General features: G+C 41.4%; 2 protein-coding genes across 5 annotated transcripts; both read left to right on the top strand.

The window, feature by feature from the left end:
* The first annotated feature begins 19,416 nt into the window (after positions 1-19,416).
* LOC147304459 (CMP-N-acetylneuraminate-beta-galactosamide-alpha-2,3-sialyltransferase 1-like) lies at positions 19,417-24,225 on the top strand. Of its 2 annotated transcripts, XM_086280807.1 has the most exons (6): positions 19,417-19,671; positions 19,764-19,960; positions 20,162-20,341; positions 21,367-21,412; positions 21,502-21,621; positions 22,171-24,224. In XM_086280807.1, exons 1-6 carry the CDS (start codon positions 19,417-19,419, stop codon positions 22,348-22,350), a joined length of 978 nt encoding a protein of 325 aa, XP_086136933.1. In that variant the 3' UTR covers positions 22,351-24,224. The 2 variants fall into 2 exon arrangements, with proteins under 2 accessions (XP_086136933.1, XP_086136934.1); XM_086280808.1 differs by lacking the exon at positions 19,764-19,960 and having other exon boundaries at positions 19,539-19,671; positions 22,171-24,225.
* Positions 24,226-54,717: 30,492 nt separating this feature from the next.
* On the top strand, positions 54,718-58,358 carry LOC147304458 (CMP-N-acetylneuraminate-beta-galactosamide-alpha-2,3-sialyltransferase 1-like). 3 transcript variants are annotated; one of them, XM_086279707.1, is made up of 7 exons: positions 54,718-54,860; positions 55,069-55,330; positions 55,503-55,636; positions 55,824-56,003; positions 57,028-57,073; positions 57,163-57,282; positions 57,831-58,357. In XM_086279707.1, exons 2-7 carry the CDS (start codon positions 55,076-55,078, stop codon positions 58,008-58,010), a joined length of 915 nt encoding a protein of 304 aa, XP_086135833.1. In that variant the 5' UTR covers positions 54,718-54,860; positions 55,069-55,075; the 3' UTR covers positions 58,011-58,357. The 3 variants fall into 3 exon arrangements, with proteins under 3 accessions (XP_086135833.1, XP_086135832.1, XP_086135834.1); XM_086279706.1 differs by having other exon boundaries at positions 55,440-55,636; positions 57,831-58,355; XM_086279708.1 differs by lacking the exons at positions 54,718-54,860; positions 55,503-55,636 and having other exon boundaries at positions 55,198-55,330; positions 57,831-58,358.
* Positions 58,359-72,089: the final 13,731 nt, after the last annotated feature.

Below are 72,089 nucleotides of genomic sequence, written 5' to 3'. Positions count from 1 at the left end.
AAATCTGCTCAGTGCCACTCTTGCTTGCTTCTTCTCTGTGGCAAGGTGAATTTTCCGACAAGTATTGTTTTCTATTATCCTTTTATACTGTTAAACAAAATAAAAAATTCTGGCTTGTGGAAAGAGTAAGAAGCTCGTACAATGCTAATCTCTTGCTTTGTCCAACATAAATGCCAACAAAGGTTTATAGGGCTGGGTAGGGATAGAAAGACATCATCAGGAAGCTCTGACAATAAACTTCAGCAAGCAAGGCAACAATTAATATGATCCACCCACTTTGAATGCTGACCACCATTGTCTGTAAAAATAACATGCAATCTGTGGGTTCATGGTTCAGTATTTGTACACACACAAAGTCATGTTCACTGAAAAACAACGAGCTGGTTAAATGTTCTAAATGCTAACCATTGTGTTTTTCTGCAGGATAGGGACTGGTTGTGAGGCTAGTCAGTGAGCTTCACAACCTGTGTTGTGGAGCTGTACTAGGTGCTTCTTCAAAATGTGAAGTAGCACTTCTTAGCAACTGACAGAAACTTGAAATCACCCAGTTTATATTATTTATATACTTATTTGACAAAGTTACCTTAATTTCAGGTCTCATAGGTAGAAGGTGGGCTACAGTCTGATAGATTTATCTTTTTTAATTAAAACCAACACAGAAGGGCAGCGAGCACTCATTCTGTTCTCCAGTGCACGTTAGTGATGTGTGGATCGATCCTGAAATATCGATTCCTCCGATACCAGTCATTTATGTTCTAGAATCGATTCTCACATTAAAATATCGATATTTTAGTAATTTAGGGTAAATTTGTAGTTTATCATTAACAGGAACACAGTGGAAAGGAACTATAACATTTGGATTGTCTACATTCGAAGGAACTACTTCCTCTGCCGCCTTTCATAGTCATGTGTGAAATACGGCTGTATAAATGTGTGGCAGCCCCTGGCGTGCGCACTCATAACAATGGCTGAACGTAATTGGAGTCATGTGTGGACGTATTTTACCTCCACAAACAGCTGAGATGTGGTTTGCGATACATGTGGCAAAAAAGTGAGGTGTTGCCGCAACACCACTGACCTTGTCAAACACCTCAGAGGAAACCATATCACAGAATATGACGAGCGTATGTTGAGGCGAACTGAAGAGGAGGAGAGGGACAGGTGCTGCTAGGGCGAGACAGACGTCTCTCACTGAGTCCTTTAGTGCTGCAGGCAGGCAAGGTGTTCAAATAGCGCACAACTTCAGTTTTTTTATTTCTATATGATGAACTCTGCATTATTAAGTGATAAGAACAAGTAATCTGATGTCCTGTAATCATTATGACGCTATAATTTGAGATACAAAAAATAAAAAAAGTTTTTGTACAAAGTATCGGTATCGGATCAGTATCGTCGATACCACCCTGAATTTTACTTGGTATCGGATCGGAAAGGAAATCAGTGGTATCGCACATCACTAGTGCACGTATTACCCAGAGAATGTAACAACCTAAACAGTCCCAACATAAACAGTGACAAGTAGGAACCAAAATTACCCTGGACAAAGAGTTGTACTATAATACATAACTCAAATGTTCTTGTACACATTATGAAAGTCATATAAAATCATGTTTTACATTAAACTGTTGGCTGCTAATCAAGGTTGCAGGGGGACAGTTTAATAATAAACACAAATGAATATGTACTCAGTTAAAATGATAAAGGTGTACTAACGAAGGGTGCAGCAACTAAAAAACTGATTTCTTGAATTGAAAAACAAGTCCATTTGTTATTAGTTTCAACAAAGAGCACTCTAATGTCAAATGTCAGCACCCAGAGCTGACATTTGACTACCGTGAGCCCTCGGCCTCTCTCACCTTACCACCTGATAAAATCCCATTAGCCATAAAAACACTTGCTAAACAATGTGAAACCTAATCCTGTCCGAGTTCATCTGCGGCTTTCGTTGCATTTTCTTCCCATTTCTCGCTCCTGAAATGTGTTTCACAGATGGAGAGTGCCAAGGTGCATCACTAACTGTCTTTGAGTTTTAAGTCTGCAGTGATTCAGTGTCGGCAATGGAGTAAATGCATATCCGATTCCGGAGGCACAGGTGAGCCAGACAATGAGAACTGTCAGCATGTCCAGTTTGATATATAGTGTTTGCCGGTGTGAATGAAATGTATAATTCCAGCTACGTATTAAGATGGGCAGACTCCATGCTTCCTGTAAATGAGATACTCTCACACGGACATATATTTATCTGCGTTTTATGGCACACAAGTGCATTTGGAAGTTCTAATGAAGAAATCCTTTCACAAGATGCTTCTAGATGTCGTAGAGAAATTGCTCTGCTTCATGTTTATTAATTATAGGGATATATCCCCAAGCTGGGAGGGGGGAAAAATACAATTTGCTGCACCACAGGACAAGAAATTCATCCTTGGGTGCTGTGGGTTCAGGCTTGTTTGTGGATTCAATGTGTGTATTCCATTTTTTTTCTACAGAGAGAAAAAACTTGGAGGGAGGAGGATCTGAGATTCAATTTACGGGCAAGATGGAAAGCCAACACAGATGTCAGGAGTGAAAAATAGTTTCAGTTGACAAGTGAAAGAAGTTTGCAGTTTGGGGCTGGCAGATGTGTTTCTGTCCTTGGGACTGTGTTACAGCTGACGAGCATGGCTGACATCCTGCAAACTTATTTACAGGTTTTTTCTTTTCTAACTTGAAAATCCTACAATACAACAGGTTGGAAAGACAAGAGGCATAACTGATGTGTAGTGTGTGTACAATTTATTTCACAGTCATCGTGATCAAAAGCAGCCGGTGCCATGTTGCTTCTCACTGCACTGTAAGACGACAAGTGTCCTACCTGTAACGCAACGTCTGTGACTGACGGAGCAGCTGTAATCCCTGCTCACACTCACCAACTGGAATTCACCAATATCCAAGGGTATTGCCTAATCAGAGCTTGTTCAGGATGGAGTGAATAGCCAGACTTTTTCATTTGGGAGGAAGCGAATAGCAGCGCATTTAGCCTGGGTGACTGTAGGGCAGGGAATATCAGTTGCTTGGCTGACCAACGTTTTTGGCACTTAATATCACAAACACTTGTACCATAATTTTGTTTACTAGTGTTGTCCCAAGAAAATAAAAATTATTCTGATCATCAGTGGAACCACAGCTTTTTTCACAGGTTGTTGACTTTTGTTTTGATGCATGTCCAATCATCCAGGTAAGTAAATCCCAAAAGGTTTATATTGTTGGGGAATCCTGCAGTCAGCTGAGACTGAGGAAGTCACTTGAATGAGCAACGAAACGTTTCTCCCACTGAAAAAGTTACATCCAGATGAACAGAATCAACCTTTTGGGGTTGTTGACTTTTATGTTTTATCTCTTAAATTTCAGAAGTTCAGTTTATCCGTGTTGATTTATAACAACATTTCTGTAAATGTCACAGCTATACTTGTACTGGTGCTTCAGTGGTACATTCAGTGCTACCTAGGAGATAATAGCATGCTTGTCTGCTTGGTAAGCAATACAAACAACCTCTTAAAACTGTGTGACTGGTGAACAAGCAACAACCTTCAACAATGAAAAATTAAGCCAGCATGGAAAGGCCACAAACTGCAGTTCCTCAAGTATCCTCCTGAAGCTAGCCTAAAACACGAGTTCAACTCCACAGGCTCAAAAGGTTACAATGTTCAACTTTACAAAAATAAACTGCATGCTTCCAACATCTTTACCACCAGTTTCAATTTGTAACTGCCAGCAACGCTCTCCAACCATTTGGCAACCCCGTTTTTTCCCCCTAGTGTTGCGTGGTTGCTTTAAATGCTTTCCATAAATGAAACAAACATTGTTAAGCACGCACCCCGTTCCCCCCCTGCAAATGCTGTATTCTTCCCCGTCAGTGTTTGTTCATTTTCAGTTTCCTTTGTCATGCATCACTTTTAAAATCTCCCCTGTCTGGGTGGAGGTGTTTTATGTTTACCGGAGTTAATAACTCATTCGTTCACCTGAGAATACAATGGAGTGGCAGGAAGCGTCAGCACAAGCTGCATGTAATTCATAAAGATGAAGTAAGGAGAATGCCTTCTGAAGACAAAACCAACTACTGCGGCACTTTTTGAGGCACGCTATGGACACAGGTCATTTCATATCATTTCATGCTGAATCTCCCAGAAATATACTTTATGATATGCTTTGTAGCCATTTTGGAGTTAAGGCACTCCTCAGAATGTGAAAAGCTTGTGAAGAATCAATGAAAAATAGGCACAGGTGTAATATGAGTCTGGTTTTAATGGATCAGTGAATACCCATTCTTCTGTATGTATGACTTATTGTTGCTCTGTTCAAAATTCATCTTAGGAAAAGGTAATCCCTGCTATTGTGTTTGAGTAAACCTCGGGCCATATGGAGCTGCAGAACATGTTTATGCAGTTCTCATTGTGTGTGTAAGGGTACACTTGTACTGGTGCTTCAGTGGTACATTAAGTGCTAGTTAGGAAACAATAATATGCTGGTGTACTTGGTAAGCAATACACACAACCTCTTAAAACTGTGTGACTGCTGAACAAGCAACAACATTCGACAATGAAAAATTAAGCCAGCATGGAAAGGCCACAAACTGCAGTTTATGACTGCCATCCACTCTCTAGGCCTGTGTGACTGAGGACTTATGAATGCAGCTTGCTGACCAAGTAATCCACCTCCTCATTCATTTCTAGACACATTTGACTCCTGATAACCAACCTTGCAGAGGACACTAATGTTGATTTTTCAAAATGTAGAGTCCAGAATGATTAGGTGATGCCACAGTACCGGTAGTTATTTCCATGTTTAATATAGTCTATGGTCTCAACTAACTTAGGAGAGAAGCTCTGCTGCATGTCTTTTACTGGAAGGTTTCGTATAATGTGGGGGAAATGAAGTTTGTGAATTAGTGTTTTCTAAATTAAAACAGTTAGATAAAAAAGGTAGTAACCCATCAGAAATACACCTCAAAAATGAGAAGAACTGCAGATCCATTTGACCTTTTGTGGAAACTTGAATTATTTTTTAAGGGTTAAAGACTTATCAGATTCATGTTGCTACTTTCCCACATACACATAATTCATGATGTCAAGTAAATCCTCATGCGCACACTTGGCAAGAAATCCTGTTGCACTGATACAGCAATCTATATTATTGGGCTTTGCCCTTCACTGTCTTAAGTGATGGAGTCACTATGTAGATGCCCCCATTCTGGCAAAGCAAGTCAGTGGATCATTTATCATCTATCATAGAGGACTTGGCTGGTATATAAGGTTATAAAAATGCAGCCAAACCAATGCAGTCCTAAATGGCTAAAGGAGGAAACGAACCATTTCATTTCATCAGAGCATTCGGGTTTTCAGAAAGCCTATAAGAAGCATTGGGACTGAGCCTAGTAATATTTTTTCTATAATGTGATCACGATGCTGTTTGATGCTCCTGGAGCTGTTTGATAGTCTTATGCTGACATGCTGTGCAGCTGTAACACTCTTCATAATTTCCAACTAACATGACAAATGCTTTCACTGAAGAGAAAGATTAGCTGCTTACCTCTGCTGGAGCAAATGTTCAATTAAACACTTCACAGTCTGGAGGATTTCATAATTTATTGTTTGAGAATTTGCCATAAGGACGATAATTTGCAACAGAGATGGCTGGATATTTTCTTCAGGTACTGCTGAGCTTTGGTAAAATGAAAGTGAGTGCAGTAGAAAACATGCTGCATTTTAAAGTGTATGCTAGTTATTTGTTCACATCTGTGCACAAAATACAGTGGGTGCAATTTTTTCCCCCTTTTTGACCACTGTGGAAACAAAAATGCTGACTGCAGTGAGAGATATTCGCCCTCTGGGTGAGAATATTTCCATGTCACATCAGGGTGAGCTTAATGAAAAATGAAGATCCAGCCCCAAAGTGGAAAGTCACCCTTAAAATGTTATCTGATAATGCAATTACTAATTCTAAGAGCAGAGTCATAAATATGACAGGACTGCTTTAAGAGTCTCTTGAGCCTGGAATTAAACTTGCTCTCTTAATAACCTGATGATTAACACATTCATAAAGTCTGGCTGCAGACTGCTCACAGCTACATGGCACACTCATAAATACTGATTTATGACTTGTGCCAGCCTCATCACAACTGAAATGATCATTTGTGATGGACCATGGAGCAGTGTGTCAAAACTGTTTGTGAAAGACTAAAGGTCTTCCTGTCACTTTATGTTTCCTGCAGAGAAACATGAGCTGAATTTTGTTTTTAAGTCGAGGGCTTCTCTCTGCTTCTGTGTCACCTGCTCCTCTTGTCGTCTTCCTGGTTGGTCTTTGTCTGATCAAATTATAAAAGATCAATGTATAAAAGATTTTGTTTTCAATATTTATTACTGTGAATACGGTATTTACACTTTGTTACATCTTTGCAGCTGTGCACGTGGGTGTGCTTTTCAGTGAAGAGAGACACATAAAGGCTTTAATCTTCATTAATGTATCCTAACAGAACATGAAACAGTCACTGGATTTAGGACGGTTTTTTAATTTAATTTTTATTTGGCATCCAAAGTGGACTGAATATTAAAAGGTGAGAGGAACAACTGTCATGGTCCTGGTGTCATTTTGACCCAGCGTTCTTAGTTTTCTTATGTTTTTGTATTTTGTTCTTTATTCATTCCATGGTTCCTAGGTTGTTCAGTTTAGTTTACTAGATTTCCCCTTGTGTCTGTACCCCGTGTCCCCCTCCACGTATCTGTGAGTCCCCATGCCTCGTTTCTCCTCCTCATGTTTTATTCTATGTTTTCCCCAGCCCGTTATGTCTGTGCTCTCCCCGTGTTCTCTCTCCCCCTCCTGTCTGCGCCTCTATGCACTTCCTGTTTTACTTTGACAGTCTCTCGTCACTATACGTCATGTTGTTTGCACCTGCCCTGTCTCATTATGATTATCTGTGTCAGCTGTGTTCCCCGTGTGTTCCCATGTCCCTCGTTATCCGTCTGTGTATTTATGTCCACGTCTCCCTCAGTTCTTTGTCGCGTTCTCCCTCTTAGCTGTGTGACTTTCCCAGTGAGTTTAGTTTTCCCAGTTTAGCTTTGTACTGGTTTCTGTATAGCCTCTTTCCCGTTCTGTAAATAAAGCTATATTTTGAGTTGAGTCCCCATTCTGGTGAGTTTGTGTTTGGGTCCAATTCCTGCCTGCACACAGCTGATTATGACAACAACACATAACCATAAAGGTGGAAAAGAATTCATACAGAAACTGAGAATTTTTTTAGCTTGCAAATATCACATATTTGATTTTTGTCCAAGCGATCTTCAGATTAATCACTTCTGACTGGAAAATGTTGAAACTCTGAATTTTTTCTTTTTCTGTGCAGCTGCTGATGTAACAGTCGCAGTGCTCCCGGCTTTGACCTTGCACCAAGCGTCTCTCAACTCCTCAGCTCTACAGTTATTTAAATCTTGGCTCTCTTTGCCTTCTCGTCCTTGGCAACCTTCACAGGAGCATAAAGTACAGACCGCACAGCATGCAATCAGAGTTGACTCCGAGTCATTTCCCTGCATGTCCACCCTGAGTTTAAAATCGCTGAACTTGAAGTGCTGGATATTAGTCACAATTGTAAAGCACAGACTGTAAATAAAAGATTTCATGTTAGCATTTTTCATCACTGCCATGCTGGTGTTTTGGAGCCAGGAGAGTCATGATCTGTGGCTTTTGTGACGTTTTAAAGCGTTTCAGTTTAAATTTTTCACTTCCTCTAGTGCTTAAAAGTTTAGATTCGTATATGTGGTAATTTTAGTTTTGGATTCCTGTTTTAGTTTATTTACTATTGTTACAAAGAACCTGATTTCTCTTGTTATTGTTCAGTCTTTGATTTCTGTCTTTACTACATGAATTTTGCTTTGTGATCCTATGCTTTGATTCACTGATGTTAGCAGAGGTGAGGCCTAGCAGACAGATAAAAGCTACACCTGCTGGTTTTACACACTGTACAATTGTTATAAAAGCGAAACTAATCTATAGAAGTCTAAACTTGATGTTAAAAAGTCCTACTGTTTATTTGCATGGCATAAAACCATTTCATACATTAACATGAGATTCATTATGAGCCTCGTGATCCCAAAAATCTGAGAACAGGTTAATAAAAGTTAAAAAAAAATCCTACTTGAATGAGCCAGGCTCATTTGAAAGGAACTAGAGCTGTGCTGTGTTAATAAGTCTGGATCAAATTGGCACAATAAGCAGCTGACAGCAGACCATCACTAGTTTCTCTACAGTAAAATGGTATAGCATGGTATCGGTAGAATAAGTAAGTAAGTGAGTAAGTAAATAAAAGGGAGAGGGGGAGAAAAAAGCTAGCGTCTTATCATTTCAGCTAATATCATGTCTTGGTTGTATATATTCCCCGACTAATGCGACTAATAGAAAATTAATTACCACATTCTAATTTCCGTCTACTGAACCCGGAAACTTTGTAGTCCCCGGGCAGTTTGTGAAAGTCATTTGCTTTTCCTGACTGATAATAAAGTAATAAACTGTAGCAGCAAGAAAAATATCCTCAACTACAACAAAATCTACAACAACATAATCTTTTCAGCTCAGTTTTAATTAGAACACAGTTTGAGGCCCATATAAATGAAAAATGCCCGCCATACATAAAATACCTATTGCTGCAGTAAATGAGTGCCCAACGTGAATGTTTGAATGTCTGCTTAGATAAAGCGACTGCGATTAGCCTCACTAGGAACTTTCAGTTAAATGAAATTAAATCAGGCACATTTTCAATCAGAACAATAAAATCGGCGCCGTACACACAGGTTGAATTAAACAAACACCTCCATACATCACAAATTCCCTCGATTGTTCACTTGATTGTTTCTTAATAAAACAGGAAGGAGGAGGCAGGAGAAGCCCCTCTAATTGTTTTCATGTCTTTCTTTTTTTTCATTTCTGCCTGTCATCACCTTAACTACAAAAAGGAAAGAGAAAAAAGCAAACACAGTGATGACTTCCTGACTGCTACTTAATTAAACACATCCAGGGTTTAACCCAACACTTTAAATGGCAGTAGTTAGAGTTCCGGTGCTTTGTAATTCTCAGACAACTCTATCAGAGCTGCCTCAAACTATTTTAATTGGAAATTTAACTCTTCATATGCCAAAGGCTGTCCACCAGTTTATGTAGACATCATGCTTCTGTATCCTAAATGAACACTGCCTGCTTAGAATAGACGTAAACAAAGACTCCTTGATAAGCAGTGTTCATGTACTGTGAAATACTGTACACTCATGCTTTGAAGCCCCAGTTTGTGTGATGCTGCCTAAAAAAAAGTAAAAATATGAAAAAAAAAAATCTACGTGTATGTTTACAATATTTCATAACAATTAAGGGACTGAAGTGTAAAAGGTGTGTGTGTGTGTGTGTGTGTGTGTGTGTGTGTGTGAGCTAGTTTCTTTTGTAATTTCACTCATTCTTTATTAGCATTGTGGGTATAATTAGGATGTATTGAGACAGAGATTATGCGCTGGCAACAGATAAATAAATGTGGTTTATGTTGGAGTGAGAAAATGTGAAGCATTTCCTGGAGTCTCTTTTTCTGAACTATGCTCAATTGCACATACCCACTCCAGACACAAACTGCAACGACTGGGTGACATTTAGAAGGTAAATATCCTGTCAAATGTCATAAATCTTCCATCCAAGCTCATTTGTGAAATGTGAAAGATGATTAAAGATGTCAAATCTAAACTGAGAGAGAAAAAAAAAGAACATTCTAAATGCCATCACTGGAAACATTTTATAATTAATTGCCTACTCAGAGCACACAGAAAAGAAGGTTACAATTTAGTCTAAAAATATCTATAAAAGTGTAGGTGATGCTGTGAGCGTAACAAAGCTTGAGATGCGTTTAAGACAAGGGGGCTTTGTTGTTGTGTGCCACAACCACCACCAGGGAGCACTGGAAGCATTGAATATAACACTGTTTTTAATTTTATATTTTTATATTTTAACAGTTTTTTTAAACTGCTAAAAGAATAATTCCCATTCTCTCAATAAAATACTCACTAGTCCAAATCAATTTGTCTTTTGGAAAACCTCAGGCTTTCTTTTTAATGAATATCAGGACAATTTGCAGAAATACATTTTTCATGTTGATTCACTTGCAATGCATAAGAGTAATAAAGGCAACGGTTAAAAACAAATGCAACATATACAGGTGTCCCAGTTCTTACACACAACAGCTCAAAGTTGTTTTTGTTGCTATGAAGGCAATGAAAACTAATATAAATCTATTCAAATTCTGAGGTTGAGTTGTGAGTTGAAGTTTAGAAATAATCTTGTTGAAAAGCAAGAAATACGATTATCAAAACAAGGAATTTCAGATCAAATCTGAGTCATTATGATAGACCATATTTTTCATGTAATGAAATAAAGAAATGTATGGTCTGAAATTTATGTGCCTCATAGAGTGATTTAATCACTAATATCTCTCTTTCCAAGTTTTCCTTCCACATTCATTAATTCATACAAATATACTGGATACGATTTTCTAGCTAGTTATTATATTTACATGTAATATATATTACATTGATATCCTATATACAAATGTGAGCTGTGAAAGTGTAACACTACCATCTGCTTTTTTAATAAGCACATACACAAAACAGTTAAACAGTGAAGAAGAAAGAAAAACCAAAATCATATTTCAGGTCATCTGATCTGTTTGTATATGGAGTAGAAAGTGGAGACATGTCTTTCCATACACGGGCGCACGCACACACACACACACACACACACACACACACACGCGCACGCACACACACACACACACACACACACACACACACACACACACACACACACACACACACACTTATAGACACTTCCCATGATGCTTCCACTGTCCTGACATTCCAAACCGACTTTCTGCTTCCTGCAGATTTGTTGACAATCATTACATTTTGAAATCATCCAAAGGATCTTTTAAATATCATCCATTTACAACATAATACACTGGATAGAAAAATCATGTACCAGACTTTAGGAACGATTGAATGGTAAAATCACAAATACTGATTAATTACATTTAGATTTTGACTTAATGTGATACTGTATCACAAAACTGCACCTCAAGCAATTTGATCTGAAAAAGCTCTACTATTGCCTAAAGAGAAAAAAAAATCAGTTCATGACAGCAGACTGTATGAAGTAAAGCTATGTATTTGTTATTTTGGAGACAGAAGCATTGCAACACAGAATGACAATCACACACCTCTCAAACACACCCTTAGAGTCAGACAACAAAGACACACAACTGTGTTTAATGGTGATCACAAGCATGTGTCCTCTTACAAAACATGCTCAGGAATAGCATAAATTATATCTAGACTTTTTAAAATTTAAAATTTTGGCCTTTTACTTTTATTTGACAAAAGGTAACTGTATGACAGGGGAGTAGCAAGAGAGAATGGTGATCACATGCAGTAAAATGGCCCAGATCCCATAATGCATTACTTCACTGAAACACAGTGATGCGCATAGAGGATTAAAAAGCCAATACTTTTTCACTAACAATAGTGACTTTACAATCACTATTGTTTCCTTCCCCTTACTGTCCTTGTATCTGTTCTGAATGCTCCCCAGCATAACCAAAATGTATGTGTGTCAGAGTAGTGTAAATAATCCAGATAAGCCAGTTATTTAACTTAGAACCAGACATATGGTCCTAATTGCTTCATGATACAGTGTGCAAACATGCAGGTGTAAAGGAAAATTTGTGTTCCAGCTCACCGAACCTGTACTATTAGCATGCAATTGTAAATTTCTTGTTCAAATGTAGGCAAGTCAAACTCACTATGAAGTGGATGGTTAAAACAATTAACAATAAAATGAGCCTTTATTACAACACATCCTTGTAATAAATGGCCAAAAGCCCGTCTTGCCAACGCCCTGAAAAACAAAGTTAGAAAAGACAATAAACCCCTGCTGCAGTTCACCACAAGAGCAGTGAGATTCAATACAGAATTAAAGTTTCAAGTTTTTCCATTCATACAAATCCTTCCTTTATGGTGTAAACTCACCACAGAACATCATGTACCCTACTTCTAAGAGTGGAGAATAGATTTATAGTCTGTCACATGAATGTAGTGGCAGATGTCCTGTGCAAGCCACGTTTACTGTCCTCTCTTCATCCTTGTCACCACTTGGTTGCTCTGATAATCACACACAAGCACACCCTATTCAACAAGAGAGTAACAGCAATATAATCATATTTAAAAGAGGAGGCTAGGAATCCACATTTCTTAACAGTAATGTTATCAAATGTGGATTGCCAATCTTGGTAATGCGAAATCATCATCAGTGAAAACAGAAGTTGCATTAACTTTTAACTGACTTTACATGGCCAATCTGTTTCTTTTTGCTCTCTCCCATTCTCTATTTCCCTCTCTTTGTCTTCTCAGTCAATTTATTTATTTATTTTCTTGGGCACTTCCTTGGGCACTGAGTTGCTGCGGCTATGGAGGTTTTGAGAATGGCAGTGGGTGAAAGAAGGTGAAGAGTGGTGACTAGAAAGTTCTTTACCAACTCAGGTAGGGAGTCTAGCAGCCAACGAAAGCCAGAAACCAGCCTGTGTAGTTTAAGAACTACCTCTTCATTTTACTTTTTACAGGGCTCAGTCAACCACTCATTACCAAACAAATTTCCCACATGTGTGACTAATAAAGGTTTATTTTTGTCTCAGCTTATCTTATTACACACCCTCTCCACAATATCAATAATGGTCTCCTTTTCCTCATCATAGAGGCTACTGGGTCCATTATTGGTCAGAGCATGCTGTGACGATGTGGAGTAACGTGTATCCAAATGCAGACTGCAGAAGGTTAACAGGTGTAAGTGAAAACTGGGCCCTATTTCAGGAAGCCGGTTTAGAGCAAAATCTGAGTAAGTATACCCTGAGTTAACGAAAACTCTGGGTTTTCGGTTTCACAAAGCGAGTTTAGATTAATTCTGAGCGAGTTACTATGACAACACACTCCGTGAAGCTAACCTGCTCCCTAGCAGGTTTACTTCAACTAACCCTAACTTTCTCCGCCTCTTTGTCGGAAACCTGACTGTAGGAAGTGTCAGACATGGCGTGTCCCTTCCTTGAAGAGCCAGTAGATGTTGAAGCCCAAATTCTCCGCAGAGCTCTCCGCCGGGAGAGAGTGATTAGAGCGCGTTCGGACATTTTATCATTTCCTGATGATTTCCTGTGTGAACGTTACCGTTTTTCAGCACAATCTATAATTTATTTGAATAACATCCTCAGGCCTAATATTGCTCATGTGACACATCGCGGACATCCTCTCAGTTCTGTACATATTATTTGTATTGCACTTCGTTTTTTTTGCAAACGGAAGCTTTCTGTATAATATTGGTGACGCTGAGCACGTTTCCAAGTCTGTCGGGCAGTCAGGAATGTTACAGTTGCACTGAAACGTCTCCTGTACTCGTTTGTGGTGTTCCCCGGTCATAGACCCACAAGATTTATCAAAGAGGGATTCCACAAAATTGCAGGTATCAGGATGAACAAAACTTAATTCATGATGTGGTGATACTTGAACTACTACTTAAATTTTACATTTATTTTCACGGTTCCCAGGCGTGATTGGCTGTATAGATGGCACTTACATTCCAACAGGAAGTCTTTCCACAGCATTACTGTACAGGTACATGGTTCCCTGTAGCATTTCAAACTAACAAATTATTTCATTATAGTAATGGATGCCAATTTGTGTTCTCTGCACTGTGAAGATCATATGTGATGCTGCCAACATTATCACAAATGTGGAAGCCAACTGCTCAGCCTCTGTGAGTGGTGGTGGTGGAGGACCCCCACCTGTTTTTCGGGCCTCCGCTTTTTTTTCTGTTGGCTATAACGGGTCACATTTGAGCATACAGAGTAAGCAAATATGTACTTGTAATGTGCTCAGATAATTTCAATAAGTGCTTACAGAAAGAAAATTAATGTAGCCTCTAACTGCAATTGATTGACATCGGACAAACAGATCAAGCACTATGGCTCATAATACAATTACACCTTACCTGTTTGGACTATATTTTTATATTTTTATATTTCATTTTTACTTGCTGCCAGGAACGTTTGGGGCCTGTTGGGTTGCACCTGCGCTCACATCACATCACGAAATAAAATGTATAAAATATAAAATAAAATAAAATATAATATAATAAAATAACGTGTTAAATGGGTGGAAATCCCTAGATCAATGTTTAAATTAACACTCACGCATTGACTCTGTCGGCTATGTTTTGCCATGTATGCTCCCTTTGTTTTGCAGCTGAGGCTGTGTTAGTTTTTTTCCGCAAAATTTGCATGTTATCGGCATATGCTGCCATCAGAATTTCGGCCTCAAGTGCTGTAAAATACATTGACCGCGCCTTCTTTCCCTCCGTCTCCATGGTGACTCGCTTAATCTGTATCCGCGCTTAACTTGGGGTTAAAGCAACTCCGCGTTGATTGAACTAATTGTTATCAGCCTTTCTAAAACCGAATATTCCGAGTTGGACAGTTCGGGGTTACTCAACCCTATGTATCATTTTTAACTCTGAGTTTTCTAAACCCGCTTTCTGAAACAGACCCCAGGAGAGTGCCATGTTTGAGGTAAGGAATGAGATTAGATTGAAGTTAAGAGAGAGAAGGAGAGCCTGTGAAAAAGGCTCATTGCCAATGTACACCAGGAGAGACACCATGGAAAAGTTAATGAGGTGAAGGAGAAGAGAGACAACAGAGAGCCTGCATTAAGACTCAATGCTGCTGATGACCAGCAGAAAGTACAGAGCCTGCGCTGAAGCTGAGAGTTGCAAAATACAGGAGGCAAGAGAGAGCCTGCATTAAGACTCAAGGCTGCTGATGGCCAGGAGAGCACAGAGTGTGTGATAAGGCTGAGAGTTGGCAAAGGTCAGGGGAGAGAAGAGAGAAACAGCTTGCATTCAGGCAGAAAGGGTGATGTGTGTTGGGATAGTAAATGGAATAAAGCCTTGTGAAGTTGTCAAACCTTTAATTGAGTTAAAGTCTTGTTTGAATTAGCCATCAGTGAAGAATGGACACATCTTTGCCTCAATATTTGTACTGTAATATGAGGATTTATGCACTGACAATTCTAACCTCATATGAACATACAAACTCCACATGTAGCTGAATAAATTGACTTCTCATCTAGGAAGACTCAAAGTCTCAAAGCCAAAAGGAGATGACACGATAGACAAAAGTGTCAGTGGAAACAGTACACAGCTGGATAGTGTAGTGGTAGGACTACACATATCTGGGGATTGCACGTTCGATTCCCACCTGGTATCGAACCTGGTAAGGGTCCTGGCTAGGCACCACGTGCTAAAAACCAGCCCTGGAATGGCGTGGCTATGTGTCCTGTCCACAGTTCAGAACACAAGCAGTTCACTATATGTTGTACTGTGTATGTGACAAATAAAAAATTGTGTTGTATTGTACACAGTTAGGTGCCATTGACACAAAACTTAAGTGTGTTTTTTTTTTCTTTTTGAATACATAGGGATCATCATAGCGGACTGAGTGTACTTCTGTAAAAATGACTTGTCCAGATATATAACATCATTGGTAAACATATTGCCCTATCAGGAAATACTGGGGCATGATGGATTTTTTTCCCAATACAATGCCCTACAACGTCACAATGTGTCACGGCTGGCGGGGTGAGCCGTGAGGTGTGGGGGAAAAGGAGGACCCAAAATGCAGCAGTGACTGATGATTCGAGTGTTTATTTACAAGTGGTGGAGTGGCAAAAACAGGCAGTGAGGCATGACAAAACAACTGAAGAAACCTAAACTGGGAGAACTAAATGACAAACCTGAGACCATACAAAAGGGGTGCGGGGCAGAGAGACGCAGCGACAGGAACAGAACACCATAGAACGCAGACGAGCCGACAACGAACACAGACCGACACCCACTAAATATACACACACACACAAGGTAATCAGGTAATCACACACAGGAGGGAAGAACAGCTGAACCTAATACACATGAGGACCGGAGGAGACAAGCTGAACACAATGACAACAGACACAGACTTTCAGAACAAAACAGGAACTCTAGGACACGAGCCTTCAAAGTAAAGCAGGAAACACACAGACTGATTTACAACACAACACGGGGACATGAACAGAGCACCAAGGACAGACACAGGTAGGGCTGAATATACACCAAACTTCAGGTACCCCCTAAACTAATACAAAATCAGAATAAACACAAAACGCTGGGTCAACGACCCAGGACCATGACACAATGATAACATGAAGTATCACAAAATCACACACTGCATGAATATGTCTTAAAATGTCTTACAACCAAAGATTTTAGTCATTTCTGCTCCAATCATAATGGTAAACATAATAAAATACACCACATTATTATGTATTGCTTCATGGTCATTGGTCAAAGGTCAGGGTCACAGGAATTATGAAAAAGTTTTAGTTTCTACTGGATCGACTACAAATGTTAAAGCTATGTATTAGTCATTGACATAAGCACTTAATTTGCTTGAGCTCTTTAAAACATTGTTTCTTTGCAATACAACATTCTATGACTTCACTGTGACACAGACAGAAGTAATAGATTTCCATATTACCAGTGCTGACATCAGTGTAAATAATCCATGAAAACAATGCAGATGTCATTATTTGGGATTATCACTACTAATGCCAACATATACCAAGAAGGCCCCCGTATTTAAGTTTTTCTCTGTAAGGTTTCTTTTTTAACTTGAGCAATAGTGAGCCAGTCAGTGTAAACATGGAACAACAAATGAAAAAAAAACAAAAAAACAAACAAAAAAAAAACAGAAAAAACTGTACTACATTAACTGTACTACATTAATATCAGCCTAACTCAGAACATTTTTAGTCTTGACTATGACCAAGATATAGAAAATTTTGGGGATCTCCATTTTAAGGTCTCTAGTCTTGATGTAGCAACCCTGACTCAGAGTCATACAAGTCACAAATTATGACAAATGTATGTAAATGTATGTGCTGTTGTTGTCTGCAACAACAACAACAACAACACAGGACCACCATTCATTTTTTTAAATGAATAATATTGTGTGAGATTTTAATACAAAAAGAACAATGGGACAAAAAATTACTCTGACTCATGGGAATGGCAAAATACTTCCTCACCGCAAAGTTTTGTGTGTGTCTGCAAAATGGACAGATTGATAGATCAAATGATTTATGATTTGATTTGATTTTGATTTTATTGATTAGCATTCAAATATCTCAGTGAATACAGAACAAAGATCTACCACAAAGCAAGAAAGCATGAGACAAGGCTAATCAAAAGGTATTGGCTGAAGCATTTGCTTATTACGCCAACCCTTTTAACAAAAGATCTTTTTGTATGCCGCTCCTGTACACAGGGCTCGAAGCAAATAATAAAACAAAGCAAAAACAAAAAAAACAAACAAACAAACAAGAAAAAAAAACTTTCCACCTTAGATAAGTAACTACAGCAAAGCAAAAGAATCAAGAGGGTTTTTTTTTTTGCTCTTTTCATTCTTGATATATATATTTTTCTAATACTCTATTTTTAAACATACTTTTAAACAAGGAAAATGAACTACACCTTTTTAAATCACTGTCATAACTATTCCACAGGTTAACTCCTCTAACAGAAACACATCTCTGCTTTATATTTGTCCTCATCTTGTTTTGTTTTTTTAAAGAAATCTGTTCCCCTTAAGTCTTATTGACTCTCTCTGACTTTAAACAGCTTCTGAGTACTGCGGCAAAGCAAGTTATTTTGTGCTTTATACATTATCTGTGCCATTTTATATTCAACTAAATCATAAAATTTCAGGGTATTCAGATTAATAAACAAATGTTAGTTGGTTCTATATAGTTTGATTGATTTATAATTCTTATAGCTCTTTTTTGTAACTTGAAAATAGGAAGAGTGTTCGTTTTATATGCATTACCCCATATCTCCAGACAGTAAGTCATATATGGAAGCAACAGAGTACAATAAAGTGTGTATAATGATTTTTTGTTCAGGACATGCTTTGTTTTATAGAGAATAGCAATGGTTTTTGACATTTTTGTTTTCACATGGTTTATATGAGACTTCCAACTCAGCTTATCATCAATTATCACTCCAAGAAATTTATTTTCATTCACTCTTTCAATTTCAATTCCATTAACCCTGATTTTAGATACATTTTTCATTTGTCTAGTGCCAAAAATAATCAATTTTGTTTTCTTTATATTTAAATGTGTGATGTCAACAGAATTTGACTGTGTGCTCTAATGTGGCAGTAACAAGCATGTGGCAACCAACTCATGTGGCACCCAGCCCTATTCTAATCTACCTTTTTCTGAGGAGAGACAACAGCAACTCTCATTCAAATGTTAAGGTAAGTAATATATACGAATACGCTTCATAATTGGGAAAAAACACAAACTTTGTCCACATTTATTACGTGACAGAAGCACAGCTAAGTTGCAGAGATCCTAACCATGTGGATTGATATTTAACATGTTGTTGTTTTTGTTTTTTCCCCCAGCGAAGAGTGAAATGGAGAGCATGCGCGCGCGCGGTCTGCTTCGGCTTTTTAAAATGAAAATTGATACTGTATAATTGTTTATTAATCGCTGTGTGTTGTCTCAGTGAATAAACTGGATATAAACAGAGCTCATATTGTGATTATTTACACCTTTAAAGCCGTTAGGATTCTCTATAAGCGAAAACAGTCACATTAGGACAAAGTTGAACAAAGTAAGGTTTTGTGGAGGACTTGATAGTCTGCAGGTCGGTTTCCAAACGCGAACATGGGAACGTGAGGAAATCCGCACAAACCACACCTCTCCACACCTTTGTCAGAGACGAAGGCATCGCGTTCTCGGGTAGCAAACGTGTATTGATGTCATGTTAGTTACCTGTGAGTGACACGGTGAAAAGGTTGTCACCGATAGTGAGTCTACGCGACTTTTGTACTTGTATTTCATAAAACTAGACCAGAAAGGGATTTCCTCGCAGACCGGGTAAGTATCATATTATTACAAATGATGCGGTAAAAAAAGCTTAATTTTTGCTGATGTTATTTTCTTTATTTTCTTATGAGTGAATACAAATATCACATAAAACAGATGACGTTGTATGTAGCCAAATGTTTACTTTCCTGAAAATAAACATGACTTCTTTATTTATTTGTTTAGTTTTTAATGGGTTTGTATAAGTGGCAATTAAGTTAAGACTTATCCTTGCAGGACTATATCGTTCGTTTTGCACAATATGGATATATATTATATAAGCATTATATGACGTCTTTTCTTGTTGTGAGCATAACTTGTGTGTATCTCCACACACTCTGTCTGCAGATTGGTAATGTTTCCTGGTCGCACATCTAGAATGATTTCAAAATTTAAGGTACTTGTTTTCCTGCTGTTTTTCACTGGTATTGGTGTGTATTTCAAAACGGGCTACCAATTGACTCATTATGCTGTGGACCAAAAGCTGTGTGCTTGCATAAAATGTTTATCAGAGGATAAGCAGTTGCTTCTGGATCGATCGAATAGAAGTGTTCAACCATTTTTGACTGCAAACTTAAACCTCTCACAGAATGAATTCAACTGGTGGAAGGTAAGTAGTCACCAGGAAAGGATGACATTTTTACACACACCCCTCCAGCTCATTTGGTCTAACAACAAAGTCTAACAAATCGTGTCTGACAGGATTTGCAGGCTGAAAGCCGTAGCTTCAGAGTTTATGAAACAACAGTGGCCAACTTGTTTCAGATCTTCCCAAAGAATCCAGATGTTATACAACCCAAATATGATCACTGCAGGACTTGTGCTGTGGTGGGTAATTCTGGTAATTTAAGGAGATCGCATTATGGACCGCTGATAGATTTACATGAAGTTGTCATAAGGTACTTTCTAAGCTAAAGCAATTTTTCTTTACCATTAAATTCAAATTCAAATTCAAATTCAAATTTTATTTGTCACGTACACAGTCATACACAGTACGATATGCAGTGAAATGCTTAGATATGCAGTGAAATGCAGTGAAATATCCCCTCCTACACAAAAGATCCAAACTGATGTGAAATATATCCCTTTGTGCTTTTTAGAATGAACACTGGTATTACCAGAGGCTTTGAAAAAGACGTTGGAAACAAGACAACTCATCATGTCATGTATCCAGAGAGTGCTGTGGATTTGGATGACAACACCCATTTTGTACTGTTTCCCTTTAAGATACAGGACTTTGAGTGGCTCATTAATGCCTCTACAACAGGGTTTACTGGAAGGTGAGTTCTCTTTTTCAGGGCTACATGCACATGTATTTGACATTTATTTAACGAGACTCAGTGTCTCATTTACAAGAGAGACCTGTTTTAGACAACATAATTAAATGAAAATAATAAAATAGAAAAAATAAAATAGCAAAATCTGCCTCATTAAGATCAAGTTCCCAGTGATGAAAATCAGCACTGGGACATCTTTTAAATCTACAAGCAAAATCAGTTAAGCGAGAGAGCTCAAAGTCTTTCTGTAATGTATTCCACGAAGACAGACTTCAAATGACGGCACCTTTAAGCTCTCTACAAACTGATTATCCTGAAATCATACTATGACTACATTTTTATGCAACATGCAGACAGATGAAGTGTCCTCATAACAACTCATCTTACTGTAGTTCATTTACGTATGCTTTTGTACTGTTCTTAGGATTGTGACTTAATATAAAGTAAAAATCAAAAAATTAAATAAAGACTCTTAATGCTTGTTGAAAAGTTATTTTATGTGAACCATTTTTAGGCAGTTGTGCAGCCACTAATTTGGGCACATGAAAATCATACATTCAATCATACAATCATTTTGTACTTTATTTTGTTTCAGATAAAATATTCTGATTTCATCTGAGCTTGCCCAGCTTTCTTCTTGGTCCCACCAATGCCACCCCATTAAAAGAAAAAATAACACTCTAAGGTTTAGATGTTACAGTCAGCATACACTACCTTCTTCTCTCCCAGCTGCTAAAATTACCGACACCTGCTCCTAAGCAAAGTATCTCAAAAGATTTCCCCTAGATCGTCTTGCAGTACAGAATTTACATCAAATGCAAAAATAGAATGCCACTGCATGAATTCAACATGTACGCAGATTAAAAGGATTTGGCTGATGGATGTAGTGTGAGGTGATATAAGGTGAATTTCTGTATCAAACCATTACTCTGATCCTTCTCCATGTTCAAGATGGACCATGCCTTTTTTAGCTTTGTTTTTGTTAAACACCTACTTCATATTTTTCAATGTCATGCTGTTTCCAACAGGTCATATATGCCAGTGAAATCAAAGATCAAAACTAACAAGGATTTGGTGAGTAGCGTCAATGGCAAAGCTTCCTGGTGGCAATGGTAATATTTAAAAATAAAAGCTGTTTAAAGGCTCATTCTAATTTCTAACAGGTCATGGTGGTAAATCCAGCTTTTATGAAATATGTACATGAGGTTTGGCTTGGAAATGAGGGACGTTATCCATCCACTGGCTTTATGGCTTTGATTCTTGCACTTCACATTTGTGATGAGGTAAGTACAAAGTTTTCAGTCTCCGAAGTGCCAGACGTACAAAATAAAATATGATTTTTATTGTCATACAAGCTGGTCCATTTGAGTCTTTGCTAATTTGTTCTTTTGTTCTTATATTGCTCTCCTAAATAGATGTGCATTTCAAAAGTTCAAAATGTCTTTGGTGAAGATCAGAGCAGGTTTACCCACCAGTACCACTTGATTAAAAAACTCTGGTTTAATCTGTGAATGGTTAAATTTCAGTTCACATGCCCTATGAAAGTGAAAGCTGTTGCAAGTATTTTTGATGTGTCCCCTTCTTAAATTGACTAGACTACAATCTAGAAGACATTCCTTCATGGAAAGCTTTTTAGCTAAACCTCTCAATAAGAGGTTTTGTCATTGTATACTCATGGTATAATCATAGTGTTTCCATTTAGTGCTCAGGTCGCTGTCCAACTGTTCATTTCATTTTTCAGCAGCCATTGTTTGGATTTTAGTTAAAAAAGGGACATTTTGTTCATGCATTTGTTTCCCATTCATTCATATGTTCATTTTTTGTCTTCCTAGGTTAATGTGTTTGGTTATGGCGCTGACAGTGATGGAAACTGGAGTCACTACTGGGAAATACTCACAAACAAAAGGTTAAGAACTGGAGTACATCCTGGAAATTATGAGTATAACATCATCCAGCAACTAGCTCAGCAACAAAAAATTAAGTTCTATGAAGGCCTAATGAAAAAAATGTGATTGAATGCCATACACTCAGTAAGGAAAGAACTGAAAGCCAAATGGATGTGTATCTACAACTATAGTAATTTCCTAACCCTCCTAACTGAAACTGATATTGGGAATCTTTAGGAAGGACTAGTAATCATGAAAGGGGTTACGTTAAAGAAGTCTTTGGATATGTGACATTTTGGTAGTTTCCCCCCTAAACCATAGCTTAAATTAACCATGTAAAAAATTTACCCAGGGGTTATACTCTTTAGTAGTTTCTAACATCTATGGTTCTTAAGAAATGAAGTATTTTCTTACGAGTTGGCAGAATTACAAGAAGACAGACAACAGCATTATTATTCTTAGTTAAAGTAAGCTGGTTGCATGAAAAGGAAAATGGTGCAGTAAAGTAACTTATAACATAGAGGGTGTTTAATTCATGTAATGAATATTGTCAGCATTTTCTAATACAGTCAGCAAATATTTAGATTTGTAGAATTTTACAGGGTTGATCTCCTTAAACTTGTGTTATTGTTATTATGCAAGTGGAGAGCTGTCATACTCTCAGAGTAGGAAGGACTCAAACACACAAACACAAACAGAGGCAGGCAGTCTTTTCGTTCAAGCTCGGGTCCTCTACCAGAGGCCTGGGAGTTTGAGGGTCCTGCGCAGTATCTTAGCTGTTCCTAGGAGTGCGCTCTTCTGTACAGAGATCTCCGATGTTATTCCTCGGATCTGCTGGAGCCACTCGCCTGGCCTGGGAGTCACCGCACCGAGTGCTCCAATTACTACTGGGACCACTGTTACCTTCACTCTCCACATCTTCTCGGGCTCTTCTCTGAGCCCTTGGTATTTCTCAAGCTTCTCGTTTTCCTTCTTCCTGATGTTGCTGTCATTCAAAACCACTACATCTATCACTCACATGTGGGCAGATGTTCCAATCAAATATTAATTATTGTCACAAAAGCATTGTGGTTAGACATGATCATGATTTCTAGTAAGGATAGTATGGATATATCAGTATTTTTCTGACAACCTAATTTTGTTCCTACTACTGCTGCCATAACCACCACATCAAATAAAATGTAAAAGGGTACACCACATAGCACTTATTAGTGAATGTATGTTTTGCTGGACACCTGGAGTGCATTCCTGACTATCCATTGTAAACAGTGTTTTTTTGTTGTTGTTGTTGTAGTTTTATGTATTTTTGGGAGAGGACAAAATAACACATATAGTATGTGTATTAATATGGTTACAGTTAAGCCTCAATTCTAACCCTTGGCTTGCAAGCTGCAGGTTACTAACACAAAGGTTACTGTCCTCAGGCAGTACAACACACACAAACACACACTCACACTGGTAGAGGAGAGAGAGAGAAAGGAAGAAAGGTAAACTGTATCCAGATAACCCAGGGACAATTTGCTTTCCTAAGCAGCTTAACAGTTCATTTCATGTTGAAGTTGCCACCTTTGGTTTCGAGTTTGATTTTAAAAGTGATGTTTTGAATATTTCTGAAATGCATTTTTTCCATTCATCATTCATCACCTCTTTCTCATATCTAAAAATGGGCATTTGCATCCTTTCAGATCCACATTTTATATAGGGTTGTAATAATTTAACTTTATTGCTTTTTTTAATGATTATGGGAGAAATAATATATTATAGCATTTGAAAAAAATGCTTACCTTTTATGATCTAACATTTGAACATTGAGCATTTAGAAATCAGATATTTGTAACTATGTTAAAAAAATATTTGAAAATTATGTAGGACATAAACAGCTGGTCAGCAGAAATGTGCACTACATTGCCAAAAGTATTAGCTCATCTGATCTGACTCATCTATCAAATTTCCAGATAGAGAAGCATGGTTTGTCAAACCAAAGAGCACTTATTGGTGAATTTGTGTTTTGCTCTTGCACCTGGGGTGCATTCCTGCTATATATATATATATATATATATATATATATATATATATATATATATATATATATATATATATATATATGTATATATATATATATATATATATATATATATATTTATATTGTATAAAGTATTAAGACTTTTTTGGCTTTGTATTTTTTGTATTCTAGAAGCACACACAGCAAATGGTAATTTTATCAGTTTGGTGTGGGATCACTGAATTTGGCAATGTACTTTACAGTGAGCAGCAGCATGCTCGCATTTAAGTATATAATTGTTTGCAATGTAACAAAGATTACCCAACTTTTTAAATGATCTGTAGACCTCTTGTCAAATTAATGACCCACCAATATGTTCCATTTATTTGTTTAGTCACCAAATATTTAAATATTACAACTTTTACAAGAATAATCTCAAAGTTTTATTATGACCCACCAATATGTCCCTTGTGTTCAGTAAAGGGCAATATAGGATTCATGTTTTAGTGGCCTTAAGAACTCATTAACCACTTATCAGTGTGAAAAGGATCACCCATTCAAATCTACTCAAACAGAATAACAAGGGTAAATAAAATGCTCTTAAGCAAAAAAAGTGTGTTTTAACATATATATATAATATAGTTTGTTGAGTCATTCTTTAGACTAACTTGACAGTTCTTAATTTTCTGAAAATCTATAAAGGTTTTAACATTTTCTTTCTGTTAGCTACATATGAATAAATAAATAAATAAATAAATAAATAATTAAATGAATAAAAAAAAGGTTTGTGTACAAATGAAACTGGACAGTTCCTCAAGCCAATTCCACAGAGAAAATAAAATGTAAAAATAAGATAAAATGGAAACAAAAACAAAAAACTCCATGGTCCTGCTCCCCAGTCGATGCCATACCTATTATATTTAAAACTTGCTCATTATGTAAGTGATCATTATCAAGTTACAGAATAGAACCAAACAGAGCACATGAAGTTGATTATGTTTTCTGTTGTGACAGGCATTTTCAAATGCAGTATTTCAAGCAGAGCTCAGAAATTAAACAAGAAATGGATTTATGAATCAATAAATGAATGTATCTACCAATTCATCAGTCATTCAATATTTTCACAACAATAAAGTGAAATGATTTTTGCAAATGTCTCCCCAGTATGAACTCAAAAACCACAATAAGGGCATTTGTGAGGTAAACTGGTAATATTTAGACTTGCCATTTGCCTTTTGAAGAAGTGCTTGTATTTGGCTTTTTCATGGAAGTTCTTGGCCAGATAACAACAACATAATACATAACAGTAAAAAGTCTGAGTCAGAAGAGACAAACTAATGTCTGACCAAAGACTGCTGGCCTGAAAGAGCAGGCTACAGTTTTTCCCTTTTTATGGGACATTGGCAAACACTGGACAGCCTCTTTTGAGCTCATCCTTCATCCAACCAAGGTTCACGAAACTCAAGAGATTCACATCTAGAACAAATAAAAAGGATTAGGCTTAAAACCAGACAACCAATTAGTCATTTAACTGATTAATGGTTGAGACATTTTTGTGTGATTGCATTTGTAACATCTGAATAAGTGTTGATTAATCACTGCTGTTAGTTTTTTTTTTTTTTTTTTTGCTGGAGCACCACACAGCCCTTGGATCGGTTGAAGATGGTTTTGTTTTGGAGGCTGCAGACTCTTGTACTGGAAATTTCTTTAGTTTATGTATTAATTGATTCACTTTAGTAACAGTAGTAACACTTTTGTACTCAGTATAGAAAGCTCACTCTTGGCATCAGTTGTATGCATGTGGAATGTGATCAAAAGTGGGGTCCAAGTTTTATTGCACCTTCACAGCAGACTCATTTTCCTCTTGAGGGCTCTGGACATCCTGTTGCAGATGAGATGACGGTTGGTCGGAACTGTTCCTAGACTGAAGAGATAAGGATCTGTTAATAATTGATCTGCTGTGAAACGTTCTTTGTTTGGGAAGTATAAAGGGATCAGGGTGATGTCTTTCACTCAGAAAAACGGGTTAGGTGTGTGATCTGAACATTTTTCTCCACTGCAGTGTTTTTCTTTTCTTTTTTTAATAAACCTCACTTCAAAAGCCACGCATGCCTGTTGTTTGCAGTTTTATTCAATATTTTCCATAACACTCTCAACACTGAATATCCAGCAATGACGAGCTCACCTGAAACTTCACACCTTGGCTCATGTGATTAGGTAGAGCACATGTGTCAAACTCATGGCCCGCAAGCCACATCCAGCCCGGCGTACATTTATATCCGTACCTCTTGATGGATCTCAAGAAGAAAAGAAGAGGCTGTTGAAGGAGTGTATGGTGAAAAACAATTATATCCTTTCTCCTAACACTCACTCATCCCTTACTCAGGAGAAGCTAAGATGAAGCAGCATTAGCTTAATGAAAAGCACTCACCGAGACACAGATGCATAAACAGTCACCAGAGACAGTGAAAATATTTCACACCACATAACAAGATATATTACACTTTACAAAGCTCTTTAAAAAAAAATCTGTTCTTCACGTGAGCAAATAAGTAAAATCATCTGTGTGCCAACAGATAATCCAGTTTTCCCACTTAGACAGAACCATCAATGCTGTTTGAAGTCAGACGTCCTTCATCTTCCATCCATTCTCTTTTGTTGCGTTTGAACTGGAGCCTATCTCAGCGGTCACAGGTCAAAACACTCAGGTCACCACTCTGTCACAGATACTTGTGAAAGGTGCTATGGAAAGATAAAACTGATATTACTTTTGAAATGACCAAATATATTGAGTCATTATATTTGTCCATCCATCCATCCATCTTCATCTGCTTTATCCGAGGCCAGGTCGCATTACTGCAGCTGCAGCCCCAATCCGTCTGTCGATCTCCGGCTCCCTTCTCCCATCACTCGCGAACAAGACCCCGAGATACTTGAACTCCTCCACCTGGGGCAGGAACTCATCCCCGACCCGGAGTGGGCACTCCACCCTTTTCCGGCTGAGAACCATGGCCTCAGATTTGGAGGTGCTGATCCTCATTCCCGCTGCTTCACACTCGGCTGCGAGCTGGAGGCCCTCACCCGATGAAGCCAACAGAACCACATCATCCGCAAAAATCAGAGATGAGATTCTGAGGCCACCAAAGCGAAAGCCCTCCGCCACTTGCCTGCGCCTAGAAATCCTGTCCATAAAAATTATGAACAGAACCGGAGACAAAGGGCAGCCCTGGCGGAGCCCATCGCCCACCGGGAACGAGTCCGACTTATTGCCGGCAATGCGAACCAAGCTCTTGCAACGGTTGTATAGGGATCGAATGGCCCGTAGCAATGGGCCAGACACCCCATACTCCCGCAACACCTCCCACAGGACACCCTGAGGGACACGGTTGAATGCCTTCTCCAAGTCCACAAAACACATGTAGACTGGTTGGGCAAACTCCCATGCACCCTCAAGTATCCTCGAGAGGATAAAGAGCTGGTCCAGTGTTCCGCGACCAGGACGAAAACCGCATTGTTCCTCCTGTATCCGAGGTTCGACTAGCGGACGAACTCTCCTTTCCAGCACCCTGGCATAGACTTTCCCAGGGAGGCTGAGGAGTGTGATCCCCCTGTAGTTGGAACACACCCTCCGGTCCCCCTTCTTAAAGATGGGGACCACCACCCCGGTCTGCTAGTCCACAGGTACTGCCCCTGATCTCCACGCAACATTGCAGAGGCGTGTCAACCAGGACAGCCCTACAATGTCCAGAGCTTTCAGGAACTCGGGGCGGACCTCATCAACACCAGGGGCTCTGCCACCAAGGAGTTGTTTACACAATAGCATCCCCAGGCTTCTACCTTTCTACCTATAAAACCCGGAGAGCAGCCAAATGGCTGGTAGGCTTTTAGCTAAGCTTTAGCTTCAGCCAAGTGGAAGCTAAATTGGCTAGTCATTCATATGTATATTAGGTTGTTACCTGGGAATTCTGGAGGGAGGGGAGTGGGGGTGTGTCAATGAGGGAGTGGGGGAGCTGCTAAAAGCTGTGAACTTCCTTTTGTGTTCGTCTGATGCATTCTCAATCATCCAGGGAAATAAATCTCCAAAAGTCACCAACTTGGAGTGTTTCAGTTTGCCATCTTAGGGAGAAATCAACACACATGGGTGTATGTCCTTTGTTGCTGAGATTGCTAAGAGAGACTTTGGCGAGATCACGCAAAAATAACTCGGGATCTCGCAAAAGTTTTGCGAAATCTCCCAAAACAAACTCAGGATCTCGCAAAAGTTGAATTCCAACAATGGCGGCAGCTACTTAGTTGTAATATTACTCTTTCTGGGTCACAAAATACACTTTTAAGATATTTTGAGGCATGAATGTAGTTGTGTAAACGTCAGATATTTGCTCAGTTTACAAGACATCGCATATTTGCAAAAGTGCTCAGACGTTTTCGGAGATCTGACACCCACCATCTCAAAGCTAACGGGAGGTCAAGACCTACTACAGCCGGGAGGAACACCGCTCTCCCGGCACATCGTGCCTTGACCTCCCGGTCGGCTTTGAAGAGCTAAAACTAAAACGAGATGAGCACACTTTGTCTAGGGTGCATTTCTGAGATTTCACACAACCCAGGATTCAAATCATGAATACATAATGGTATTGGATTTACAACATTATAAATGAAATGTGCTCTATTTGGAAGCAGCAGGCCCCCCCCTCCCCTTTTGACGGGTTGTGTGCGAGACTTTAAATCAGGGGTAGGCAACCTTTCTGATGACGAGTGCCATTTAAAATTTCCTCAGAAGTCCTGTGCCATATGATTGTATTAGCAATAAATCTAATAACGCTCTATATGAACAGTTACACAATATATAGAACCACTGATAAGAGAAATAAACTGGGCCAATATGGCATGTTTGTTAATATTCAACCCAACCCTTGAACTCATTCATGTCACCTAAAAGGTAAAACTGTTTCTCCATCACCTGTTCAGCTCTGATGATTCAGTAAGGACATCTCCTGGTTTCATCTGCATGTTTCCCGCTCACCAGATAACCAAACCAACACCATGACCAGCAGGTTTGAGCTGTGGCTCCAGCAAACATCAGCTACTAAAAAGAAATATTAAATAAATTCTAACAACAGCTGATCAAGCTTAAACGTGCTGCTGTTGTTTAGCGCGACATCCGGCGGTTTCCTCTTTCTGGCGCAAAGTGGGCGATAAACAAACAAGAGAGAAAAGCCGATCAGCTGATCATTGATCAGTTTCATGATTAAAGTAGCAACAGGAGAGAGAGGGGAGAGAATGAGAGAAGAGGCAGCTGTGCAGCTCCAGCTTTATGTCTTTTTCATTGTAGCTGAAGTCCGGGACAAACTGCGTCCCTTCTCAGCTCAACACCAAACGTGTAATATTTTCTCTGGATGCGGGACGATTCCGTCTTTTTACGGGACGGTTGGCAACTCTACTAACTAACCTTATGAATAAAATAAAGTACAGTTATTGTAACTGACTATAAAAAGTCAGCACAACAAGAATAAACTGCACCTAAACTTGGTTTATATCTGACCCAGATAGACTGCAGGTCATAACTTCTTACCTGAAGTTCAGTTCACCTGACACTCGGACCGGCGGCTGCCTCGGGTCTCTTCTCCTGCCTCCCCTTTCTCTCATCCACCTGCTGGCACCCACCACTTATTAATGTTACTGAATCTGTGGAAGCTTAGCCACCACCAAACAACTGAGTTCGTTTTTTACACACCGACCAGCATCTGGCCAATCCACCACTTTCATTATATACCGTTACAAAAAAAAAAAAATCATCGGCCACCGACCAAAATAATGCCCAATGGCCAGTCCAGCTATGGTCGTGCCATCACTTAACCCTTCGCGTGCCAACTGTGGCACGGGTGCCCAGTGTTGCCGACCCCTGCTTTAAATCATCAAACTGTAAATTTTAAATTGTTATTGATCCCTTTACCCCTAGTCCTAAAGTGTATATTTATTTTCTTACTCTTCTTATATATATTGTTTGTTTACTTGCACTGCTGTAACTGGAGCCTCGTCGTCTCGTGTCTCTATATACTGGACTGTATGTAGCGGAGATGACAATAAAGTTTACTTTGACTTCAGCAGCGAGCAGGTGCACCGAGGGCTCTCGCGCTCACTTTTCGTGTATAGAATTTCGAAAAAACATTGGTGCAAATTATAAGTCTGTATCATAATGTCTGGTGTTTTCGTGTTTGTTGGTTTGTTTTTATTTTGTTTTATTTTGCGAGTTGGTTTTTAGATGCCGCTCCAGCCGATCAGAGAATCCCCCGCCGCCACGCCCTCTCCTCTCTGCGCCGCAAGCAGCAGGCGCACCTTGCAAACGAAGGGAGCCCTTACTCCCAGCAAATGGGCGATAGAAAACCGATCGGGGCCTATGCCATTCCCAATATGCGCTGGCATGACGTCGGGGCAGCATGAGTAGGAGCATTTTTTTTTTGCCGATGCCCGTGATGCCGCCCCCCACCACGATGCCGCCCCGGGCAATCGCCCGTATCTAAAACCGCTACTGCACATGACTGTAAAAAGGATATAAAAAGGATGATCTTCACTTAGCAAACAAATATTTCCATAACTGACAACATGACGGACATTTTACAGTGAAACATATGTACATCCATTCATCTCTCCATTTGCTACAGTGTGTCTTGTAGGGTGATGGAGTACCTGGAGAGAAAGCATGCAGGAGTACGGAGAATGGTTCCTATGTGGGAACAGAACACACAAAACATAACATAACTTATTTCCCCATCATTTATCTCATTTATACAACTAAGAGAAGCCTCAGTTGTTTTGTATATACCTCATGTTGGGGAATTGGGTATATCATTAAAAAAGAAAACTGGGACAGAAAAAAGGCAATATATCCTTGCTTCATATATTGTCTTTATTAGATAGATGTAATTAATTGCCAGGAAGGTAAGGAGAAAGGAGTAAGGTAAGTTTCTTTCTTTGTTAAAACACAGTAACATGCATATAGTGTTGCAAAGCTGTGACTGTGATTTCACAGTAACTCTAACTATTGTTTAATTCTTAATCCATTTTTTAAAAACTTAATCCCAGTAGCGGTTTTAGATACAGGCGACACGTTATGTTTTGTCCGTGTGTGTGTGTGTGTGTGTGTGTGTGTGTGTGTGTGTGGGGGGGGGGGTTAGGGGCACCACAGGGAGTGTTCGCCCAGGGCGCCAAACAGGCTAGGACTGCCACTGCTTAATCCATTTATTTCAGTTCCCAGTAGTTCCGTTCTTTGGAATTGTAAGTCTGCTTCCATATTGATTATATTTATCGGTTCCTCTTGCTCTTGTACTACAATAAGCTGATTTTAGTTTGTGTGCCAGAGGAGGAAAATAGTGGCGCATTCACAGCAGGGATATGGATAATATTTTGTTTTTTCACCTTTTAACAAAGGGGGAAATTCTTCCAACATGTACAAACATTTGAACACACAGCATGCAATTAATTTGCATGTTAGTAATGTCTTTGATATGCTGCTTAGCGATGATGGAGCCAATGATAATCAAATGAGAATCGATAAAGATAATCAATAGGGTATCAAATTGCTGATATCGATATGCCAGAACAGCCCTTACTTGTCAAAGCATGGACTCCACTAGACCCCTGAAAGAGTGCTGCAGTATCTGACACAAAGATGTTAGTAACAGATAGATAGTAGGTCCTGTGAGGTGTGAGCTGGGGGCTTCATGGATCTGACTTGCTTGTCCAGCATATTCATTGGCCCTTATCACACACACTCAAATCCTTACACTTGCCCATTTTTCCTGCTTTTAACAAATCAGTGGAGGATAAAATGTTCACTTGGTCCCTAATGTATGTATGTATGTAAACATGGTATTCCCTTCACTATTCCCACTTGTCTGAAGGCCTCCACCATTATTCCCATCCCCCAAAAGACTGGAATAGGTTCAAGGTTCAAGGTTCTTTATTTGTCACATGCATAGCTATACAAGTATAACACGTAGTGAAATGTAGCCTGACACACTCCTCGACATGTGCAAAAATTTGGGGGGGGGCTGTAGAGGAAGAACATAGGAAGAACATATATATATATATATATATATATATATATATAAAAAAACACCCAGTTTTGGGTGTTTATATATATATATATAAACACCCAGCACGCCCATGCGGGCGGTTTTATCCTTCAAGCTCGGGTCCTCTACCAGAGGCCTGGGAGCTTGAGGGTCCTGCGCAGTATCTTAGCTGTTCCCAGGACTGCGCTCTTCTGGACAGAGATCTCCGATGTTGTTCCCGGGATCTGCTGGAGCCACTCGCCTAGCTTGGGAGTCACCGCACCTAGTGCTCCGATTACCACGGGGACCACCGTTACCTTCACCCTCCACATCCTCTCGAGCTCTTCTCTGAGCCCTTGGTATTTCTCCAGCTTCTCGTGTTCCTTCTTCCTGATATTGCTGTCATTCGGAACCGCTACATCGATCACTACGGCCGTCTTCTTCTGTTTGTCTACCACCACTATGTCCGGTTGGTTAGCCACCACCATTTTGTCCGTCTGTATCTGGAAGTCCCACAGGATCTTAGCTCGGTCATTCTCCACCACCCTTGGGGGCATCTCCCATTTTGACCTCGGGACTTCCAGGTTATACTCCGCACAGATGTTCCTGTACACTATGCCGGCCACTTGGTTATGGCGTTCCATGTATGCCTTGCCTGCTAGCATCTTGCACCCTGCTGTTATGTGCTGGATTGTCTCTGGGGCATCTTTACACAGCCTGCACCTGGGGTCTTGCCTGGTGTGATAGACCCCAGCCTCTATGGATCTTGTGCTCAGAGCTTGTTCTTGTGCTGCCATGATTAGTGCCTCTGTGCTGTCTTTCAGTCCAGCTTTGTCCAGCCACTGGTAGGATTTCTGGATATCAGCCACCTCCTTTATCTGCCGGTGGTACATACCGTGCAAGGGCCTGTCCTTCCATGATGGTTCCTCGTCTCCCTCCTCTTTCTTGGGTTTCTGTTGCCTGAGGTATTCACTGAGCACTCGGTCAGTTGGGGCCATCTTCCCAATGTATTCTTGGATGTTCGTTGTCTCATCCTGGACTGTGGTGCTGACACTCACCAGTCCCCGGCCCCCTTCCTTCCGCTTAGCGTACAGCCTCAGGGTGCTGGACTTGGGGTGAAACCCTCCATGCATGGTAAGGAGCTTTCTTGTCTTTATGTCAGTGGCTTCTATCTCCTCCTTTGGCCAGCCTATTACCCCAGCAGGGTACCTGATCACGGGCAGGGCGTACGTGTTGATGGCCCGGATCTTGTTCTTACCATTCAGCTGACTCCTCAGGACTTGCCTGACCCTCTGCAGGTACTTGGTGGTTGCAGCTTTTCTAGCGGCCTCTTCATGGTTCCCATTCGCCTGCGGGATCCCCAGGTACTTGTAACTGTCCTCTATGTCTGCAATGTTGCCTTCTGGTAGTTCAATCCCCTCAGTTCTGACTACCTTCCCTCTCTTTGATACCATCCGACTACACTTCTCCAGTCCGAACGACATTCCAATGTCATTGCTGTATAGCCTGGTAGTGTGGATCAGTGAATCGATGTCTCGTTCACTCTTGGCATACAGCTTGATGTCATCCATGTACAGGAGGTGGCTGACAACTGCTCCGTTCCGTAGTCGGTATCCGTAGCCAGTCTTGTTAATGATCTCACTGAGGGGGTTCAGGCCTATGCAGAACAGCAGTGGGGACAGAGCATCTCCCTGGTAGATCCCGCACTTGATGGTGACTTGTGCTATGGGCTTGGAGTTGGCCTCTAGTGTTGTACGCCACATCCCCATTGAGTTCCTGATGAAGGTTCTTAGGGTCCCATTGATCTTGTACAATTCTAGGCATTCCAGTATCCAGCTGTGGGGCATTGAGTCATAGGCCTTCTTGTAATCAATCCAGGCAGTGCACAGGTTGGTCAGTCTGGTCTTGCAGTCTCGGCTGATTGTTCTGTCTACCAGTAGCTGGTGTTTTGCGCCTCTGGTATTCTTGCCAATTCCTTTCTGTGTCCCGCTCATATATTGACCCATGTGCCTGTTCATCTTAGCCGATATGATGCCTGACAGGAGCTTCCATGTAGTACTGAGGCAGGTTATTGGTCGGTAGTTGGAGGGGACCGGTCCCTTCTTGGGGTCCTTGGGGATCAGGACCGTCCGGCCTTCAGTTAGCCATTCCGGGTGTCTCTCGTTAACTAGCAGCTGGTTCATTTATGCTGCCAGACGCTCGTGGAGTGCAGTCAGCTTCTTCAGCCAGTAGGCGTGAACCATGTCGGGCCCTGGTGCTGTCCAGCTCTTCATACTGGAGACCCTTTCTTGGATATCTGCCACTGTGATGGTTACTGGACCCTGTTCAGGGAGGTCGCTGTGGTCTGCCCTCAGATCCTCCAGCCACTGAGCATTGCCGTTATGGGTTGCGTCCTTCTCCCATATGCTCTTCCAGTATTGCTCCATCTCCAGCCTTGGTGGTGCTGTTCTCTTATTGTTCCCTTGCCACTGAGAGTACACCTTTGCTGGTTCTGTGGAGAACAGCTGGTTTATTCTCCTGCCTTCGATCTCTCTGGTGTACCTCCTCAAGCGGCTGGCCAAGGCTGTGAGTCTTTGCTTGGCAGTTTCCAAGGCCTCAGGTATGGACAGCTTGCCGTATTTCTTAGGCACCTTATTCGTCGCACCTTTCTGCAACTCCGTTAGTTGGCTAACCTCCCTCCGTGCTACTTTGATCTTGCCCTCTAGCCTCCTTCTCCATGGAGGGTACTGCCCCTTGTGGCTGTTCAACTTGTAGCCAAGCATCTCACTGATCACTGCTGCCGTATTGTAGATCAGCTTGTTAGTGTCGGTAATCGTGGTTGTAGGTATTGCCCGTAGTGCTGCATTAACATCATCTAGCAGACCTTCTGAGGGTACTTCACGTAATCTTGGTAACCTGCTACGGGGGATCCAGGTTTCAAGCTTGGCCATGATCCTATTTTTCAGGTCAGTTCCTCTCGCACTCAACGATCCTTCTCCTATCGCACTTGGAGCTATGTACCCAATCTCGGGTGGGGGTGATGATATCTCCCCCCTGACCTGGCGTCCTGACTCCTCCTTGCCGTAGCATTTGTGTTGTACCTCGTCAATCTCTAGCTGTGAGAGCAGTCCCTTCTTTCGAATGTTGGAACACTGAGCTACTAGTTGTTTCGCCGTCATTGTGGATGTTGGGTATCGAAGAATCCATAGGTCCCTCATCCTATTCATGTAGCCCCTTCCGCCGGGGTTACTTGCGTAGTAGCATTCCAACAACGCCCTGTTTTCGTCCCTTGCCCACCGATGCCTTCTTGTTCCAGTAGCCCACTTTTCGTCAGGGTGCCCTGGTTCCTCAACACCTGACGCGGACCTTGTTGATCCTAGCCGAAACAACTAGTAGCTCAGTGTTCCAACATTCGAAAGAAGGGACTGCTCTCACAGCTAGAGATTGACGAGGTACAACACAAATGCTACGGCAAGGAGGAGTCAGGACGCCAGGTCAGGGGGGAGATATCATCACCCCCACCCGAGATTGGGTACATAGCCCCAAGTGCGATAGGAGAAGGATCGTTGAGTGCGGGAGGAACTGACCTGAAAAATAGGATCATGGCCAAGCTTGAAACCTGGATCCCCCGTAGCAGGTTACCAAGATTACGTGAAGTACCCTCAGAAGGTCTGCTAGATGATGTTAATGCAGCACTACGGGCAATACCTACAACCACGATTACCGACACTAACAAGCTGATCTACAATACGGCAGCAGTGATCAGTGAGATGCTTGGCTACAAGTTGAACAGCCACAAGGGGCAGTACCCTCCATGGAGAAGGAGGCTAGAGGGCAAGATCAAAGTAGCACGGAGAGAGGTTAGCCAACTAACGGAGTTGCAGAAAGGTGCGACGAATGAGGTGCCTAAGAAATACAGCAAGCTGTCCATACCTGAGGCCTTGGAAACTGCCAAGCAAAGACTCACAGCCTTGGCCAGCCGCTTGAGGAGGTACACCAGAGAGATAGAAGGCAGGAGAATAAACCAGCTGTTCTCCACAGAACCAGCAAAGGTGTACTCTCAGTGGCAAGGGAACAATAAGAGAACAGCACCACCAAGGCTGGAGACGGAGCAATACTGGAAGAGCATATGGGAGAAGGATGCAACCCATAACGGCAATGCTCAGTGGCTAGAGGATCTGAGGGCAGACCACAGCGACCTCCCTGAACAGGGTCCAGTAACCATCACAGTGGCAGATATCCAAGAAAGGGTCTCCAGTATGAAGAGTTGGACAGCACCAGGGCCCGACATGGTTCACGCCTACTGGCTGAAGAAGCTAACTGCACTCCATGAGCGTCTGGCAGCACAAATGAACCAGCTGCTAGTTAACGAGAGACACCCGGAATGGCTAACTGAAGGCCGGACGGTCCTGATCCCCAAGAAGGGACCGGTCCCCTCCAACTACCGACCAATAACCTGCCTCAGTACTACATGGAAGCTCCTGTCAGGCATCATATCGGCTAAGATGAACAGGCACATGGGTCAATACATGAGCGGGACACAGAAAGGAATTGGCAAGAATACCAGAGGCGCAAAACACCAATCAGCCGAGACTGCAAGACCAGACTGACCAACCTGTGCACTGCCTGGATTGATTACAAGAAGGCCTATGACTCAATGCCCCACAGCTGGATACTGGAATGCCTAGAATTGTACAAGATCAATGGGACCCTAAGAGCCTTCATCAGGAACTCAATGGGGATGTGGCGTACAACACTAGAGGCCAACTCCAAGCCCATAGCACAAGTCACCATCAAGTGCGGGATCTACCAAGGAGATGCTCTGTCCCCACTGCTGTTCTGCATAGGCCTGAACCCCCTCAGTGAGATCATTAACAAGACTGGCTACGGATACCGACTACGGAACGGAGCAGTTGTCAGCCACCTCCTGTACATGGATGACATCAAGCTGTATGCCAAGAGTGAACGAGACATCGATTCACTGATCCACACTACCAGGCTATACAGCAATGACATTGGAATGTCGTTCGGACTGGAGAAGTGTAGTCGGATGGTATCAAAGAGAGGGAAGGTAGTCAGAACTGAGGGGATTGAACTACCAGAAGGCAACATTGCAGACATAGAGGACAGTTACAAGTACTTGGGGATCCCGGAGGCGAATGGGAACCATGAAGAGGCCGCTAGAAAAGCTGCAACCACCAAGTACCTGCAGAGGGTCAGGCAAGTCCTGAGGAGTCAGCTGAATGGTAAGAACAAGATCCGGGCCATCAACACGTACGCCCTGCCCGTGATCAGGTACCCTGCTGGGGTAATAGGCTGGCTAAAGGAGGAGATAGAAGCCACTGACATAAAGACAAGAAAGCTCCTTACCATGCATGGAGGGTTTCACCCCAAGTCCAGCACCCTGAGGCTGTACGCTAAGCGGAAGGAAGGGGGCCGGGGACTGGTGAGTGTCAGCACCACAGTCCAGGATGAGACAACGAACATCCAAGAATACATTGGGAAGATGGCCCCAACTGACCGAGTGCTCAGTGAATACCTCAGGCAGCAGAAACCCAAGAAAGAGGAGGGAGACGAGGAACCATCATGGAAGGACAGAGCCCTGCACGGTATGTACCACCGGCAGATAGAGGAGGTGGCTGATATCCAGAAATCCTACCAGTGGCTGGACAAAGCTGGACTGAAAGACAGCACAGAGGCACTAATCATGGCAGCACAAGAACAAGCTCTGAGCACAAGATCCATAGAGGCTGGGGTCTATCACACCAGGCAAGACCCCAGGTGCAGGCTGTGTAAAGATGCCCCAGAGACAATCCAGCACATAACAGCAGGGTGCAAGATGCTAGCAGGCAAGGCATACATGGAACGCCATAACCAAGTGGCCGGCATAGTGTACAGGAACATCTGTGCGGAGTATAACCTGGAAGTCCCGAGGTCAAAATGGGAGATGCCCCCAAGGGTGGTGGAGAATGACCGAGCTAAGATCCTGTGGGACTTCCAGATACAGACGGACAAAATGGTGGTGGCTAACCAACCGGATATAGTGGTGGTAGACAAACAGAAGAAGACGGCCGTAGTGATCGATGTAGCGGTTCCGAATGACAGCAATATCAGGAAGAAGGAACACGAGAAGCTGGAGAAATACCAAGGGCTCAGAGAAGAGCTCGAGAGGATGTGGAGGGTGAAGGTAACGGTGGTCCCCGTGGTAATCGGAGCACTAGGTGCGGTGACTCCCAAGCTAGGCGAGTGGCTCCAGCAGATCCCGGGAACAACATCGGAGATCTCTGTCCAGAAGAGCGCAGTCCTGGGAACAGCTAAGATACTGCGCAGGACCCTCAAGCTCCCAGGCCTCTGGTAGAGGACCCGAGCTTGAAGGATAAACCGCCCGCAGGGGCGTGCTGGGTGTTTTTTTAAAATTTTTTTTATATATATATATACACATTGGGTGAATGTGCAGTAGTAGCAGCAGGCAGGTGAATTCTGTACATTAATATGAATAGACAATATAAACATGTTTAAAATTAAAGGAATTTGAAATGTACATTGTGCCTTGGTTTAGTGTCTGGAAGAGTCCTGCCTCAGTCAATTATAGATGATGTGAGATGATGTGAGCGGGCGGGTGTGTGTGTTTAGGGCACGGATGGCTTGGGGATAGAAGCTCCTCTTGAGTCTCTCTGTCCTTGCCCAGATGATGCGGAACCTTCTACTAGATTGCAGAAATTGGAACAGTTTGTTGCCAGGATGGGACGGGTCCTTCAGTATCTGCGCTGCTCTAGTCCGGCATCTCCTGGTGTAGGTGTCCTGAAGCGGGGGGAGAGCAATCCTGCAGCAGCGTTCTGCTGTACGGATCACTCTCTGGAGAGCTTTTTGGTCCTTCACACAGCTGTTCCCAAACCACGATGTCATGTTCTGTGTGAGGATGCTCTCCACAGCGCCTGTATAGAAAATCCTGAGGATCTTTGAAGAGACCCTGAACTTCCTCAGTTGTCGTAGGTGATACAGGCGCTGCCTAGCCTTTTTGGTCTGGACCTGAATGTGGGAAGCCCATGTCAGGTCTGAGGAGATGTGAACACCAAGATACTTGAAGGACTGCACCCTCTCCACTGGAGCTCCATTGATGATAATGGGCTTGTAGTCTCTGTGCTGACCCCTTCTGAAGTCCACCACCAGCTCCTTGGTCTTGCCGACGTTCAGCTGGAGGTGGTTGTCCTGGCACCATGATGCCAGATTCTTCACTTCATCCATGTAGGCCGCCTCATCGTTGTTGGAGATGGCACCCAACACCACTGTGTCGTCAGCAAACTTCACAATGGTGTTGGAGCCATGGGTGGCCACACAGTCTGAAGTGTAGAGGGAGTGGAGCAGTGGCGAGAGGACACATCACTGAGGTGCTCCTGTGTTGATCGTGATGCTGTTGGAGAAGCACCTGCCCACCCTCACCACCTGAGTTCTGCCAGCGAGGAAGTCCAACACCCATGCACACAGACGGCTGTTAAGTCCCAGATCCCTCGGCACTATTGTGTTAAACGCTGAACTGTAATCAACAAACAGCATTCGCACATAGTTACCCTGTTTCTTGTCCACGTGGCTGAGAGTGGTGTGTAGGACGTGGGCGATGGCATCCTCTGTGGATCTGTTGGATCTGTAGGCGAACTGCAGCGGATCTGTAGTGTCTGGGATGGAGGAAGAGATGGTGTTCTTCAGCAGCCTCTCAAACACCTTCATTACTACCGAGGTCAGTGCAACTGGCCGGTAATCGTTCAGGGATGAGGGTTTGCTGTTCTTGGGCACAGGGATGATGGTGGATCTTTTGAAGCATGTGGGGACCACAGACTTCGCCAGGTCTGAAGATGTAAGTGAACACACCTGCTAGCTGGTCAGCACAGCAGACGGCCGGTGATGCCGTCTGGCCCCGCCGCTTTCCTTGTGTTCACTCTCCTCAAAGCCGCTCGGACGTCATGCTCCGCAATGCTGGTCACCGGTCTCTCACTGATGACGTCACTGTCCTCGGTAGTCAGGCGGTAGATAGAATTAGCCGCCTGGCTAACCTCGAAACGGGCGTAGAACTGATTCAGCTCGTTGGTGAATGCAGAGTCGGCGTTGATCGGCGCAGTGTCCCTGGCTTTGTAGTCCGTAATGGTGCATAGTCCGTGCCACATACTCCGTGTGTCCCCCTGGTGGAAGCCCTCCCGGTACCGGCGTTTGGCATCTCTCACCGCACGCCGCACGCCGTACGCCGTACAAGGCCGCTTTGTAGGCGCTCATATCGCCAGTGGCGAGACCCGCGTTGTAGGAGGCTGTCCTGGCGTTTACTGCAGTGCGGATCGATCTCACAGCCTCAATGACTAAAGACCCATAGCCCTCACACCTATAGTCAAATTCAAATTCAAATTCAAATTTTATTTGTCACACACACAACCATACACAGTATGACATGAGGTGAAATGCTTGTAGCTGTGCAATGTAGTGCCATTAAATGACAGTGGTTTTACAGTATTTACAAATTTACAGGTTATACAAAATTTACAGATTTAACTTAGAAATTTACAGTAAAAAAATGTGCAAATAGCAGAAAGAGATTATAAATTATAGGAAGTGTGCATGAAGAAAAACCAGAGTGCGTGTGGTGATGTGATGTGTGTGAGAGTCCAGTCTTATAGTGATGAGATGTGTATGTGAGAGTCCAGTCCTACACCTGGTTCAGGGCCCGAATAGCCTGGGGGAAGAAGCTCCTCCTCATTCTCTCTGTTTTGGCCTTAAGGGAGCGGAAGCGCTTCCCGGACCTCAACAGTGAGAAGAGTCCATTGTTGGGATGGGAGAGGTCCATCATAATCTTCCTAGCTTTGGTCTTGCACCGCTTGGTGTAGATGGACAGCAGGTCAGGGAGCTCTGATTGAATGATGCGTTCAGCTGAGCGCACCACTCTTTGCAGATCTCGTCTGTCCTGCTTGGTGCTGTTCCCAAACCAGGTGCAGATGTTTCCCGTCAGGATGCTCTCGATTTTGCAGGAGTAAAAGTTCTTGAGCACCTTCAGTGGCAGATGGAAGTCTCTAAGTCTTCTGAGGAAGAAGAGACGCTGACAGGCTTTCTTAACCAGGGTGTTGATGTGACAGGACCATGACAGGTCCTGAGTGATGTGGACACCCAGGTATTGGAAACTGTCCACTCTCTCCACTGGCGTGCCACTGATGATGAGGGGCTTGTAATTCCTCGGCTGCTTTGTAGTGAAGTCCACGATCAGCTTCTTAGTCTTGCTGACGTTTAGGAGGAGGTTATTCTCCTGGCACCAGGTCTCCAGGTTCCTAATCTCCTCCAGGTAGGCCGTCTCGATATTGTCGGAGATCAGGCCCACAACAACAGTGTCGTCAGCAAACTTGACAATGGAGGTGGTGTCTGATGTGGCTACACAGTCATAAGTGTACAGTGAGTACAGCAGGGGGCTTAAAACACAGCCCTGAGGCGCCCCTGTGTTGAGTGAGATGGAGACTTGTTTTCCCACCCTCACTGATTGGGGTCTGTCTGTGAGGAAGTTGAGGATCCACTGACACAGTGATGAGCTGAGTCCTAGATCCGTCAATTTGGTGAAAAGCTTAGAGGGAATTATTGTGTTGAATGCTGAACTGTAGTCCACGAAGAGCATCCTAACATAATTGTCACGGTCCTGGGTCTCCTGACCCAGCGTTTTTAGTTTTTTGTGATGTTTGTATTATTGTACTTGTGTGTGAGTTATTCGATGGTTTCTAGTTTCGATCCCTTGCCCTTCATGTTTCTCTGTGTCCCCTCTGTTCTGTGTAAGTCTGTGTCTGCATGTTTGAGTTCCCCTCTGTGTCTCTCGGTTCTTAAAGTCCTCTGCCTTATGGTTTATGTCTCTGTGTTTCTTAGTTGCTGTCTCCACTGTGTCAAGTTCGCGTCTCTGTGTGATCCTTCCTGTTTTACTTTGAAGGTCCGTGTCTTATGTGAATGTGTCCTGCTTTGCTTGTCTCGTCAGTCCTGATTTCTCCCAGCTGTGCCCTCCTTCTGTGTCTCATTCCCCTCGTTACTCCCCAGTGTATTTAAACCCTGTGTTTCTCTGAGTCAGTGTTGCGTCGTCCCTCATGCTGTGTGGATCTCCCTGTGTTTCTCTGTGGGTTTAGTTTGTGAGTTTACAGTTTAGTTTGCTTTGTATGACTTTCTCCTGCCAGCGAATAAAGCTGAGTTCTTTGTGTTTAAACTTTGTGCCTGAGTGCCTGCCTTTTGGGTCCAACTCCTTCCCACCGCACAGCGATTCATGACAATAATTGCCTCTGCCAGTGTCCAGGTGACTCAGGGATGTGTGGAGCAGGTGAGATATGGCATCGTCTGTGGAACGATTAGTCCAGTAAGCAAATTGAAGTGAGTCGATGGTGGCAGGAAGTGAAGAAGTGATTTGATCTTTCATCAGTCTTTCAAAACACTTCATCACAATTGAAGTCAGTGCTACTGGACGGTAGTCATTGTGGCAAGCGGGCTGCTGTTTCTTTGGAACAGGGACAATGATGGACTGTTTGAAGCACGTGGGAGGGAGAGCCAGGGAGAGGTTGAAGATCTCCGTGAATACCGGTGCTAGCTGGTCAGCGCAGGCTCTCAGAACCCGGCCAGGGGTTGCATCTGGTCCTGCTGCCTGAAGGTGTTCCTCACGGCATGCTCTGTGATGAGAATGCATTGTCTTCACTGGTGCACTCCGAGTGTGCGCAGCCGTTTGTTGTTTTAATTGCCGCGGTGTCGAAGCGAGCGTAAAACGTGTTCAGCTCATCAGCCAGTGAAGCGTCGGCATTCATCATTGACGAAGTGTTTGTTGATGTGTGAGAGCCTCATGCAGCTCACATAAGGCAGTATCCGAGTCCGCGTGAGGCGGAATGTAAACAGTGCAGGCAATGACCGCAGTGAATTCCCGAGGGAGATAGAAAGGGCGACATTTAACGATCAAAAGTTCCAGAATGGGTGAGCAAGAGCGTGTGAGATGTTTGTGCTGTCGCACCATCTGTTGTTCACCATCAAACACACTCCACCACCTCTTTTCTTCCCCGACTCCATTGTCCTGTCCATGCGGTAAACCGAAAAGAACCCCGCCGGCTGCACGGTGCGGTCTGGTATCGCTGGGTTCAGCCAAGTCTCGGCGAAGCAGAGGAGGTTGCAGTCCCGAATGTCTCTCTGCAACTTAGTTCTGGCTCTGAGGTCATCAAGCTTGTTCTCGATGGATTGAACATTGGCTAGCAGGATACTGGGCATGGGTGCGCTGTGCGCGCGAGCCCGTAGCCTGTTCCTGATGCCGGTTCGTTTCCCTCGAGGCCGTCGCTTAGGGTCGCGTCCTTTGTTCTCTCTTAGGATCTCCTTTGGCCAGGTTGGGTCCGGAGTTAAACATGGTGAAATGTTTGTGTATTGTAGACCAATAGAAACCAGAGTGTCTCTACTGTAGCGAATTTGTGTGTTTTGCATGATGCCCATTATGGCAGATATAGCCACGGTCTGAGTAACCCCCTTATTTAGGCCACTCACACACGGACTCTATTCAGACCAAAGTCTTTTTTTTGCACTACTTTCAAGCACTTTGCAAGTTGTCCTCTAATGTGTGGCTTTCTCTTATTTTTGTTCATATGTTTGTATCGTGTTTGTATATATATCTCCTATTTGCTATTCATCCCCACTGTCAACTATGAATATTTCATTCTGGCACACTTGGTGTAGAGCACCCATCTCTGTATTCATGGTCTCGTTTACTGGTTTTATGTGCTCATTTTGATTTTGTGGTCATTAATTAAGCCTTTTTAACATATTCACTGTAGCTCTGAGCTTTAGACAATACTCAACCGAGTTGCGTGTGAGATTACAAATACCAGACACAGTAAAATTGGGCATTAAATGATCTTTAAACTTCCATTAACAAATGCGCTGGTGTGAGAATTGTTCATGGTAAGAGTGCTGAATTCCCAGCTTTTGAGTGGTCTTGTAATCTTCCTCCTGCTTTCCTCAATTACTTAGAACATTTTGGGCAGTAAGAATGCATCTGAAGCAGATTATCTCGTCTTATGTGAATGTATGTTTCTGAATGTGAAAAACGGCAAGTTGGAACAGTGTCCTGACCCTGGTTCATATGTAAAATCATCTAAGAGAGGGCCAACTCTTAGTACAGTTTGTGCCGACAGGACTGACAGGAAATTACATGCTTTTGCAGAGCATGCTTTTGCAGGCGAAAAGTGAAACTAAGCAGAGTGTTTGATCGAAACTTAAAGTGTGTGTGACGTCTATATAAATGACTAGCCTTCCTGTTTTGTGCTTCAGACCTTGGGTTGTGTGTTATGAGAAAGGTCTCCATATCCAGATATGTAAAATAAAGATCATTTTTTGAGTTTGACCACTTTGAGCCTTGTGTCTTTTTGGCCCTAAGAATCTAAAAGAACCATTTTTAATAGGAGCTGACCGGGTGCCGCAGGAACAAAGGGCTGGCCAGTAGCAGTGAGAATGTGAATTCAATAGTCTTTCAGAAAATCATGCAGAAATCCACAAGAAAAAAGAATTAGCCACTTAATCTGACTGATTTCTTTCTCTGTGGTGAAAACAGGGTACCATCATCCTCAGAGCCTGATTGCTTAAAGCAAAAACTCAAAAGGCAGGGGAAGGTAAACAGGACCCAAGACACAGGAGACAACTTACCAATAAAACAAAACAGGAAATGAATTATAACCACATCTGATGTACTAAACATGGGTGAACTTTACAAAAGGAAAACACAAGATATTAAAGAGCGAAAACTGGTAATTTCAGAAAATACAAAAAACCCCACACATAATAAAGTCAAATTTAAACAGCAAACTGTAAAGACCTCAGAGAACATAAAAAGACAGTAACTTAAAACCTAAAAGAAAATTAAAGAAATAAAATTAGATTTTTTTTTTTTTTTTTTACTATAAATCAGCCAAAGCCTAATCCAAAATGTAATCAGTAATTTAAAGCACTGGCTCCAGCCCCATTGATCATGATACCATAGCAGTACTTTTAAATGACTTGGTGGCAGAACACTGACATCTAAAGAGAGATTAAAAAAAGAATTCTCATGTAAGACAACTGACTTGAAAGCATGACAGAAGACTAACACACTGATGAAATCTTCAGTGTTACAAAATCCATGCGTACCAGTGCAGTCTGACTGGCCCATTGCTCATGCATATGTGTTAAGGGACCCATGGACTCAGGTACAGGAGGCATCAGACCGTCAAGCTCCATGGCTTTTAAATCTATTTGTTTACTCTAGGGGCTTAGTTTTCTTCTCTCCAAAACAGATCGATCTACTGGGAATGCTACTGGTGTTGTTATGATGTTTGCCTGGGTGCTGCTCTGCTGGTAGCAACAGCTCCTTCAGATTCACAAGATGCTGACACAGTGATACAAAGTTCTACAATTAACTCAGCATGGGAACCACAAAGCACCAGCCACCTTGCCATACAAATTTGGATCTTGGAATGAGATAGTGAGTCATTGTAGTGTTCAGATAGTCTGAGCCCAGTCCAAAACAAGAGAAAAAAGTAGCACTGACCGTATTATAAATTTTATTTATTTAGTTATAATTCTGACCTTTTTTGTTTGCCATACTGAGAGAAAGAGGCAATCACTGTATGAAACATTAATTTTTACTGAAGCTATTTGAAATGGTCTAAAATACATTAAGGTGACATCTGTGTCCACATAGATGTGTTAGATATTGCTAAATTAACTTGTATTTTATTATTATTTCATATGCATCCGATGAAGAGCCCAAAAGAAGAATTTTGCCCAGGAAACTCAAATCCAGTAAATTTGGCTATTAATTATAGTAATGATAATTACTCACTGCCAGGGCTGGACTGGGACAAAAAATTGACCCGGGCATTTTGACTAGAGATCGGCCCACCAGGCATTATAGGAAAAACCATAAAGCCTTTGAATGAAAACAAACGTTGTTGTGACAATGATGTACACTGTCTTGTTGGTATATATGAATAGTCTAATAAACTTAAACCTACACCATCCTCCATGGTATTCTAAATCGTACTTAGCAGAAACCAAAAGACTGCTTGGTCGAGTTAACCTCCTAAACTATCTACAACACATGGTGGAAACCTGACATTAAGGCTACGTTCACACTGCAAATCCGATTTTTTTGACCCTATGCGACCCATATCCGATCATGGTATGACAGTGTGAACGGCACAAATCCGATCTGGGTCACTTTCGTATGTGGTACTGAATCAGATACATATCCGATGTTCCAGAAAGCGACTGCTGTGTGAATGGTCAAGTCGCATTAAATCCATCTTTTACATCACTGACACAAGACAGACACCAATTATCAGCGCCAGAGAATCGCCTGATAAGACATTGCGAACGCTTCCTGGCCATCCGGTGAAACTGCTGGGAAGACAACGTTGGAGAAACGTTAACATTTTATTTGGACTGCATAATCTGCAGATTCTGACAGAAATGTGCAACTATCATTTGAAGCACCGCTCCTCTAAAACAGCAATAAGGATCATTATTAGGTTATTTACATTATTATGTAAATAACAAAATAAGTTAAAGCAAAAATTGGGAAACGTAAAGTCCGAAGTCTTTACATTAAGGGCCATCAGTCAAACAATATTGTTTGCTCTGGGTCTAAACAGAGCGCGTTGTATGTGACGTCTTCTTTTGCGCATGCGGGCCGCTTTGAGCGTTCACACTAGAGCGCCTTTGCCGTCACATTTTATTTGTAGTGTGAACAAGCAGACAAAAAAATCGGATTTGATCAAAAAATCGGAATTGAGCATTAAGACCTGCAGTGTGAACGTAGCCTTTGACAGAGAAGACTAAAGGTGAGACATGACCATTACTGAATATTAAAAATAATAAATGACAGATTTAGTGATATTTTCATAAACTATTTATTTACCACATCAATAAACAGCATGGCAGGGCAAAATATTTTTTCTAACATGGCAACCTTTAAAAAGTGACATAACATGACTTTGGTTGTAAGATTCAGATAATGATTTATTAAAAGCCAAACAGTTTAAATGAGAATAAGAAAGAAAAATATATTTTCTGCCCCCCTTTCCCTATTAATGCCCTACCTGGCCCCCCTGGCAAAACTTTGTTTGACCCGCCCCTGCACAGTTACCAGCTGCCAGCTACTTAGAAAAGGATCTTTGTGTTATTTGTCTCTCAGAAACAGTTCATAACTTCCCTTCAACTCATTCGTGTCACCTAAAAGGTAAACCTGTTTCTCCGTCACCTGTTCAGCTCTGATGATTCAGTAAGGACATCTCCTGGATTCATCTTCATGTTTCCCTCTCTCCAGATATCCAAACAAGAGAGTGATATTATACCCCTCTTGTCAAACTGACAGGTCACTTCCGGAGCTCCGGAAGTAGGAAGTAATTAAGGAAGTAATAAAAATATGATATTCATAAAAATATGATATTCATAAAAATATGATATTCATAAAAATATAATTGATTATTTAGAAAGTTTCTTATATATCAAAATAGCATTCTTTTATTTCTTTAAGCAATTTTAAAAAAAGTAATTTTTTTATGCTCAAAAAACGCCATCTGGTGGCGGGTCAGTGTGTGTGTGCGCGCGCCCGCGCGCGCCCGAGGCTGTGTGTCTGGGAGCGCGGGGGCGCGCCCGTGTCTCCGGACCGTGCTCTCTCGGGCTCCGTGCTCATGTGTTTAAAAATGTATTAAACCATATTAAAATTGTTTAGTTAAACTTGTGCTTTTGTAACGTTCAGTATGGCCACAAACACATGCTGCATGCCTTGGGGGAAAACTAATTCGATTTATATGCATTTGTAGATTTAGAATAAAACTCATACTCAGAAAAAACTCGCGATCCCCTTAACCTAATCCTTAGAAACATAAGCAGGGAAAACTCCTTAAAAAACCCTCCGCGTTTTCTCCAAAAACCCTACAATAACTTGTTAGGGTACCCCCTCTATTCCCAAAACCTTATATTCGATAACAGGGAAAATCCTGAAAAAATCCTTAGTCTTTTTTCTCAAATTCAGCGCCCCGCGGCTCCCTTCATGCTCAGCCAAACAAAGCCAAAACTCCTTTTAAAAAAATTCTCCGCGATTTCTCCAAAACCGTAGAATAACTTGTTAGCTACCCCTCTATTCCCAAAACCTTATATTCGATAACAGGGAAAATCCTGAAAAAATCCTTAGTCTTTTTTCTTCAAAAACTTCCCTCTTACTAGCAAGCTCTAAAATTCAACCCACACTCTAAGTTCTACCTCGCTCTTAATCTCCGATCCACAACTTCTTGCAGAGCACAATTTTTTCCTGCTTGTTCGCTCCCCGCTCTGCTCCCGAATGCGCTGCTTACCTCGTTTGAAAATTCCCCCCTTAGACCAACTCCCCCTTACTTCGCCCCGCACATAGCTATTGCACCGCTCCCTTTGCACCCCGGTTAGCCAATCCGCTCCAGGTCCGATTTTATGATCTCCCGCTGAGGTTAAGACTGCCGTCGAGCTCCCAGAAGACCTCTGACTTCAGACATATCAACAACTCCCGCCGCTCAGACTGCTTGCGAGTTCGCATATGGAGCGGCCGATTTCAACAGCAACTTGCGTCTCTTTCCTTATCCGCATATCATTCGGTAAGTGTTAATCTTCCTCTCTAACTACATTTTTGCATTTTCCTTTTTACCATTCTGTCAATCCTTTCATTTAAAAAAATATCATAATGGTTTGTAACACGTACAATACACCATCTGTCCATCCATTCGCTTCCGCTTATCCTTTTTTCAGGCTCGCGCGGTGCGCTGGAGCCTATCTCACGTACAATACACTTTAAAATATATATAAGCTCCACTTTTAACCTGTAAAAGTTTATACATTACATCTCTACATCACCTATCATGGCCTCATCAGGTATCTCATATCATCTTGTTATTGTTATTGTTATGCTCCTTTGATATTTTGCTAGTTTGCGTGTTTTAAAACTCTTTTTGTTTTTCTTTATATTTTTAGACCCAGATGTGTTAACCTGATCCCTGCGAAACACCAGCTCTGCGTGGATTTTGACCGCGAGTGACCGGATGTTGTTTCCGACCTGAGGTTGCCTGAAATGCCGTGAGGCTCGTTTGAAAGATTGCGCCCGAGACCAACTCCGCCTCCAAGGCACGCCTACCTTTAGCTGCCACCAGTGAGATATCAGAGCCGGGCTCCACATATCCAATCAGGAGCACGAACAAGACAGCTTTTGCAGACTCTCCAGAAATATACAAGTCCTTACCAACTGCTCTGCAACCCAGTGTTTCTGGTCCCCTCACGAACATCGCTTTTTGAGATCTTTTTTATGAACCACCAAAAAAGCAATTTTACCCCACAGACTGGGTCTGAGGGCAGCAGCGGGGACAAATGATTGTAATGAAGCGACGGACATTTCATGGCTGGTCTTGCATAATCGTGAGTTATTATGTCATATGGTGATAAGTACATAGTTTTGCAAGAGGCATACAAGCACTGTGGAAAAAGTAATCATAAAACTGTTTTTGTGAACACCCTACGTTATGCTTTAAAAAATGTGATACATGTAATGTGATCATCAAAGAACATGATTTAAAAAAAAAAAAACTTTTATTCTTATGCTTTTAAAGTATGTCAGATTATCTTAAAACACTTATTTGTATGTTATAATGTTTTTCTTACACCATGTGTAATTTTTATAGACACCTTGTTCATTGTATCAATGTGTAATTATGTATCTTTGATAAATAAATAAAATATTTATTCTTGTATTTGTGTACTTTCTGGTAATTCAATAAAAAATTAGTCACATATCGCTCTGATAAACACAGATGGCTGAAAGAAATGTTTGATGGAACAAAGGAAACAAGTGTCTTGCTGCTAAACTTTTAAGTCACCATGGTTTAAATGAGAAAGTCTGTATGTAAAACATGAAAAACTCCATATCAGTGATATCTACAAAGGTGTACTCATTTCTTTGTTATGGTACTTTACTGTTCCAATGAAACAATCAATCAGAATCAGAATCAGAATACTTTATTGATCCCTGGGGGAAATTATTTTTTGTTATCTGGGGGAAATTATTTTTTGTTACAGTGCTCCATTTTAAACCAACATTAAGACAAGACAGACAATACGCTAACTAAGAATAGTACAATATATACATATATATACATACATACATACATAAGTCACTTATAAATAAATATTTGGAAAAGAAACATGTGTAGTTGTAGCAGCAAACAGTGTGTTAAGTGGATGCGTTGTACAGGGAGATGGCCACAGGCAGGAATGATTTCCTGTGTCGTTCAGTGGTGCTTTTCGGTAATCTCAGTCTCTCACTGAACGAGCTCCTGTGACTGACCAACATGTCATGGAGTGGGTGGGAGGTGTTATCCAACATTGTCTTTATCTTGGACAGCATCAAGTACAGACAACAAGTACAGAAGACTGCATCTGGATCTGAGGGCAGCAGTGTTATGGTGAAATTTAACTTGTTCTTTTGTGTAATTGCACATAGCCCATCACAGGACCCCTTAGTAAGCTGTACAGCATAAGTTTTCAATTCACTTTTGTCAGAAAACTTCACAGTATGAGAAGTTACAGCACAGTTTCTCCAAACGTGTGGTTCTTTTTCAGCCAGCGTGCTTTTAGAGCATCTACATTAGCTCATGTAGTAAAAGTACAATCAGTAAGTGTACTTTAACATTTGAGATTCCGAGTCACTCTTGCTTAGATCATGTGAACTATATCATGAACCTTTTTTTGTATAATGCATCAAACCTGTTCAAATCAGTTTATTTTCAATTTATTTTAACTAATCTAGAGACAAGCAAGTCCTTTTTAGCTTCTGTTATGCTTTTACCTCTCACGTGTTAAACTAGATGTTAGTGTTCTCAGAGTTAACATGTCTCATGTTGCCATGTTGTATTTCTAATACCCAGCCTCAGTGTTCGCCCTGTTCACCCTCAAATCCAAACACCAATGATCTAGATATTCACAAAATTCATAAGGAGATTCTTAAGGTCTTAAGTTTTGTTGTTTTTATGTTTTACATAAAAAAAACTTCACATTTTTTATATTTTTAAACGAAAGTGACATGCAAGGATATTTTTCTTTAGTGATGTTGCTTCAGCAATCTCAAATACTAATTCTGGGAATTTTTATGGTCAAACTATGTGATTTTCCAAATGTGTGTGTGTGTGTGTGGAGTAAAATGACCTTCTTCTCATGATGCTGTCACCGTGAATCATTCAGGATTAACAACACAAATTGTATCGATAGCAGAAACAGTCTTATAACTTATAATTCTCACACGTTACCGCTAGTTTTACAAACGCAGTCTTCTTCAGCTCTGTTTATGTAGCTTTTATGAAACTGATTTTCCATAGTACAAGTAGAATTTAATTTTTCTTTGCTCTCCAGTATAAATGCAATAATTTGCAGGCTTTTTACTGAAACTCTCACAATGCAACACTCAATGCTCAGAGCTTCATATATCAACAGCTCTGAAAATATCTTCTTTTTTTAAAGTAATGTAGGACAGGATCTCTCACTCTCTGTGTCTCAAAAAACCCAACTAAACTGGCAATCACCACTAAACAAATGGAAGTAGTTTATGGCTTTTTTATCAGCTGCATTTCTTTCATTTATGTATTGATCACATTGTTTATTGGTAATGCTTTTAGGTCACTGTTTTAGCATGTCTGCCTCACACCCCATTTAAACAGTTTGACAGACAGTGGGGTCTGGTAAGGAAGTTGGGGGAAAGACAAAAAGGTGTGAAAACAGCTGTGTACTGCCTTCTTTCCTGTAGGAGGTATTTAACTGAGAGCCATGCTCAGTGAGAGACTCTGCTCACCCTCTGTCCCAGCGATGGCAGTCCCTCACCAAGCTCGATTTCTGTTCTTTGTCTTGATTAAAGAATGTTAGCTACCGCTCATCGCTTGTCTGCAGGCTTTATTAAATGGAAAACTTCCACAACAACCTCTAAACAGTGGTTTATGGCTTTTTGTCACCTGCAACACCATGTAACACTTGGATGTTAGATTCTTTTACCAGTCAGTGTTGTTAGCCCCAACCCCCAGGCTCCAGGTGTCTGAGCTCTAACCCTGGCTGCCAAATGTCCCCCTGAGGCCTTTGTGCTTTTTACCACCAGACTAAGTTTGTATTCCTATCTACTAATATTATTTTATTTTTTATTATAGCACAAGGTTCAGTTAGGTTACTACTTTGACTTCCTCAATTTGAGCACATTTCTGACCCGATACTTTATCAAACTTTTACTCGAGTGTTTTTGACACTAGCAGCTGTACTTCTACTTAAGTAAAAATTGCCTGCACTTTTGCCACCTCAGTTGCCACTTTTCTGGAGTTTGTACAGTTTTTATATTGAAACGTTCAATATTTTACGTGTTATCCTTGATCACAGTTCTAAACAAGTTAACTTTCTTCACTTCAAAGTAACCCAAAAAAGAAACTATATGTCCAGTTCTCTTTACTCCAAACTGGTTTAAGGCTATGCTGTTGTTGTGATATGGCCATACAAATAATATTAAGTTTAATTAATCTTAAAAAAAAAAGGCTGCTTCATGGCTACCTGTTCAGAGAATTTGCAGACTTTTATGGAAACTGTCACAATGTAACACTCTCACTGTATGAGAATATAATAATATAATAATAATTTTTTTAAAAATGCATATAAATCGAATTAAAGTTTCCCCCCAAGGCATGCAGCATGTGTTTGTGGCCATACTGAACGTTACAAAAGCACAAGTTTAACTAAACAATTTTAATATGGTTTAATACATTTTTAAACACATGAGCACGGAGCCCGAGAGAGCACGGTCCGGAGACACGGGCGCGCCCCCGCGCACCCAGACACACAGCCTCGGGCGCGCGCGGGCGCGCGCACACACACACACTGACCCGCCACCAGATGGCGTTTTTTGAGCATAAAAAAATTTATTTTTTTTAAATTGCTTAAAGAAATAAAAGAATGCTATTTTGATATATAAGAAACTTTCTAAATAATCAATTATATTTTTATGAATATCATATTTTTAGGAATATCATATTTTTATTACTTCCTTAATTACTTCCTACTCCGGAAGTAATTACTTCCGGAGCTCATGAATAATTCATGACCTGTCAGTTTGACAAGAGGGGTATAATATCACTCTCTCAAACAATATCATGACCAGCAGCTTTTAAGGCTTTGGCTCCAGCAAACATCAGCTGATACTAGAAATTAATATTAAATACATTCTAACAACAGCTGATCAAGCTTAAATGTGCTGCTGTTGTTTATCCGCTGGTTCATGATTGAAGTATCAACAGGAGAGGGAGGGGGGAGAGAATGAGAGAAGTAATATTAATATTTTCTCTCAATACATGATGATTCCGTTTTTACAGAACGGTTGGCAACTCTAATAACTAATTGTGAATAAAATAAAGTTCACTATCAGTAATATCATAGCACCCGTCTAGCAGTATAAAAAAATCCGTCATGCTAGCTGGTACGCAGTACGAGTTATTTTAACTGGGAGGAAATAAAAATGTGAAAATAAACTACAACTAAACTTGGTTTATATCTGACCCACTCAGACCAACTTCTCACCTGCCCCTCGGACCGGCCGCGCCTCATGTCTCTCCTCCTCCTGCCTCCCTTATCCCTGATCCACCTGCTGGCCTCCACCACTTGCTAATGTTACTGAAACTGTGGAAGCTCCGCCATAGAAAACAACTGAGTTCTTTTTACACATCTGCCAACATCTGGCCAATCTGGCCACCACCTGTCATTGTTTATACCGTTACAAAAAACAAAGCAAAACGAAACGAAAAATCCCCATCTGCCCACCAGGCAAATGCCCAGTATGCCCCGTGGCCAGTCCAGCTATGCTCACGACTGCTAGTACTGCTCACTACTGAATTATACTGCTAATTGGGAATAAAATTGATGAACGCCAGAAAATAATTTGGATCATGTCTTTATGAGACGTAATATCATCACCTGAGCTCTGTAAAGCTATTTAAATATTGCTAGATTATTGTCCTCCCTTAACAAACATGCTACTTCTATCTATACAGAAACTTGGTGGCTTACTGTGTAAGTCACATTTATAAGGAAAAGATTCATAATCAGGGAAGATCATAATCGGGGTATGTCCACATTAATAAGTGACAGAGAGCGGAACTAACAGCCCTCCCGTTGTTCAATAAAAATGATTTAAATATAGCTCATCCGAGGGTTACTCACACTTTAACGATGGTATGGAAACCAAAGGATCCACAGAGAAAATGTGTTTTCTTAAATTGTGTAATCTGTAGTCTATGATGCAATAAACAAGCTTTGTCCTGGTGTGACTGATTTCGAAATGGGTTGTTTCCAAACGCGAACATGGGTACGTGAGGAAATCCGCGCAAACTACCACACCTTTGTCAGAGATGACGGTATCACGTTCCTTGGTAGCAAACGAGTATGTCACGCTTGTTACCTGTGAGTGAAACGGTGAAAAAGCTCTCACCGATAGAGTCTACGCATCGTTTGTACGTGTATTATATGAAACTGAACCAGAAAGCGATTTCCTCGTAGATCGGGTAAGTCATTTATAAAAGTATAATATTTTACCAGATGATGCGGTAAAAACAGCTTAATCTTCGCTGATGTTATTTTCTTTATTATCTTATAAGTGAATAGAAATGAGACATGGCTAAGTGTGTTGTAATGTTGCTTTATATATGATGACTTTCTAAACTATAACTTGTTATACTTTGCTGATTATATCACCACACACTCTGTCTGCAGATTGTTAATGTTTCCCAGTCAAACATCTAGAATGATTTCAAAATCAAAGGTGCTGGTTTTCCTGCTGTTTTTCACTGGTATTGGTGTGTATGTCAAAACGGGCTACCAATTGACTCATTATGCTGTGGACCAAAAGCTGTGTGCTTGCATAAAATGTTTATCAGAGGATAAGCAGTTGCTTCTGGATCGATCGAATAGAAGTGTTCAACCATTTTTGACTGCAAACTTAAACCTCTCACAGAATGAATTCAACTGGTGGAAGGTAAGTAGTCACCAGGAAAGGATGACATTTTTACCCCCCCCCCCCCCCCCCCCCCCCCCCTCCCAGCTCATTTGGTCTAACAACAAAGTTTATTTGAAATGTCTGACAGGATTTGCAGGCTGAAAGCCGTAGCTTCAGAGTTTATGAAACAACAGTGGCCAACTTGTTTCAGATCTTCCCAAAGAATCCAGATGTTATACAACCCAAATATGACCACTGCAGGACTTGTGCTGTGGTGGGTAATTCTGGTAATTTAAGGAGATCGCATTATGGACCGCTGATAGATTTACATGAAGTTGTCATAAGGTACTTTCTAAGCTAAAGCAATTTTTCTTTACCATTAAATTCAAATTCAAATTTTATTTGTCACGTACAGTCATACACAGTACGATATGCAGTGAAATGCTTAGATATGCAGTGAAATGCAGTGAAATATCCCCTCCTACACAAAAGATCCAAACTGATGTGAAATATATCCCTTTGTGCTTTTTAGAATGAACACTGGTATTACCAGAGGCTTTGAAAAAGACGTTGGAAACAAGACAACTCATCATGTCATGTATCCAGAGAGTGCTGTGGATTTGGATGACAACACCCATTTTGTACTGTTTCCCTTTAAGATACAGGACTTTGAGTGGCTCATTAATGCCTCTACAACAGGATTTACTGGAAGGTGAGTTCTCTTTTTCAGGGCTACATGCACATGTATTTGACATTTATTTAACGAGACTCAGTGTCTCATTTACAAGAGAGACCTGTTTTAGACAACATAATTAAATGAAAATAATAAAATAGAAAAAATAAAATAGCAAAATCTGCCTCATTAAGATCAAGTTCCCAGTGATGAAAATCAGCACTGGGACGTCTTTTAAATCTACAAGCAAAATCAGTTAAGCGAGAGAGCTCAAAGTCTTTCTGTAATGTATTCCACGAAGACAGACTTCAAATGATGGCACCTTTAAGCTCTCTACAAACTGATTATCCTGAAATCATACTATGACTACATTTTTATGCAACATGCAGACAGATGAAGTGTCCTCATAACAACTCATCTTACTGTAGTTCATTTACGTATGCTTTTGTACTGTTCTTAGGATTGTGACTTAATATAAAGTAAAAATTAAAAAATTAAATAAAGACTCTTAATGCTTGTTGAAAAGTTATTTTATGTAAACCATTTTTAGGCAGTTGTGCAGCCACTAATTTGGGCACATGAAAATCATACATTCAATCATACAATCATTTTGTACTTTATTTTGTTTCAGATAAAATATTCTGATTTCATTTGAGCTTGCCCAGCTTTCTTCTTGGTCCCACCAATGCCACCCCATTAAAAGAAAAAATAACACTCTTAGGTTTAGATGTTACAGTCAGCATACACTACCTTCTTCTCTCCCAGCTGCTAAAATTACCACACCTGCTACTAAGCAAATTATCTCGAAATATTTCCCCTAGATTGTCTTGCAGTACAGAATTTACATCAAATGCAAAAATAGAATGCCACTGCATGAATTCAACATGTACGCAGATTAAAAGGATTTGGCTGATGGATGTAGTGTGAGGTGATATAAGGTGAATTTCTGTATCAAACCATTACTCTGATCCTTCTCCATGTTCAAGACGGACCATGCCTTTTTTAGCTTTGTTTTTGTTAAACACCTACTTCATATTTTTCAATGTCATGCTGTTTCCAACAGGTCATATATGCCAGTGAAATCAAAGATCAAAACTAACAAGGATTTGGTGAGTAGCGTCAATGGCAAAGCTTCCTGGTGGCAATGGTAATATTTAAAAATAAAAGCTGTTTAAAGGCTCATTCTAATTTCTAACAGGTCATGGTGGTAAATCCAGCTTTTATGAAATATGTACATGAGGTTTGGCTTGGAAATAAGGGACGTTATCCATCCACTGGCTTTATGGCTTTGATTCTTGCACTTCACATTTGTGATGAGGTAAGTACAAAGTTTTCAGTTTCTGAAGTGCCAGACGTACAAAATAAAATATGTTTTTCATTTTCATACAAGCTGGTCCATTTGAGTCTTTGCTAATTTGTTCTTTTGTTCTTATATTGCTCTCCTAAATAGATGTGCATTTCAAAAGTTCAAAATGTCTTTGGTGAAGATCAGAGCAGGTTTACCCACCAGTACCACTTGATTAAAAACTCTGGTTTAATCTGTGAATGGTTAAATTTCAGTTCACATGCCCTATGAAAGTGAAAGCTGTTGCAAGTATTTCTGATGTGTCCCCTTCTTAAATTGACTAGACTACAATCTAGAAGACATTCCTTCATGGAAAGCTTTTTAGCTAAACCTCTCAATAAGAGGTTTTGTCATTGTATACTCATGGTATAATCATAGTGTTTCCATTTAGTGCTCAGGTCGCTGTCCAACTGTTCATTTCATTTTTCAGCAGCCATTGTTTGGATTTTAGTTAAAAAAGGGACATTTTGTTCATGCATTTGTTTCCCATTCATTCATATGTTCATTTTTTGTCTTCCTAGGTTGATGTGTTTGGTTATGGCGCTGACAGTGATGGAAACTGGAGTCACTACTGGGAAATACTCACAAACAAAAGGTTAAGAACTGGAGTACATCCTGGAAATTATGAGTATAACATCATCCAGCAACTAGCTCAGCAACAAAAAATTAAGTTCTATGAAGGCCTAATGAAAAAAATGTGATTGAATGCCATACACTCAGTAAGGAAAGAACTGAAAGCCAAATGGATGTGTATCTACAACTATAGTAATTTCCTAACCCTCCTAACTTGACATTGATATTAGGAATCTTTAGGAAGGACTAGTAATCATGAAAGGTGTTACGTTAAAGAAGTCTTTGGATATGTGACATTTTGGTAGGTCGCCCCCCCCCCCCCCCAATCCATAGCTTAAATTAACCATGTAAAAAAATGTACCCAGGGGTCATACTCTTTAGTAGTTTCTAACATCTATGGTTCTTAAGAAATGAAGTATTTTCTTAAGAGTTGGCAGAATTACAAGAAGACAGACAACAGCAGTATTATTCTTAGTTAAAGTAAGCTGTTTGCATGAAAAGGAAAATGGTGCAGTAAAGTAACTTATAACATAGAGGGTGTTTAATTCAGTCACCAAATATTTAGATTTGTAGAATTTTACAGGGTTGATCTCCTTAAACTTGCGTTATTGTTATTATGCAAGTGGAGAGCTGTCATACTCTCAGAGTAGGAAGGACTCAAACACACAAACACAAACAGAGGCAGGCAGTCTTTTCTTTCAAGCTTCAAACATGGAAGTATTTGAGTGTTTTGCAATTACAAAATTTAAATTAGAATTCAACAAATTTGACTTTTAGACTAATGGATCACAAAAGTTTAAAGTTAGATATGTCATTATAGATGATGATACATAGAGGGTGCTCTTTTACGTCTTGCTGAAGCAGAAGAAACATGTAAAACATAACACATTGGGTTATGTGTAACTGTAAACCTACACACAGTCTCTTTTCTCCTGGGACTTATACTTCCAACAGGCAGTATTCCTTTCAAATTCATGGCTTACAAGAGAAGAAGAAGCTGTTTAGAACAAACAAAAATGTAAATATATAAAATCAGATAGAGTGGCTATGAATGTAATGACAAGAATGCAAAAGACAAATGATGAAAACCTGGAAAGCCAGATGCCTGGAAATCAAGGGGATAACATAGGGAGACAAACAACCAATCAAGCTAACATCCAGTTATCTTGAGTGGTTTAAAATAGCTAATTTTAAAATAACACTTCACCTAGAATCCACACAGTGACAAAGAGACCACAAGTCATCAACTGTCAGAAATTTGAAAAGATTTAAAGATTATTTGTAGTTTACATCCACTACCTGGCCTTGTTACACAAAAGCTGACAAAATAATCAGTTTCCTGTGCTCAAGTAAAAGGCATATGAGCAAAATAATTTGTTTGTTGTTATGACCAGGGTAAAAAGATGAAACTGACATTTGCCAACTTTTAATTGTACTTTTGGATGCTGAACATTGGAATTATATGACAGTTGTTAAACAGGTCAGATTAACACGCTGTGAAATTGCTTCTTTTTAGAGAGTCCATCTAAGAATTCTTGCCATTGGTCTATGTTGAGTCAGTCTGTTTTTTTAAAGCAGAAAACCTGCAGAAACAGGTAATGGTAGTGTGATGATATTTTTGCTGAAAACTACCATGTGCTTTTCTTCCAGTTTAGGACAGAAAATGATTGAAACAAGAAGCTAACAATGGAAAAAAAAACTATAACATAAAAAACACAATTGTGAGTTATTTTTCTGAATGACTGAAAATTTGGTTTAACCTTAGTGTACTTAAAGTTGTTATTGTGAGTTTCCCCATTCTATTTTGGCAACAGGAAGAATCTGTTAGCTAGGTAGCAAAGTGAATCTGTAATTTACTTTAAAATGAAAAAAAAAAGAAAAAGGTTTGCTATTCCTTCCTATTATGTAAGGGGTCATAATCTAGAGAACAGGAAACTACAGAACACAAAGTTGATTTCCTTTTCTGATATATCAGGCACACTGAAACAGTGCTATAATCAGAGTTAAACAACTACATCGCTTAATGAATGAATTGATCACTGAATGAATCTTTACAGTAATAGACTGAAAGGATTCGTGGTGATTGTTTTTAAAATATATAATAATAATTTTTTTAAAAAACATTTTACACCTTTCCTTAGGTATTATCCCATAAGGGTATGGATAAAGTAAGCAGGTAATGTTTAGACCTTCCACTAGCTTTTTGAAGAACTAGTTGTCATTGGAAGATAAGACACACACACACACACACACACACACACACACACACACACACACACACACACACACACACACACACACACACACACACACACAGCTTGAAAATGTCAAACAAAATAACTCCTGTCAGTATTTTTTATTCTTTGCGAAACCAACCACCACCACACCAACTGCTAAAGGGATAACAGAAAAGATAAAACCTAGTAGACTGACAGCTAATCAAGCTGACCAAAAAAGAAAGTGCGATAAAGATGATAGCACTTAGGAGTTGAATGATCATGACTACTAACCCATTAAACGAAAAGCATTGTGCATTCAGTCATTTTCTAAGCAAAATCCTAGGTGGAACAAAAACAAAGTATCTCCTAAGAAAGAAAAGATGATGCAGCTCAGTACAGATGAAATTAAAGCCTTTGAGTGTGGTAAGGGCCATACCTTGGAGGGCCTGAGATGTTGCCAGAGGGGGTGGAGACATATAGACACAGACGAACAGGTACACACAGACACAAACGTTTCAACTTTGAAAGTTTGTTAAGTTAACATTTTATTTATTCCAACTGTTAGTTTGTTTAGTTTACTTTGGTTGAACTCCCCTTACTTACCTGTGTTCCAGGAGCAAAAGGAGGAAGTGCTGTCTCACTTCCTGTGTTTATAGGTTCCTATTTAGTTCTGATGTCTCAGGAAGAGACCAGGTGAGGGAGTAGGTGGGTGGGGTGGGGGGTGAGGGGGGTTGTAATTTAATAAAGTCAAGGGTTTTGTTTGCTTGAGAGTTATATGTGTTGTTGTAAAATGTAAGAGCTATATCTTAGAAGTGTGTTTTATTGCTGGTAAAGAGGAGCATCACAAGTAAATGATTATGATGGTAATGTTTAGTCTTCTCAATTGAATGGAATAGGCCATAGGAGAACATTGTATTTGGATAGCTTGAACTAGAACTAGTGATGGCCAAACGAAGCTTTCTGAAGCATTGAAGCTTGTGTTAAAAAACGGTTCATTAATCGAAGCGTTTTAAGATAGTCCTCTCTGGTGACATCTGGTGGCCAAAAATATGAAGAACGTCTTGAATGTAGAAATTAAAGTGTACTGCTTCATTATTATGACTGCCCACTTTACAGAGTGGACTACACAATTCTGTCTGATACTGGGCTAACCTTGTGTTGCTTTGAACATGTATTTTTTGGCTGTTTTTTTTCTATTTGTTTAATAAATACATTTGATCAATAAACTTCTTTTTAGTTAAACATGTACCATGGTGTGGTTGCTCTTTGCTTGCGGCTTCTTGATGTTGGTAAATACAATAGATGAAAAATACATGTATAATGTACAACACCTTCTGGAGGATGCATCTGTTGTGAGGTCCTGCCTATGTGTGCAATTAATCACTGGACAGCTGGACAGGTATGTTTATAGATAATATTGTATTAGGCCACTTTTCCTTCACATATTTTTCACCAGTGGGATCACTGAATTTGGCAATGTACTTTACAGTGAGCAGCAGCATGCTCGCATTTAAGTATATAATTGTTTGCAATGTAACAAAGATTACCCAACTTTTTAAATGATCTGTAGACCTCTTGTCAAATTAATGACCCACCAATATGTTCCATTTATTTGTTTAGTCACCAAATATTTAAATATTACAACTTTTACAAGAATAATCTCAAAGTTTTATTATGACCCACCAATATGTCCCTTGTGTTCAGTAAAGGGCAATATAGGATTCATGTTTTAGTGGCCTTAAGAACTCATTAACCACTTATCAGTGTGAAAAGGATCACCCATTCAAATCTACTCAAACAGAATAACAAGGGTAAATAAAATGCTCTTAAGCAAAAAAAGTGTGTTTTAACATATATATATAATATAGTTTGTTGAGTCATTCTTTAGACTAACTTGACAGTTCTTAATTTTCTGAAAATCTATAAAGGTTTTAACATTTTCTTTCTGTTAGCTACATATGAATAAATAAATAAATAAATAAATAATTAAATGAATAAAAAAAAGGTTTGTGTACAAATGAAACTGGACAGTTCCTCAAGCCAATTCCACAGAGAAAATAAAATGTAAAAATAAGATAAAATGGAAACAAAAACAAAAAACTCCATGGTCCTGCTCCCCAGTCGATGCCATACCTATTATATTTAAAACTTGCTCATTATGTAAGTGATCATTATCAAGTTACAGAATAGAACCAAACAGAGCACATGAAGTTGATTATGTTTTCTGTTGTGACAGGCATTTTCAAATGCAGTATTTCAAGCAGAGCTCAGAAATTAAACAAGAAATGGATTTATGAATCAATAAATGAATGTATCTACCAATTCATCAGTCATTCAATATTTTCACAACAATAAAGTGAAATGATTTTTGCAAATGTCTCCCCAGTATGAACTCAAAAACCACAATAAAGGCATTTGTGAGGTAAACTGGTAATATTTAGACTTGCCATTTGCCTTTTGAAGAAGTGCTTGTATTTGGCTTTTTCATGGAAGTTCTTGGCCAGATAACAACAACATAATACATAACAGTAAAAAGTCTGAGTCAGAAGAGACAAACTAATGTCTGACCAAAGACTGCTGGCCTGAAAGAGCAGGCTACAGTTTTTCCCTTTTTATGGGACATTGGCAAACACTGGACAGCCTCTTTTGAGCTCATCCTTCATCCAACCAAGGTTCACGAAACTCAAGAGATTCACATCTAGAACAAATAAAAAGGATTAGGCTTAAAACCAGACAACCAATTAGTCATTTAACTGATTAATGGTTGAGACATTTCTGTGTGATTGCATTTGTAACAACTGAATAAGTGTTGATTAATCACTGCTGTTAGTTTTTTTTTTTTTTTTTGCTGGAGCACCACACAGCCCTTGGATCGGTTGAAGATGGTTTTGTTTTGGAGGCTGCAGACTCTTGTACTGGAAATTTCTTTAGTTTATGTATTAATTAAATCACTTTAGTAATAGTAGTAACACTTTTGTACTCAGTATAGAAAGCTCACTCTTGGCATCAGTTGTATGCATGTGGAATGTGATCAAAAGTGGGGTCCAAGTTTTATTGCACCTTCACAGCAGACTCATTTTCCTCTTGAGGGCTCTGGACATCCTGTTGCAGATGAGATGACGGTTGGTCGGAACTGTTCCTAGACTGAAGAGATAAGGATCTGTTAATAATTGATCTGCTGTGAAACGTTCTTTGTTTGGGAAGTATAAAGGGATCAGGGTGATGTCTTTCACTCAGAAAAACGGGTTAGGTGTGTGATCTGAACATTTTTCTCCACTGCAGTGTTTTTCTTTTCTTTTTTAAATAAACCTCACTTCAAAAGCCACGCATGCCTGTTGTTTGCAGTTTTATTCAATATTTTCCATAACACTCTCAACACTGAATATCCAGCAATGACGAGCTCACCTGAAACTTCACACCTTGGCTCATGTGATTAGGTAGAGCACATGTGTCAAACTCATGGCCCGCAAGCCACATCCAGCCCGGCGTACATTTATATCCGTACCTCTTGATGGATCTCAAGAAGAAAAGAAGAGGCTGTTGAAGGAGTGTATGGTGAAAAACAATTATATCCTTTCTCCTAACACTCACTCATCCCTTACTCAGGAGAAGCTAAGATGAAGCAGCATTAGCTTAATGAAAAGCACTCACCGAGACACAGATGCATAAACAGTCACCAGAGACAGTGAAAATATTTCACACCACATAACAAGATATATTACACTTTACAAAGCTCTTTAAAAAAAAATCTGTTCTTCACGTGAGCAAATAAGTAAAATCATCTGTGTGCCAACAGATAATCCAGTTTTCCCACTTAGACAGAACCATCAATGCTGTTTGAAGTCAGACGTCCTTCATCTTCCATCCATTCTCTTTTGTTGCGTTTGAACTGGAGCCTATCTCAGCGGTCACAGGTCAAAACACTCAGGTCACCACTCTGTCACAGATACTTGTGAAAGGTGCTATGGAAAGATAAAACTGATATTACTTTTGAAATGACCAAATATATTGAGTCATTATATTTGTCCATCCATCCATCCATCTTCATCTGCTTTATCCGAGGCCGGGTCGCATTACTGCAGCTGCAGCCCCAATCCGTCTGTCGATCTCCGGCTCCCTTCTCCCATCACTCGCGAACAAGACCCCGAGATACTTGAACTCCTCCACCTGGGGCAGGAACTCATCCCCGACCCGGAGTGGGCACTCCACCCTTTTCCGGCTGAGAACCATGGCCTCAGATTTGGAGGTGCTGATCCTCATTCCCGCTGCTTCACACTCGGCTGCGAACCGTTCCAGTGCGAGCTGGAGGCCCTCACCCGATGAAGCCAACAGAACCACATCATCCGCAAAAATCAGAGATGAGATTCTGAGGCCACCAAAGCGAAAGCCCTCCGCCACTTGCCTGCGCCTAGAAATCCTGTCCATAAAAATTATGAACAGAACCGGAGACAAAGGGCAGCCCTGGCGGAGCCCATCGCCCACCGGGAACGAGTCCGACTTATTGCCGGCAATGCGAACCAAGCTCTTGCAACGGTTGTATAGGGATCGAATGGCCCGTAGCAATGGGCCAGACACCCCATACTCCCGCAACACCTCCCACAGGACACCCTGAGGGACACGGTCGAATGCCTTCTCCAAGTCCACAAAACACATGTAGACTGGTTGGGCAAACTCCCATGCACCCTCAAGTATCCTCGAGAGGATAAAGAGCTGGTCCAGTGTTCCGCGACCAGGACGAAAACCGCATTGTTCCTCCTGTATCCGAGGTTCGACTAGCGGACGAACTCTCCTTTCCAGCACCCTGGCATAGACTTTCCCAGGGAGGCTGAGGAGTGTGATCCCCCTGTAGTTGGAACACACCCTCCGGTCCCCCTTCTTAAAGATGGGGACCACCACCCCGGTCTGCTAGTCCACAGGTACTGCCCCTGATCTCCACGCAACATTGCAGAGGCGTGTCAACCAGGACAGCCCTACAATGTCCAGAGCTTTCAGGAACTCGGGGCGGACCTCATCAACACCAGGGGCTCTGCCACCAAGGAGTTGTTTACACAGTAGCATCCCCAGGCTTCTACCTTTCTACCTATAAAACCCGGAGAGCAGCCAAATGGCTGGTAGGCTTTTAGCTAAGCTTTAGCTTCAGCCAAGTGGAAGCTAAATTGGCTAGTCATTCATATGTATATTAGGTTGTTACCTGGGAATTCTGGAGGGAGGGGAGTGGGGGTGTGTCAATGAGGGAGTGGGGGAGCTGCTAAAAGCTGTGAACTTCCTTTTGTGTTCGTCTGATGCATTCTCAATCATCCAGGGAAATAAATCTCCAAAAGTCACCAACTTGGAGTGTTTCAGTTTGCCATCTTAGGGAGAAATCAACACACATGGGTGTATGTCCTTTGTTGCTGAGATTGCTAAGAGAGACTTTGGCGAGATCACGCAAAAATAACTCGGGATCTCGCAAAAGTTTTGCGAAATCTCCCAAAACAAACTCAGGATCTCGCAAAAGTTGAATTCCAACAATGGCGGCAGCTACTTAGTTGTAATATTACTCTTTCTGGGTCACAAAATACACTTTTAAGATATTTTGAGGCATGAATGTAGTTGTGTAAACGTCAGATATTTGCTCAGTTTACAAGACATCGCATATTTGCAAAAGTGCTCAGACGTTTTCGGAGATCTGACACCCACCATCTCAAAGCTAACGGGAGGTCAAGACCTACTACAGCCGGGAGGAACACCGCTCTCCCGGCACATCGTGCCTTGACCTCCCGGTCGGCTTTGAAGAGCTAAAACTAAAACGAGATGAGCACACTTTGTCTAGGGTGCATTTCTGAGATTTCACACAACCCAGGATTCAAATCATGAATACATAATGGTATTGGATTTACAACATTATAAATGAAATGTGCTCTATTTGGAAGCAGCAGGCCCCCCCCTCCCCTTTTGACGGGTTGTGTGCGAGACTTTAAATCAGGGGTAGGCAACCTTTCTGATGACGAGTGCCATTTAAAATTTCCTCAGAAGTCCTGTGCCATATGATTGTATTAGCAATAAATCTAATAACGCTCTATATGAACAGTTACACAATATATAGAACCACTGATAAGAGAAATAAACTGGGCCAATATGGCATGTTTGTTAATATTCAACCCAACCCTTGAACTCATTCATGTCACCTAAAAGGTAAAACTGTTTCTCCATCACCTGTTCAGCTCTGATGATTCAGTAAGGACATCTCCTGGTTTCATCTGCATGTTTCCCGCTCACCAGATAACCAAACCAACACCATGACCAGCAGGTTTGAGCTGTGGCTCCAGCAAACATCAGCTACTAAAAAGAAATATTAAATAAATTCTAACAACAGCTGATCAAGCTTAAACGTGCTGCTGTTGTTTAGCGCGACATCCGGCGGTTTCCTCTTTCTGGCGCAAAGTGGGCGATAAACAAACAAGAGAGAAAAGCCGATCAGCTGATCATTGATCAGTTTCATGATTAAAGTAGCAACAGGAGAGAGAGGGGAGAGAATGAGAGAAGAGGCAGCTGTGCAGCTCCAGCTTTATGTCTTTTTCATTGTAGCTGAAGTCCGGGACAAACTGCGTCCCTTCTCAGCTCAACACCAAACGTGTAATATTTTCTCTGGATGCGGGACGATTCCGTCTTTTTACGGGACGGTTGGCAACTCTACTAACTAACCTTATGAATAAAATAAAGTACAGTTATTGTAACTGACTATAAAAAGTCAGCACAACAAGAATAAACTGCACCTAAACTTGGTTTATATCTGACCCAGATAGACTGCAGGTCATAACTTCTTACCTGAAGTTCAGTTCACCTGACACTCGGACCGGCGGCTGCCTCGGGTCTCTTCTCCTGCCTCCCCTTTCTCTCATCCACCTGCTGGCACCCACCACTTATTAATGTTACTGAATCTGTGGAAGCTTAGCCACCACCAAACAACTGAGTTCGTTTTTTACACACCGACCAGCATCTGGCCAATCCACCACTTTCATTATATACCGTTACAAAAAAAAAAAAAAATCATCGGCCACCGACCAAAATAATGCCCAATGGCCAGTCCAGCTATGGTCGTGCCATCACTTAACCCTTCGCGTGCCAACTGTGGCACGGGTGCCCAGTGTTGCCGACCCCTGCTTTAAATCATCAAACTGTAAATTTTAAATTGTTATTGATCCCTTTACCCCTAGTCCTAAAGTGTATATTTATTTTCTTACTCTTCTTATATATATTGTTTGTTTACTTGCACTGCTGTAACTGGAGCCTCGTCGTCTCGTGTCTCTATATACTGGACTGTATGTAGCGGAGATGACAATAAAGTTTACTTTGACTTCAGCAGCGAGCAGGTGCACCGAGGGCTCTCGTGCTCACTTTTCGTGTATAGAATTTCGAAAAAACATTGGTGCAAATTATAAGTCTGTATCATAATGTCTGGTGTTTTCGTGTTTGTTGGTTTGTTTTTATTTTGTTTTATTTTGCGAGTTGGTTTTTAGATGCCGCTCCAGCCGATCAGAGAATCCCCCGCCGCCACGCCCTCTCCTCTCTGCGCCGCAAGCAGCAGGCGCACCTTGCAAACGAAGGGAGCCCTTACTCCCAGCAAATGGGCGATAGAAAACCGATCGGGGCCTATGCCATTCCCAATATGCGCTGGCATGACGTCGGGGCAGCATGAGTAGGAGCATTTTTTTTTTGCCGATGCCCGTGATGCCGCCCCCCACCACGATGCCGCCCCGGGCAATCGCCCGTATCTAAAACCGCTACTGCACATGACTGTAAAAAGGATATAAAAAGGATGATCTTCACTTAGCAAACAAATATTTCCATAACTGACAACATGACGGACATTTTACAGTGAAACATATGTACATCCATTCATCTCTCCATTTGCTACAGTGTGTCTTGTAGGGTGATGGAGTACCTGGAGAGAAAGCATGCAGGAGTACGGAGAATGGTTCCTATGTGGGAACAGAACACACAAAACATAACATAACTTATTTCCCCATCATTTATCTCATTTATACAACTAAGAGAAGCCTCAGTTGTTTTGTATATACCTCATGTTGGGGAATTGGGTATATCATTAAAAAAGAAAACTGGGACAGAAAAAAGGCAATATATCCTTGCTTCATATATTGTCTTTATTAGATAGATGTAATTAATTGCCAGGAAGGTAAGGAGAAAGGAGTAAGGTAAGTTTCTTTCTTTGTTAAAACACAGTAACATGCATATAGTGTTGCAAAGCTGTGACTGTGATTTCACAGTAACTCTAACTATTGTTTAATTCTTAATCCATTTTTTAAAAACTTAATCCCAGTAGCGGTTTTAGATACAGGCGACACGTTATGTTTTGTCCGTGTGTGTGTGTGTGTGTGTGTGTGTGTGTGTGGGGGGGGGGGGGTTAGGGGCACCACAGGGAGTGTTCGCCCAGGGCGCCAAACAGGCTAGGACTGCCACTGCTTAATCCATTTATTTCAGTTCCCAGTAGTTCCGTTCTTTGGAATTGTAAGTCTGCTTCCATATTGATTATATTTATCGGTTCCTCTTGCTCTTGTACTACAATAAGCTGATTTTAGTTTGTGTGCCAGAGGAGGAAAATAGTGGCGCATTCACAGCAGGGATATGGATAATATTTTGTTTTTTCACCTTTTAACAAAGGGGGAAATTCTTCCAACATGTACAAACATTTGAACACACAGCATGCAATTAATTTGCATGTTAGTAATGTCTTTGATATGCTGCTTAGCGATGATGGAGCCAATGATAATCAAATGAGAATCGATAAAGATAATCAATAGGGTATCAAATTGCTGATATCGATATGCCAGAACAGCCCTTACTTGTCAAAGCATGGACTCCACTAGACCCCTGAAAGAGTGCTGCAGTATCTGACACAAAGATGTTAGTAACAGATAGATAGTAGGTCCTGTGAGGTGTGAGCTGGGGGCTTCATGGATCTGACTTGCTTGTCCAGCATATTCATTGGCCCTTATCACACACACTCAAATCCTTACACTTGCCCATTTTTCCTGCTTTTAACAAATCAGTGGAGGATAAAATGTTCACTTGGTCCCTAATGTATGTATGTATGTAAACATGGTATTCCCTTCACTATTCCCACTTGTCTGAAGGCCTCCACCATTATTCCCATCCCCCAAAAGACTGGAATAGGTTCAAGGTTCAAGGTTCTTTATTTGTCACATGCATAGCTATACAAGTATAACACGTAGTGAAATGTAGCCTGACACACTCCTCGACATGTGCAAAAATTTGGGGGGGGGGGGCTGTAGAGGAAGAACATAGGAAGAACATATATATATATATATATATATATATAAAAAAAAAACACCCAGTTTTGGGTGTTTATATATATATATATAAACACCCAGCACGCCCATGCGGGCGGTTTTATCCTTCAAGCTCGGGTCCTCTACCAGAGGCCTGGGAGCTTGAGGGTCCTGCGCAGTATCTTAGCTGTTCCCAGGACTGCGCTCTTCTGGACAGAGATCTCCGATGTTGTTCCCGGGATCTGCTGGAGCCACTCGCCTAGCTTGGGAGTCACCGCACCTAGTGCTCCGATTACCACGGGGACCACCGTTACCTTCACCCTCCACATCCTCTCGAGCTCTTCTCTGAGCCCTTGGTATTTCTCCAGCTTCTCGTGTTCCTTCTTCCTGATATTGCTGTCATTCGGAACCGCTACATCGATCACTACGGCCGTCTTCTTCTGTTTGTCTACCACCACTATGTCCGGTTGGTTAGCCACCACCATTTTGTCCGTCTGTATCTGGAAGTCCCACAGGATCTTAGCTCGGTCATTCTCCACCACCCTTGGGGGCATCTCCCATTTTGACCTCGGGACTTCCAGGTTATACTCCGCACAGATGTTCCTGTACACTATGCCGGCCACTTGGTTATGGCGTTCCATGTATGCCTTGCCTGCTAGCATCTTGCACCCTGCTGTTATGTGCTGGATTGTCTCTGGGGCATCTTTACACAGCCTGCACCTGGGGTCTTGCCTGGTGTGATAGACCCCAGCCTCTATGGATCTTGTGCTCAGAGCTTGTTCTTGTGCTGCCATGATTAGTGCCTCTGTGCTGTCTTTCAGTCCAGCTTTGTCCAGCCACTGGTAGGATTTCTGGATATCAGCCACCTCCTTTATCTGCCGGTGGTACATACCGTGCAAGGGCCTGTCCTTCCATGATGGTTCCTCGTCTCCCTCCTCTTTCTTGGGTTTCTGTTGCCTGAGGTATTCACTGAGCACTCGGTCAGTTGGGGCCATCTTCCCAATGTATTCTTGGATGTTCGTTGTCTCATCCTGGACTGTGGTGCTGACACTCACCAGTCCCCGGCCCCCTTCCTTCCGCTTAGCGTACAGCCTCAGGGTGCTGGACTTGGGGTGAAACCCTCCATGCATGGTAAGGAGCTTTCTTGTCTTTATGTCAGTGGCTTCTATCTCCTCCTTTGGCCAGCCTATTACCCCAGCAGGGTACCTGATCACGGGCAGGGCGTACGTGTTGATGGCCCGGATCTTGTTCTTACCATTCAGCTGACTCCTCAGGACTTGCCTGACCCTCTGCAGGTACTTGGTGGTTGCAGCTTTTCTAGCGGCCTCTTCATGGTTCCCATTCGCCTGCGGGATCCCCAGGTACTTGTAACTTTCCTCTATGTCTGCAATGTTGCCTTCTGGTAGTTCAATCCCCTCAGTTCTGACTACCTTCCCTCTCTTTGATACCATCCGACTACACTTCTCCAGTCCGAACGACATTCCAATGTCATTGCTGTATAGCCTGGTAGTGTGGATCAGTGAATCGATGTCTCGTTCACTCTTGGCATACAGCTTGATGTCATCCATGTACAGGAGGTGGCTGACAACTGCTCCGTTCCGTAGTCGGTATCCGTAGCCAGTCTTGTTAATGATCTCACTGAGGGGGTTCAGGCCTATGCAGAACAGCAGTGGGGACAGAGCATCTCCCTGGTAGATCCCGCACTTGATGGTGACTTGTGCTATGGGCTTGGAGTTGGCCTCTAGTGTTGTACGCCACATCCCCATTGAGTTCCTGATGAAGGTTCTTAGGGTCCCATTGATCTTGTACAATTCTAGGCATTCCAGTATCCAGCTGTGGGGCATTGAGTCATAGGCCTTCTTGTAATCAATCCAGGCAGTGCACAGGTTGGTCAGTCTGGTCTTGCAGTCTCGGCTGATTGTTCTGTCTACCAGTAGCTGGTGTTTTGCGCCTCTGGTATTCTTGCCAATTCCTTTCTGTGTCCCGCTCATATATTGACCCATGTGCCTGTTCATCTTAGCCGATATGATGCCTGACAGGAGCTTCCATGTAGTACTGAGGCAGGTTATTGGTCGGTAGTTGGAGGGGACCGGTCCCTTCTTGGGGTCCTTGGGGATCAGGACCGTCCGGCCTTCAGTTAGCCATTCCGGGTGTCTCTCGTTAACTAGCAGCTGGTTCATTTGTGCTGCCAGACGCTCGTGGAGTGCAGTCAGCTTCTTCAGCCAGTAGGCGTGAACCATGTCGGGCCCTGGTGCTGTCCAACTCTTCATACTGGAGACCCTTTCTTGGATATCTGCCACTGTGATGGTTACTGGACCCTGTTCAGGGAGGTCGCTGTGGTCTGCCCTCAGATCCTCCAGCCACTGAGCATTGCCGTTATGGGTTGCGTCCTTCTCCCATATGCTCTTCCAGTATTGCTCCATCTCCAGCCTTGGTGGTGCTGTTCTCTTATTGTTCCCTTGCCACTGAGAGTACACCTTTGCTGGTTCTGTGGAGAACAGCTGGTTTATTCTCCTGCCTTCGATCTCTCTGGTGTACCTCCTCAAGCGGCTGGCCAAGGCTGTGAGTCTTTGCTTGGCAGTTTCCAAGGCCTCAGGTATGGACAGCTTGCCGTATTTCTTAGGCACCTTATTCGTCGCACCTTTCTGCAACTCCGTTAGTTGGCTAACCTCCCTCCGTGCTACTTTGATCTTGCCCT

The sequence above is a fragment of the Aulonocara sp. 'chitande type north' Nkhata Bay genome, linkage group LG22 (assembly GCF_057382095.1).
Source record: "Aulonocara sp. 'chitande type north' Nkhata Bay isolate Kocher_YH1m ecotype deep benthic linkage group LG22, A_spYH_male_GT1.1, whole genome shotgun sequence".
In the NCBI taxonomy this organism is placed as follows: domain Eukaryota; kingdom Metazoa; phylum Chordata; class Actinopteri; order Cichliformes; family Cichlidae; genus Aulonocara; species Aulonocara sp. 'chitande type north' Nkhata Bay.
Note: the sequence above shows the minus strand (reverse complement) of the source record. Positions and strands in the feature narration are given on the sequence as shown.

Coding starts and splice junctions, on each gene's coding strand:
- LOC147304459 (XM_086280807.1), top strand. CDS start 19,417: ATGTTTCCTGGTCGCACATCTAGAATGATTTCAAAATTTAAGGTACTT. Junction 19,961..20,161: donor TTACATGAAGTTGTCATAAG/GTACTTTCTAAG, acceptor TGTGCTTTTTAG/AATGAACACTGGTATTACCA. Junction 21,622..22,170: donor CACTTCACATTTGTGATGAG/GTAAGTACAAAG, acceptor TTGTCTTCCTAG/GTTAATGTGTTTGGTTATGG.
- LOC147304458 (XM_086279706.1), top strand. CDS start 55,076: ATGTTTCCCAGTCAAACATCTAGAATGATTTCAAAATCAAAGGTGCTG. Junction 55,331..55,439: donor ATGAATTCAACTGGTGGAAG/GTAAGTAGTCAC, acceptor AATGTCTGACAG/GATTTGCAGGCTGAAAGCCG. Junction 57,074..57,162: donor TCAAAACTAACAAGGATTTG/GTGAGTAGCGTC, acceptor AATTTCTAACAG/GTCATGGTGGTAAATCCAGC.